Source organism: Gastrolobium bilobum, unplaced genomic scaffold (assembly GCF_033153095.1).
Source record: "Gastrolobium bilobum isolate Gb01-03AN ecotype WA unplaced genomic scaffold, APGP_CSIRO_Gbil_v1 utg7600, whole genome shotgun sequence".
Taxonomy (NCBI): domain Eukaryota; kingdom Viridiplantae; phylum Streptophyta; class Magnoliopsida; order Fabales; family Fabaceae; genus Gastrolobium; species Gastrolobium bilobum.
In genome coordinates this window covers 726,540-798,369 of record NW_026897674.1, presented here as the reverse complement: position 1 = coordinate 798,369, position 71,830 = coordinate 726,540, and the positions used below count along the sequence as shown (strand labels likewise).

The window sequence follows — 71,830 nt, the reverse complement described above, 5'->3', positions numbered from 1 at the left end:
AGATCAACCTCCTCAGCGGATGGTTCACCAATCGCCGAGATCTCCATTAAACTTCAAAGTGAATATTTTGAATTAATTATAATAAACTACTAGTATTCTTTTGAGAGAACCGTAAACAAATTTTCTTACTTAAAAATTATTTCATTGATCTGTGTAGCTTCACTCAATTTTTAACATCCCCACAACAAAAAACAGTAGACATAGGTGACCCGGTTAATGCGCTGAAACTCATTAAAAAATCTTTACGAGGATAAGGGCTCCACTAAAAGTCTAAAACTTCTTAATTACAAGGACTAGTTTAAATTTATTTTATTTTTTTTGGAAACAGGGACTTGTTTAAAAGTTTAGTTAAACTATAGGGATTTACAAAGTAAGGTAACCTCGACTTTATTATATTTAATATAATCTAATACTATTATGTAATTCCACTTGCGGGTGTCATGCCATGCGTAGCTTATACAGTTATTTACTTATTTATTTATTATTATTTTGACAGAGCAGTCTTCAATTCATTAAAGAGGACAAACGCGTCCAAATCCACCAAATTGCAGATGGTTGGTGAAGCTCATGGATTAACAAAGGATATATACATGAAACGACCCAAAATTTATTTCAAATATATAAAAATAATGTAATGAAGTGGCTTCGTCGTCTAAGTCGGGCTGCTCATCAGTTTATTTGATTTAAAAAAATTGGAATTTTTTTTATTTGTGAACTGATCTTTAAAAGTTTAGATCAAGGTTCGAGAGTCTAATTATACACAGGAAAAGATGAAAACTTAATTTTACTATACCCCTGACACATCCGTTAAAAAGATGATTACCTTAAATTAATTGTGTAAATTATTAATCTTTTCTAAAAATATTTTCTTTATCACTTTAAAAGATAAATATGATTATTTATTAAATAAAAAACTAAATTATTAAAATTTTATTTTAGTTTGACAAAAAGAGTTCCGCTCATACATATCCTCCGATGCAGTGAAGAAATCAAAGCTACGTTATATTTTGAAAGAAATATCCGTGTACCGGTTGGTTTTAATTTTAAAAAAAATATGTTTAAAAGTTTCAGGTTCGAAGGCTTCAGACCATCAAGCCATCACAACTAAAATAATTTAAAATGATAATTGCAGCATTAATAAGTTGTCTCAACTCAGTTAATTCTTTTAAAATAAAATATATATTTTTAACTTGAGTGATCAAGTTGTCACAAAAAATGACTTGAGCTAAATGTGTGAGGTTAATAATCTGTGATAACTAAGTTAACCCTTTAAAAAAAAAATTATTTTATTATTTACATTCTTATAAATTTTACGCTGAATTTAAATGAATTTTGAATCATCATACCGTCACGATTAAAATGAGTCAAAATAAAATACACAGGGGTAATAAGCCGTTACGGCTCAATTAACTCCTATTTAATTAAATAACAAAACAATCTTCTTTTATCTTCTAGGTCAACTCAAAATCAATGAAAAACTACTATTGTTTATTTGTTGATTTATCATTATTATTGAACGGTTTAAAATCATCATACTATGACAATCAAAATAATTTTAAAAATAATGGGATTAACGCAGCTCAGCTAAATCCTTTTATTGTTAAGGAAAGTTTATTTTAAATTTATCACTATACCAATCAGCCAAAAATAATATCGCCTATAATTGTAAAACACCAACAAATAAATGAATAATAACAAAGTATTTGGTACTATAATACATTGGCCAAGGAAGGAAAATATTTCAGCCCACAATTGTCTAACAATGTATAATGGAATGAAATTTCCAAATAGGTGAACTAATTTCAACATCAAATGATACACTAACCAAGAAAATAATATTCATAGAATCAAAAAAATGTTCATATCAAACTAACCGAAAACCGAAATAAACTTTGGGTTTTATTTTTCTCATGTTGCATGAGACAAATTATCTCATGCAACACACAAAAAGTAAGTGGGACCCATTAAAAATAAGAAAGAGAAAATAAAAAAATAGGTCTCACCCACTTTTTTGTGTGTTGCATGAAATAATTTGTCTCATGCAATATAAGAAAAATAAAACTCATAAACTTTCTCATTATTACTAGGAATCTTTTATTCTGTTTTTTTTTTAGTGTGTGTCATTTTAAAAGAGGTAAATTTGTATCATTCTAAGAGAAAGAAAGAGATAGATAAAGGAGAAGAGAGAGTTGACAAAAAAATAAAGGCGTGAGTCTCAACTCTTTAAAAAAGTGAAAGAATATAAGTTATGTCATGGATAACCACTTTTTCTTTTTTTTTAACAATACTAAAAATAAAAATAATAATAAATAATAAAAAATACGAATCAAAGCTTTACGAGGAAAGAAGAATGCCGGCTAGTTTTACTATACAAGCTCATATATATTAAAATAGAGGGAAGATATTTTGACTACCAAAAGTTTCCACTATCACCTTACTACCTATCTAATCACCATTAGATTAACATTTTCTCTCTCTTCAAAAACTTTTTAACATTCTCTCTCTTTGATACAATGGTGATTTGATAGGTAGTAAGGTGGTAGTGAACATTTTTAGTAGTCAAAATATCCCTCTCATTAAAATAATAGAAAGTATTCAAGCTCTAAAAGTAGAGAATCTGCTATATGTATTTATTTAAATATTCCAATTACTCCAAAGCAATGAGCTGCAATAGATAAGTGGGTTCCAAAGAATGGGTTGATGCAGTGACGTGCGGAAGACCTTGCAATGATGTTTCCTTTCTTGTCGACCATCCTTTCTTGTCGCATGTTTTTTCTTTTTTGTTATTTTGTTTATTTCGTCTATTTGTTTATAATTTTTTTTACAAATTAAATTACGTACTCTCGAAAAGATATAATATTATCTAATATTTTTCTGAAAATACATAGTATAATTTGTAAATAAAAAATTTATAAATATAACCCTCTCTTTTGTTTATAATGTTTTTATCTTTTTTTCTTCTAACAAAGCAAGATTTAAACAGTCTTTTTTTTTCTTTTTTTTTATTATTATTTCCGTTTACAACAAAATAAGATAAAAATTGATTAAAAGGCCAAAGAAAAACAAGGAAAAAAATATTGAACATTTTTTATTATTTTTTAAAAAAAAATTGATAATGTACGAAAATAAAAACATACCCAATTAAAATAGGGTATTTACAATATATATATATATATATATATATATATATATATATAAGAGAAAACAATTTTTATATTGCATGAAAAATATTTTTTCATATTATGACTCTTCAATTTGCATACAAACTAATTGAGTCACAACATAAAAAATAATTCTCATGCAGAATATGCCAAAGAATTAATGGGCTACACGGTTCCTAATGCTCTTAACATATGAAAAAATACAAGATCTAAAAGATTCATCAAGAACTAAATAATCTTCCAACATTAATCCAAAATAACATGTCATTTATTTAGCAGCTTAATCTTTTCGAAGAGTTGATTTCATACTATAATACCCGAGTCTCTATAATGAAGTGGTTTAGAGTTTGATCGTCAGTGTTAACGTCTTTTTATCATCAATTCTTGTCATTACTCTCGCGCCACAAGAACCATAAGTGCTCAAATTAGCATCAAAATTTAACTTGTATGATCCCGTCACTAAGATAAATAGGCGGATACGGGCTTTTTGACCCTTATGCCCCTTAATTAATAATTAATTACCAAATTGCCCCTCATTCAAAACTATTTCGAAAATTTACCCTCCCCAACAAACATAACACCAATCTGCCCCTGTTTGACCGTTGACCACGAAGCCTACCCGGGTACACCATTACCTACCCGGGTAAATTTTGAAACTTTTTATCTACCCGAGTATGTAGGGGTGTACCCGGGTAGAGTTCTTGAATCTGGGAAAATGTTTGAATTATTTACCCGGGTACGGAGTAGTGTACCCGGGTAAACATCGACGGTAGGGTTTTAAAATACCCCAGCAGCCCCATTTCGAAAACCCACAAAAGGGGTACCCGAGTAGAGCTGCTGGAGGAGTGTCATCTTGAGCGATTTCAGGCAGAATCTTGCACTAATTCGTCTTGTTTGTGATCATCATTCGCGGACCTTGCAACCTCTCTGCCTTCTACCGATTGAAATCGATCAAAGGTGCATTTTTTTTTCAGTTTTTTCAATTATGTTATGATTTCTGTTCTGATTCATTGTATTTTCGTTTATATCATTTGATTCTGTCCGAATTATTTTATCAATTTGTATGTCATACGCTTACCCTAACCCTAACCCTAACCCTAACCCTAACCCTAACCCTAACATGTATCTAATTTCTGATTTTGGTTATTTTTTCAGTTTAATAGTGTGACACAATGACCTCTCGACGCGTTTCAAAGCTGCCAGTGACCCATTCCGAGAGAAGAACCAAGAGTCGTCACGATGGGTCGTCATCCTCTCAGCCCCAGGCTGCTTCGAGTCAGGCTCCGGACTTGACGTTCGGATATTTGTTTGAGGATGACATTCCTTCACACGAGAAGTTCGTGAAGTTTTTCATGACCCGGAAGATCTGCGAACCGAAATCACTGGATTCGGCATTCTTCAACCTAGAGCGTTTTGACATTATGCCGCTTCTGAAATGATGAGATGAAATATGTGTGATGTTTCGGATTAGAGAGGGTAAGAGAGAAAGATTTGGGGTTTCAAAAACCCTATACCTCGCAACAATGGCCGAAACCCATACATATTGGGGTTTCTGGACGCGATTTACCCGGGTACACTGCTCCTTACCCGAGTAAATAATTCAAACATTTTCCCGGATTCAAGAACTTTACCCGGGTACACCCCTACATACTCGGGTAGATAAAAAGTTTCAAAATTTACCCGGGTAGGTAATGGTGTACCCGGGTAGGCTTCGTGGTCAACGGTCAAACATGGGCAGATTGGTGTTATGTTTGTTGGGGAGGGTAAATTTTCGAAATAGTTTTGAATGAGGGGCAATTTGGTAATTAATTATTAATTAAGGGGCATAAGGGTCAAAAAGCCGGCGGATACGTATTCAAAATCCTTCATTCCACAATTTTTATTTGATGATTCACTTCTTTTTTTATTTATTATTATTCATCAATTATTCGACTAGTCCAATTCGAGTCAAATAAAATTACATAAGCGACAAAACTTTCTCTATCTTTATTCGAGTCAGATAAGACCACGTAAGCGACAAAGTTCTCTCTATCAAGTTTTAACATAGTTGTATTATCAGAAACTCAAATTCCAAATCATTGATTAAATTAAAACAATCCCTCACCAGTTGATGGTTCACTTAGCCCCATCTTGCTTAGCTAGTAATGATCTCACCAATCGGTAAGCTGAGTTATTTATGAAACCATCATATTTAGCTTTTGCCCAACATAATTCATTATCATGCATTAAGCAAGATAGAAGAAAGCTTATGACTCTCGAATATTTGTGATTTTACATGAATTTGTGTAAATACACGAGGAAAGTTTTAAATTTTATTTTTTAAATTTTGATCTATGTGATGTTATGGGTGCCTGTTTATCGGCATATGAAGCGAAGCCTTTAAACTAACACCAAAAACTGTAAAGAATTAATTCAATTCAAAATATTAAATTTTTGAGTTAAATGATTTTTTACATGGTATCAGAGTTTCGGTAATCATAAGGTCAAGAGTTCGATCTTGTGGAATTAAATAAGCATAAAGTAAACCAAAAAGAAAAAAAAAATTGGGCATATGTAATATACACGCTTCAAGCTTAAAGGGCTCTTGTGTGAAGAGGTGTATTAGAGAATAATATAAATCATTAAAAAGGCTCTCACTTAACACCTTAAGGTTTTGGATTGAGATGAGCCTACGCAATATCCACACTTTAAGCCCAAAGAGCTCTTACGTGAAAGGGTGTGATAGAAAATAATATAAAATATTAAAAAAGCCATCACTCACCACCTTAGGGGATGTTTGGTAAGATAATTTTTTTGATATTCCCGAAAAAGTGATAGTGGTAATTAGGGGTGTAAATGGGTTAGGTCGGCCTACAGGGGCCTACGACCTCACCTATATTAAGTTAGATTTGGCCTATTACAAATAGTAAAATAGAACAGACCTAGGCTTTTTAAAAAGCTTATTTAGAAAATACGCCATAGGCTTTTTTGTACATATTGGACTATAAGCCTACAGGTCGGTCTGTATCATATTATTTATTTTAAATAAAATAAATAAAATTATTTTTAATAATTTTGAATATTAAAGTAATATTATTTTATTTATTTTTTTAATTATTGAATTTTAATAGGCTTAAACAGGCTAACAGACCGGGTCAAATCCAATATTTTTTACACATGTCTGGCCTATTTAAGTCAAAACATAGCCTAACCTTACCTATTTACACCCCTAGTGGTAATCATATTTACTCATATTTGGTACAAGATTTCTGAAAATTTTCCTGAGAATCTGATTTTCTCAGGATTTTGTTTTGTGTACAATTTTATTTCAAAATGCCATCTAAGGATACCACCAAATTGGTGGTATTCTTGGAATCCTAGGTGTTGGAAAAATTTTACACTTTTTTTGGAACAAAATTCCGGTAATATTTGTCCTACTGAATAATTTTTTGTAACATTCATGAAAAAGTGATTTTCCGACCATATTCTTGAGAATCATGATTCTCGGACATAAAAAATTTTATACTCTACCAAATGTCCCCTAAGATTTTAGGTTGAGATGATTCTTTACAAAAACTATGAAAAACTCACATCATTATCCAATAAAGGAACAAACAAACATATAAATATGCATGTAACCAAAATAAAAAAATATAAATACGTAAATCTCACCATTTTATTATCAAACAAACTAATAAAAAGGTAATATTGATTCGTTCAATCATACACCAACATAGCATTTAATTTGACGTCTTGGTTCCAGTCATTGGTTCGTTTTCATCCAACATTTTCCCATTCTAAAGGCTTTGCATTCTTAGGAAAAATATATTTTCTAGCACATAACATCTTAAAGTAGTTAAAATAAAAGGACTAATAATCATAGAAAGTAATCATAATCGTTTGCATTCAAGGCAAGATTTCATCAACTCCTCGTGCAATCATTAAAACTTAGAAGGCAGTAAATAGTTTTTTTTTGGATATAAGGAAAGAAAATAAGGCAGTAAATATTTAATTCACCTTCTTCATCAAAGTTATTAAATCAAATATTCACTTCCAAGTGTAGTCGAAACATACTAGACAAGCCCCTCCGAAGTCATCTTTCCTCGTATAATTGCTCACAGTTTATCATTATAACTACTTATTTCCCAGGGATAATCAACAAAAACATGAACGAATCTTGTGAGAAAATGAACCTTCTATTAGGTTGTAAAAACAGGCCAATTCGACTCAACCCGACCCAACCCGCGTTCAATCCGAAAAAAATGAGCCAGGTGAGGGGTTGCTTGAAAAATAAACGAGTCAGAAAACTCAACCCAATCCGACCCGAGTCGGATTAGAGTTGGCTCGCAGGTTAGCTCGAAAAAATGAAAAAAAAAAATTCATTGATACTGTAACTTCTACATTTTCCCCTAAATTATTAATTCATTCAATACAAAGACATTATACAGATAAACCATAGAAAATTCCTTTTGCATTTAGACTTGGACTTATTGGCAGTTAGCACCACATTCACATTGTCACATACTAAAAAAAAGGTCCTTAATACACGGTTTTGGACTTATTGGCCGCTCTAGAGTATTTTCGTTTGGATCTTTCGAATTGAAATTTTAGGTTTTAGCTTTCTACTTTACCATCATTAATTTTTATACTTTCATATTAAAAAAAAATCATAACCCGTGAGCCAACCCGTTTGACCCGTGGGTTGACTCGATTTTTTCCGAGCTGAAACGAGTCAGACTGACTCGAGTTACTAACTTATTTTCCCTAATCCAACCCGATTTATTTTAACCAGATTACGAGTCAACCCGATGGGTTGACTCATTTTTGCCAAGCCTAGCTTCCATTATAAGTCCAACTTCATGTCATACAACTTTTCCCATTTGCATATTTCAGAACAACAATTGAGTCCACACCAGGCATGGTACACAGTGTTCAAACATTGTTTTCAAATATGGTTTTTAGTAATAGCAGTGCTATATTTATAAAATTTTTATTTATAAATTTTTATAAATTAAATTATGTGTTACGGATAATACATATTACTTCTTGAGATATTATAAGTGTTCAAGAGAAAATGAAAATGAATGAAAAAAATGACAATCACATTGAAGATGCTGACAAATTGAAGAATCTCTCGGAGTAAGCCCAATACTTGCAAAGGATCAAAACTCTTAAAGCAATGACTAATGAGTCGTAGGATTTGTAAATAAATTTTTTGTAAATATAACATATTTTTTTCCTAATGAAATAATAAAAAAAACTAAAAAAAAAACCCATAATTTTATTAACGAATTGCTAACGGAAAAGACCCCAAACGAACATCTAGAATACATATTCTATTACTAAAATAAAATAAAATAAAATAAAAATTTTAGGTTGAATTAGTCCCCAAACGTGCAAGAATATGAGCGGCGATGTAGAAATTGAAAGGGTTTAAATAAATTGATAAACAAGAGTAAAATTTGGAGGGGAAAGATGAAGAAAAATGGGAAAGTAATAGACTGATCAAATAAATGCATCGAAACAAGTAGGAGAAAGATATATCATATATTCAAAGAGAAACCAACAAATCGTTGCGACTTACGAATATGAAACAGAATAGGTAAGGTAGACAACTCTTCTCTTCTCAGAATCAGATGCAAGCTTTGTAGCCTTCGATTCTCTGTCTCTCTAACGGGCATCAAGATTGGAAAGAGCAACTGTTAGTCGTTTTGTTTCGTGTGTTTCAGTCTTTCATATCCAGGCTTCAGAATAAATGACCCATCTCGGAAAATATATATTAAAATATTGTTATTTTAATAAAAAATTATGAAAATATAATTATTTTAAGAGATAGGATATTATAACAACCAATTAAGGCTATTAATATTACTACCAATCAATTTCATGTTAGATCGATTATGTTGATCCAACAGTTATATTTATTTACATTTTTATATGATTATGATTTCTTATATTTAATGTGAAAGAATTAAATATGAAAAATCATAACAATATAAGATTAAAATAAATATAAAGTATTAAATCAGAAGAATCATAACCATACAAAAATAGAAATAAATATAATCGCTGGACTAACATAATTGATCTAACGGTAAAATTGATAAATAATAATATTAATAATAACTTTAATTAATTATTACAATATCTTTTTTCTTATTTTAAATCAATTTATGAATCTATTGCTCACAATCATAATTAAAACGGCATGCCCTCACTGAAACAGCCCTACTTTAGGGAATTTTCTTCAGTAAATCAGATGTATTCATTTGGGTACATCTTTTTTCAAATAAAGTAAATTTTTTTTTCATTTAAATCCACACTTTTACTTTTATTCCATTCATATTTCAACTTTTTTGCTTTTTTGAGACCGATGCATGTTGCATCGGTAGCACCAAATATTTACTCTTATTTTAGCAATATATTTTGAATATTACCGTCGCACTATTGATTGAGTGCGTTAATCCAATAAAAGTGATTTGTTTTCTGTGTCATAGGTACGGATTAAAAAAGAAGAAGAAAAATTTAGGTGTAATTTTTTAAACCACGGTTGCATGTGCTGCGGATGTATGAAAAGTGTTCTCCTATTTTAGGCGTGTAAGTGCAACTTTTTCCCTGCCCGCAGTGATACGTTAAAGTTAAACGCATTATTCTAAGCATAGAACAGTATATCATTTAATATGATTTTTTATTAGACCTCGTGCTGTGTGCTTGAGTATCGTGTTGTCTCAATTGGATTGAAAAGATGGGATGATCTGACTTATTGATTATAGTACAGTTTAATTATATTTGAAAGGCATCTTTAAACCGATTAAAATTAGGTGAAGTTCACTTCAATTAACCAGCCATTGGTTATTATTTTGAAAAAAACTTCAAAAGCTTTTACATATATCATAAATATATTATGTGTTTTACATTATTTCATATTAATTATTTCTATAATTTCATTCATTTGACTAAAAAGTTTAACGGACAGTTTGATTGAGGAAAAACAAATTTATCCAAAAATCATGATTTTTAAGAATATAATAAAAAAATTGACTTTATCGAGAATATTACAAAAAAAATTATTGATAGATTAAAATACCCCTAAAAATATTAGATCAACTTTCCTGATGTTATGTTTGATTAATTGTAAAATATTACTATAAATGTGTTGAATTTTCTATTTTCCTGAGAATTCAAAAATAGCACATTCTGAATTGTATTTTTAGTTAAATTTTGCTCACAAAATAAAATTACGAGAAAATCACATTCCTGAAATTTTTTTAGAAATCCTCTACCAAATGTGAATAACTTAGATTACCACCTTCAATTTCTCAGAATTTTAAATAAAAATTCTTTATCAAACACCACCTAAAGAGAAATTATTTTTTCATGTTATAAGAGATTTTTTTCTTCTACTGATGATCCTTTGACTTTCGTTCATTGTTTTTTTGCTTTTTTATTTTTTTAAAGATGTAGATCTCAATATATGTCTATAATATAATATGAGAAAATTTTCTCCTGTATGAAAAAATTAAACAGCTAAATTAATTCAATCAATCTGAATAAAAAGTGTCACCAATTAATTGTTTGGTCATATTTTAACTACATTGTAAAAACTCGTTTGGATGAATTTTAAAAATAATAATTTTTCTGTGTTATTGTTTAGATTTTTTAAAAAGTCAGAAATATTGACTTTAAAAAATGCATCATTTTGGCTTTTTTATTTTATTTTTAAAAGTTATATCTAAATACAGCATAAAGTGAAAAAGAACTTTTATTTAAAAAAAGCATCTAAACATGTCGTAAATATATGAAGTCTAAAGTCAATAATACGAAAAAATATGACAACGTGACATTGGTTCCAGAAGAACTAGCTAAGCGATTAAAATATGACATTATCAAGGATAATTTTCAAAGGAGTAAATGTTCAAATTCTGGCAAAAGGTCTTGTTCCATGTATGGGGACAAAAATGATCTATTATTGGTTCTAGAAGAACTTATCTATAAATATTGGAAAAAATATCTATTATTTTAAAAAATGTAAAATTGTATTATTTTAAGTGAAAGAAAGAGATAAATTACGAAAGAGAGAATAGACAAAAAAAAATAAAAATATGAATCTCACATCTTTATAAAAGTAAAATAACATAATTATGCATTTAAAAAGACAAATACTTTTCTTATAAATATAATTGTCACGAATGGTCAAACTCACCGGGAGGAAAGATGTTGTTATAGTAATTGCAGAAAATGGAAAGATGGCATAATGGAAAGTATCATGGGTTGAAATTGCACAGGTTTGCTATTTTTATCGGACTCTCAAAAGTATCATTTGAGTCTTTTTTAAATTAGAGTAAATATTATGTACCACAAAAAAAAAATAGAGTCAATAAGTCCTTTGAGCCCACCCATATTTCATATACCACTGTGGTCAGGGAAAAAGTTGCACTTGGTCATGTTGCACTCACTCATTCCTAGCGGGTTTGAGTGAGAGAACGTGCCAAATTTTAGGGTTATGTTCGCGTGATTGAATATAATAAATTTATAAATTGATTTAAAGTAATAATATTTTATTAAAATAAATATATTTTATAACTTTTTATTAAAAAATATATTTTAATTTTTTTCTCACCTCATCTCACTATACAACTTTGTATTGTTTTTTTTAATAAATATACATGACTCGTTCGGTTTTATTTGAATCGGTCGGGTTATCAATTTTCACAAAAACCAATCGAATTACATAGATTCTATTACTTGTCTGATCTAATATAAAATCAGATCGATTTATTAGTTTTTGGATCGACCCGATCAGTTGGATTGGATTTTTTGAACACTGACCATGAAAAAACAAGAATTAACGTTTACTTATAATAATATGCAATAAGTCTATAATATTTACCATACGTCTTACTTACTATTTGATCGTTTTATCACAGTCATTCTTTCCCCCCCTCTACTTTTTTTTAAATGTTTTAACAATATATTTATTGGAAAAGTATTTCTTCAGTCATTGGAGATAAAGTTATCTCCAGTGAGCTCAAAACGACGTCGTTTTGAGTTATAAGATTAAAAATTTATAATGATAAAGACTAATATAATTCTGCAATATATTATAATTACAAAAATACCTTAATTTTCGTCCCAAAACTATATCGTTTTGGACTCACTAGAAATAACTTATATACATTGATTGATTGTAGAAATCCTTTACCCTATATTTATAGGGTTACTTTCCTAGTGTTGCCGAAAAAAAAACAAACTTTCTCATAAGACTTATATTTTGGTAGGGGTAACAATTTGTTTTTTTTATGGGATTTGCATTTATCATTTAAAATGACATAACAAAGTTTTTTACCCACACAATATTTTGTGGGGCCCACACTTTTTGAAAAAAAAAAAAACTACGGTACACAAAACAAAACTCTATAACGTTACACAATCACTTTTCCTACAACATAACTCTTAGGAAACCCTCGATCAAAATTGTTTTCTTGTCGTGCAATACATTATCCAATATTTATTTTAAACTTGATTGAAAATACATCCTGGCTACTACTGGTTAAGTACTTCCATATTCTGGGGTAAATGCCACAGTCAGAGCTCAAAAAAATGCCCACCTAGCCAAAATAGCTCTAATTCAATAATTATTAATTTTTTATAAATCATTATTTTTTAAAAATACTAAAATGACAAAAATAAAAATTCCCAACTTAGGGCAACGTGTGATGGATGGCTTGTCCCTGCTATGTTAAAACATGATCCAAAAATTGTGATGCTGTATCCTCCATTGCCACCATACCCGAAACTTTTCAACTAAACTGCAAATGAGTGCTTGCAAAACCCTTTTGTGTGTTTCATCACTCTGTTCCTCCTTCAAATGCACACATCCTTCTCTTCCTCCCTCTCTACCACACACTCTTTCTCTTTCTATCTCTCTCTCTTCCCTCGGATTAAGATCCACTCGGAGATGTTACACTTCACCTCAAAACGCTGCCGTTTCAATCGAAGAACCCTTAGACGAAGATGACCAATCCGGCGACACGGTCCACCACCTCCTCACCAGCACCGAAGGTGTATCAACGCTGATGAAGATGGATCGCAATCCTCACCCTCCTCTTCTCAACGAACCGCAGGCTCGGTGGTTCCCTTACCTCGACAGGTTCAGGTGCGGGAACGGTTACGTTTTGAGTAGCGGCGAGATCATCGAGGCCGTTAGTCCCTGCATCTCCGAGGTGAGGAAACAGAGGTTCAGGAACGTGGTTCGGAACCGAACCTACTCGGTTTGTCTCGTCGTGGAAGGGCTCTCTGATCTCAGCAACGTCTCCGCCGCGTTTCGATCCGCCGACGCCCTTGGCCTTCAGTCCGTTCACGTCGTGTCTTCTGGCACCAACAAAAGGTGTTAACGTTGTTGAGGTGAAATTTAAAATTTGGAAAAATGGAAAATCACTTGTTTTTTTATAATTATTATTGCTAGTGAATATGAATAAGGGAGTGTTTCATTCTAATTGAAAATCTGTTAGAAAACGGTGAATTTCATTCATTGAATCATAAAAACTGAACTGAAACATAACTGAACGCTAACAACCAACTGAACGATAACAAACTTATGTAACAGAATCAGGAGCTAACTGACTCATGTAACAGAATGAGAAGCAATAACAGAATCAGAATTGTGTATAGTCTGTTATACCTTCCTTCCTTGTTGCAGGTATAAAGATAATCGCCACGTGAGCATGGGTGCAGAGAAATGGTTGGACATTGAACTCTGGGACTCTACAAAGGAGTGCTTTCAAATGTTGAAATCACGTGGTTATCGAATTGCCACCACTCATGTGGGAATGGATGCGGTATTGAATCCACAGAAATTGTGTGCCACATTGTGTTCATTTGTGAAATGGATATATATATATTTTTTCAGTATTGTTCAATTATTGTGATTCCTGAAGCAAAATCTTGAAATAAAATTTCTCTTTCTGTTTACAGGTTCCAATTTATGACTTAGATTGGTCTTGCCCAACTGCAATAGTAGTCGGGAATGAAAATAGGTTATTTCCTTCATTTTTGTCTTATAAGTAAATCTGGTTCAGTTCAATTTGATGCTCGCTGCTTATTTTGGTATGCCATTCGATATAGAAAATTCCTTGCAATGATTTTGAAGATGCGAATGTGAGGTTATTGTAACTTTCATTTGTTCTTGTTTATGTTCGTATATCGCTTCCCATATCGAGTAAAAGTGCAAACCTATAGCCGCACAAGTAGGAATAGTGGCACCAGAAATAATATTGTTTCCATAAAGTAGAGATCCAGAAACTGGCTCATATTCAACATTGGTTATGATCTTGTTGCAGGGGAATTACTGAGGAGGCTTTGGAGTTGTCGGATTTGCATTGCTGTATTCCGATGAAAGGAATGGTGGACTCTTTAAATGTTTCAGTTGCTGCAGCCATCCTCATGCATCATGTTGTTTGTGATAGAATATCTCGTGTGGTAATGATTTTGATTCTGTACTTTATGTGAATTTGTGGCACCCAAGGACATATCAATCTGAATCTGATATCTGATTTTATTTTATTTTTTATTGATATTGTACTGAACCACTATGGTCACTTCATCTGAATCAAATAGCTGACATCGTTTTGTTAAAATTAAAAGAATTAAAAAACCTTCTACCCGATTTTGTGCTCCTATGTTTGATTGATCTTGAAAACTTAGATAAATTGGCTCAAGTTTATCATACAAGTGTGTTTTTTTTTCTTTTTAAATAAAAAATAAGTGTTTTTAGATATTAGAGAGAAAAGGTACAAAAAGGAGGTGGGGGGAAACTAGGTATCCTCCTGAACAGAGAAGCTAAAGAAAACATCGAGCCAAAGGGGCTAATAAGTCAATAACATCATAGCTGTTAAATCTCTGCATATAGGAAATAGAGACTTTCTTAAAACAACAATGGGGAGAGCACCAGAGAGAGAGAGACCATAAATACAATTGTATCCCATATCATTTGTAGGGATAAAGTGGTGTCCTTGAAGTTGGGTATTCTGCTCCAACCAAATACAGTAGAGGACTGCATATATCACAGACTACCATAAAAATTTGACCTCCTTAGTCATGCCAAGATCTGTTGAAAAGGACACTCCCATAGTTTTATTCAAAAACCCAAAATAAGTTATATACCAAAGGAACCTGGGTAATGTAATAAACTTATAATAAATGGGAAACTATTTTGGAACAAAATCTGCACATATCGCAGCTGTGTGAGGGCGAATTTGTGCTGTATCTTTTGTACTAAGCTTCTTGTGAACTGTTGTCCGTACAATAATTACTTACTGTACGAGTTTTAAATTTCCAAGTGAGCTTTTCAAGAAGGATTCTCTCCCTAATAGGAGAATGAGTTAGAAAATTCAAATTAAGACTTTTCAAGAGAGAATAAATAATCAGACATCTGACACTTCTATACTGATTGGAAGAAACAAGTTATTATACTCTTACTCCTCTGAGGAAACAACTGTGTTGTGTAATTAAATTAACCTTATTTTAATAATAATAACCCAATCACTACATTGCTATAATTGTGCATTTCTTGGTTCCATCGATTGCATGTTCCAATCTTCTTTTAATCTATAGAGACATATAAAATTACTTATGTTTTCTTTTCTTTTTTAATATTTTTCACATTTCCTGTAAATGAAGTACTAAACAAGATCAATGTACCAAAAAAAAAAAAAAAGGTACTAAACAAGTTCTATTGTTCAAACAAATTTATATGACATTAATATAATTCATACGTGGCTGCATCATTATCACAGTTTGCTGCATCTCCTTTTGATGTTTAGCAGACACTGAATTTTCCTTAACATTTCCAGGGCCGTCATGGTGATCTGACGGTAGAACAAAGCCAAATTCTACTTGCAGAGTTTTCTCTGCGCCATAGCAAGAATGCAATTAGTATTGCCCAAGATTATGCAAAGCGCAAGGCAGCAATATTGACCTAACAGCAATAACAGGAAGTCAAATTTCTTCTAATGATATGTTTTCATGTCATTGACTAGGAAACAGACAAGAGACTAGATTATTTCTGATTGACTGGTTCCTACAAACTAGCCAAGCAAATGCTACATTGCATTAGCTGAAGCATGGCGCACAAGGCTCATAGATGACAATGGGGACCTTACCATAGAATACCAAGCTTTTTTTTAGACTGTGGATTATTTCCTCAACGGTGTGCTTACTAGCTCCATTTACTTAGCAATGGGGAATGATGTCATAAAAAATGCAGCTGTATTTTCTTTGTGTGATTTTTTGGGCATTATTGAGTCTAAAGGACAAGGATTTCAAGTTCCTAGTTCGAAGCATTTTGACATGCTGTAATTTTATTTTAAAAAAGGGTAAAATCCTCACTTCCTTGGTAGATGCTCGAGGTTATGCTGCTGGCATTTTTATACGTGATCAAAATTAAACTCTAATGATGAAGGGTTTACTTTTGATCCATCTCCAGAGAAGAGCTTTATAGTATCATTTAATTAATTCATTAAAATAATGTTACTCTTTAGGTAGTTATTATCGGTCAAACTCTTTTAATAATGTATGCTTTCATGAGTGTATTAGTGTTAACAAACTCTTAACATTAAAATTAATTTCAATAAGAAAACATACGAACTTTGGAATTGTAATATGCTCTCAACCTCATCTTCTGCAAAATGCGACTCAATTCAAAAAACAATACAAAAACTGCACCTACTACTCATCATGCCTTTCGCCAATGAAAAATTAGACGGCAAGACAATTGGAGAAATCAGTGCATTACTACTCGACACAAGGGACTGAATGTTGGGATCATTTTGCAGGAAATATGTTACAGCAGGTAGTGTAAAAAAATGAACGTGGCCTTTCATGGTATCTTTGCATAGATATGTGGAAATGTAATTAGAATGCATCATCACTAAAATTGTCACCAATGGATATATTTGACGATGAATATCCTGTATTAGCAGGGCCAAACAATAATTCTAGGCAGAAGGCAGGGCCACAGATTGATCTTCCTTTCTTCCCAACTTTGTCCATGTCCTTTATTGTGAGCTACAAAAACAATAGTTTCAAAAGGGAAATAGTCATTTCCTATTTAATTGTAAATGTCACACACTCAGCAAAATGAGAAGAATTTGAACTTAGTTACTAAATTTCATGAAGGCCTTTCTATTGCCTTTATTTTTACTTTACCCTTTGGTGGTGCATTTTTAATTGATTTGAATATCACTACATCACATCTTAGATAGAGTCATAAAGAACAGCTATTCAATCTAGAAATTTTGTTGAACTGAAAATGCCACGATCTATGCAATCCACTATTTCATATTCACAACAGCAGTACTTTTAGAACAATATCATGTAGCTTAAAATCATGAATAACTTGGTTTTGTGTATTCAGTTATATTTCTGTGTCTCTCATATAAGTATTTTCTATATCCATTATTAGGAATGCTTCAAAATCCTAACTATTTCAATTATAGACTACCTAAACAAAAACTAAGAGCATGTTTGGTGCATAGTATATGATAAGACATGATAGTATAAGACCTGATTGAATTTTAATACTATCCAGCGTTTGACATGGTATTGTATAAAATAATATAATGTATAAGATAATATCATCTAGTATTTGGTAATGCACTGTATAATACTATATAGGATGAAAATAAATATTTTTAATAAAAATATCTTTTAATAAAGAATTTATATAATTCTTCACAAAATGTCACATGATATTAATTTTTATAAAAATCTATTGATCAGTGTGTCCAAAAAATAAATTAATTTTTATAAAAATAAAAATATTCAATATTTTAAAATTTAATATATTGAAAAATTAATTTTTATTTTAATATATTAAAATTTTAGAATTGCACTGGTCAACGATGTTAATACACTAACCCAATCCTTCTCCCTTAGGCCGGATTAAGTTATACATCATTTTGATGTATTAAGGGATTCTGCTGTATAAGCTTATACTATATGATGGTCACACCAAACAACTGAAAATGTCATAATGTATAGTATAAGCTTATACTATCAGACCTTATACGTCACACCAGCCCTAAGAATACATTGAGATGTGAAATTTATGTTATGTAAGCTTCACCTTGTAGAGATTTTCCATGACAAATGACATATCATTACCCTTTTTCATTGTAATCATATTTGAAGGGTATAATAATTCCATCCCATCTAATATAGCAGCAAACAAAATTGATAATGCCCTGAATAAAAAATGAGATCACCTGTAGTAAGCTGTTCCTAATAAAAGCTGTATTAAAACAGCAGTAGAAAAGACGGCCTCCTATCATTTTCTCATAGAATATGACACGTACATCTCCAGTTACCTGTCCAATGTTGTAAGGTCTGGTCAGAATATTTGCAGATACAAGTGAATTGGATATTGCATAGAAAAAATCCATCAGAGCAAATTTTGTTGTTGATGTTGTGCAGTTGCATATTTTTTTAGAGTTTCATAAAGTAAATAAGCAAAAACAATAGAAGGGATTCCAATTTTTTTTTCTTCTAAAAACAAAGTTGATTAGACTCTCTGATTAATCAAAAAAGACTATTTTCTTGGTGAATTCAACATGTAATATTAAATATAATGGGCAGTGATTACTTACTTGTATTGGTCTATCAAAATAATGGTCCAAGCAGGATTTTTGGTATATTACAGGACTCTCTGTGTCCATTTGAACTACAATACGAGGTTCTTCCATTTCTGATATCTTTCCATCTTCATCACCTTCAGGAATAGAGATATAATAGCGAGGACTGTTATTTCTCTGATAGCCTTTCTTAATCTCTCTACAGCAGCTCCTGGAAACTTCCACTGGTGGACGATAGACTGCATTAGGAACCTGTAAATAAACATGAACAACACAATCTTGGTAAATATAATTTAAGCATGTTCTCAATCACTCATATATCATACATACATAATTATAAGGGGAGATCATAATGGAACAAAATAATCTGTTGAGATTATAGGGACTAGTTGAAAAAGAGAGACACTAAATAGTAACATTGATGTAAGATATGTTGGATAATTAGGTCAATTACTAGTGTAGTACAACTAGTATAAGCTTTATCCCAATTAGACTTCAAACATATAAAGAATCCAAATATTCTAACACCCTCAGCTTGTGCAAATTAGCAGACTAAAAGAAAAATAACTTAAAAAATATATAATGTGGTCTCCATAAACCATTGCTGGAAAGATAATTCAGCCAAACGTGGTATCTAGGGCTGTGTGCATGGGTTAGGTCGGGTCAGGTTTTTGTCCGACTCGACCCAACTTGGTTTTTATAGGTCAGGTATTTTGACCCGACCCACTTTCATTTGATCCAAGTCAGGTCTGACTTGGATTGGATTTTGTTGAACTAGTTCAGAACCAGTTTGGATTTGACCTGACTTGGTTTCTGAAGTGGGTCTGACTTGGTTTCTGAACTGGGTCAAATCTGACCTGACCCGTTTTTGACTTGATTTTCTCACAAAATTTTGTCGAAATTTTTACGTTGCAAAAGACGAAAATTTCGTCACAAAATTATTTTTTCGTCGAAACTTTTACAAAAAAAATTTTTCTATCGAAATTTAGTTTCCGTCAACAGTTTTGACGAAAATGATTTCTTCCATCAAATGTTTTAAACGAAAAAAGAATTTTGTCAAAAAATTTGACGGAATGTTTTTCGTTCAAAATTTCGATAGGAATGTGTTTTGACGAAAATTTTGACGGAAATTATTTTGAGGGAAATGTTTCATTTGAAACTTTCGACGAAATTTAGATTCTCTAAAGAATATTGACAGAATATTTTTTTCGTCAAAATGTTTTTTTTGTCAAAAAAATTTACGGAATTTTTTTATAGAAATGTGTTTCATTGAAAATTTTGATGGAAATTTTTAATCAAAAAACTTGACAAAAATATTTAATTGAAAATTTTCGATGGAAATGTGTTTCGCTAAAAATTTTGACGAAAATTATTTTTTGTCAAAAAATTTAACGAAAATTTTTTCGTCGAAAACTTTCGCATAAATTTGAAATCTATAAAGAATTTTGATGAATTTTTTTGCCGTCGAAATTTTTTGCCGTCAAAATTTTTTGATAACGAAAATATTTCCGTCGAAAACTTTCGCTAAATATTGAAATCTGTAAAGAATTTTGATGAAATTTTTTGCCGTCAAAATTTTTTGATGACGAAAATATTTCTGTCGAAAACTTTTGCCGAAATCTGAAAGCTGTAAAGAATTTTGATGAAATTTTTTACCGTCGATATTTTTTTCCGTCAAAATTTTTTAATGACGAAAATGTTTCCGTCGAAAACTTTCGCCAAAATTTGAAATCTGTAAAGAATTTTAATGAAATTTTTTACCGTCGAAATTTTTTGAAGACAAAAATATTTCCGTCGAAAACTTTCGCCGAAATTTGAAATCTGTAAAGAATTTTAATGAAATTTTTTGCCGTCGAAATTTTCAATGGAAATTGCTTTGAGGAAAATGTTTCATTTGAAACTTTCGACGAAATTTAGATTATCTAAAGAATTTAGACAAAATATTTTTTCTGTCAAAAGTTCTTATCGAAATATTTTTGTCAAAAAATTTTACGAATTTTTTTTACAGAAATGTGTTACGTTGAAAATTTTGATGGATATATTCTTTATCAAAAAACTTGACGAAAATATTTAGTCGAAAATTTTTGATAGAAATGTGTTTCGCTAAAAATTTCGACGAAATTTTTTTTTGTCAAAAAGATTAACGAAAATGTTTCCGTCGAAAACTTTCGCCAAAATTTGAAATCTGTAAAGAATTTTGATGAAATTTTTTTCCATCAAAGAATTTCGATGAAAATGTGTTTCGTCGAAAGTTTTTATGAATATATTTTTTTGTGAAATATTTTGACGAAATTTAGATTCCGTAAAAAAATTTGACAAAAAAAATATTCCGTCAAATTTTTTTACCGATATGTTTTTAATCACAAATTTTGATGAAAATATTTTTCGTCAAAATTTTTTGCGAAAATTTTTATGAAAATATTTTCCATAAAAAATTTTGACGTAATTGTTTTACGTTAAAACTTTTCTTTTAATGTAATTGTGATTTTTTTTATATATAATGGGTATGGGTCAAGTTTTGGGTCAGTGGGTCAATATTAAAACGAGTCAGGTCTAAAACTGACCCAAATAAAAGTGGGTCAGTATTTAAACCAGTTCAAAAAATATGGATATTTATGGGTCGGGTCAAGATCGGATCAAGGGCAGGACAAGTGAACCAATTTTTTTGTACAACCCTAGTGTGGTATCTCTAATGTTTATGTATCATAAATTGAGGTGAACTAACCTCCTGAAGCTCTGAGATCACAAAGAATACTGTGTCAATATTGACTGTATCATAAAGCCGGATTCGCCGCAATTCTCTGCTACATGGTTGAGGCAAGTTCACCTTTGGAGGTCCATATCCAGTGCCCCTTGGGATAGAAAGTAGACTTTCCCAGTACCCTACATAACGACGTTGGCTTGGTATTGATACCTGATCCCACAGAAGCACAAAAATTTAGTTCTTTCATTTTTATGTTCCTTGGGGGTAACAAAAGAGTTCAGTATGTGGGGAAAAAAGAAAAAATAGCACACGGAAGAAATGGTATACTCCTATAAAAAGGAAACTAAGTCACAAAGTCCTAGCTTTTTAAATCCATTCTTAAGTAACTTTTTTCTTGAATCTCCAATTTGTTTTTGTATTTTCACCATCCATAGTTCACAAACAAGTCATGTTATTTTCATATATTCAGATGTCACTTCCTTATTAGTTACCATACCATTCACTAGGTTGTGATAGTTTCTTGAAAATGATGTGTTGATATCCAAATTCTGTTTGTGGCTGAAGACAAATTTCACATTTCAAATTGTTGGAATTATACCTAACATAACTTACTCCTTCATTATTGGTTGTCCGTCTTTCTGCATACAATTGAAGAGCCTCATCTGCTGACATGCCGCAATAAGTTAGGTATGAACACACCATTAAGCCAGTTCTACCTTTCCCTGCCTGTGTAATTGGAATCAAAGAATAGAAATGAGAAATGATGTAACTAGTTATAGTTAAATATACTAGAAGAGAAACTTTTCACACATATTTTCAACATCTAAATGATTCCTTTATTTTTAGCAAAGTAATTAATCTTAGAAGCATCCAACCAAATAAAAGAAGTATAAACCTGTTGCTGCTAATGAGATGCTTGAAGGTCTATTATGCGATTTATTTAGTTACTTAAATGCCAAAAAAAAAAATGAACATACTAAAATTGAATTATTGATATCAATAAAACACTTCATTTGAAAATTGCTGAATATTCTAATTGGATAGTTTGACATCTCATACCATGCAATGAATAACAGCAATATTTTTTGGGTCACTTGACAGCCATGAATCCACACTTTCACAGAAAGCTTTGATCATTTCAAGAGATGGCACATGGTTGTCATCAAAAGGGTATGCTTCCACGCGTCCATAAAAGTGTGCTGGATCATAACTTTCTTCTATACAGAGATTGTAGATCTGAAAATTTCAAAAGTGATATGCTTTAGCTATAACAATGTGCAAGATAGTCATAGAGGAGAAAAGTAGAATGATAGGTACAATAAATCAACCACTATCATGCTCAATACTAGATTAAATAACAAAGACAAACTGAACAAAATTTCTGGATTTAAAGAACAAACTTTCAATCATTGATAGCAAAATGATTTCCATGAACAATATGTTCCATAGACATACTTTAGGGCAGAACTACAAGTATGCATAATCATGATGAACTCCCAACAATGAGATTTAAATTCCACCCCACCAAAAAAAAAAATAAGGAAAGGAAAGAAAAAACAACACTTTCTGATTGTATCTGTTGTTATAATCATTCAATTATTTCAATAATGAAGTATATAGTTCTTTATAAAAAAAACTGAAAACATGATCAAATTGATCCAGTAGATAAAGAACTAAGTAAAAAGCAGGCAAACACATCAAGGGTGAATATGATGATAGTATACACTATGCATGGCCATGGATTGAAGGTGCACCTTATAATGGTCATGATGTCTCATGTCCAACACAGATTTGACCTGCCAGAGAGGATTTCGATACATTGCTCGCATTCTTTCAGCAGGAAATGACATTGCTAATACTCTTTCTGTGATATATGACATGTCAAGATCATAGCCAGCAATAAGCATTCTTCTCCTTTGTTTAGATACCAAGTTTCGAATGAAATTCTTGGTAAGGTAGTTGATCATATGATGATGCAAACTTAGGCTATCAATTTTGGGTGGTCCCTGCTTTGACAATTTCAACCCCATTAGGTTGATATCTCAGGTTCCACACTGATGAAAAGGTACCTATTACAGAAAGAAGATGTTCATAAAATAAGGAAAGCTTAAAGTTAGATGCATAATTTAAAATAAAAATATGAACTGTATAGCAGTGAAGTGGCAGAATGTCACCATTGAAAGTATAGATTTATAGAGTTCGAGACAGCTAGAGCCATTGGAAAAAATGCATACAAATATTTATAAGCGAATAAACTCAACAACAACGTATTGTAGAACAAACTCTAGAGTTTGTTAGGTTGTTATTCTAACCTAGGTTGTTTGTGCAGATAAGGTTTGTTGTGTAACATTTTTTCAAATTTGAATTTTCTCTTATTTTTATCTTTTTGCACGGATAGGCTTTATCCATTTTTGTAACTGTGGAACTACATCACGTTGTGAATCATTGGAATAACAAAGATACCAATTCTATTCAAAGGAGGCTAATTTGTTGAGGAAGATAACCATAAAACAAAAAATGTTTAGAAGCTTGACATATTGTAATATCATTAATCATTTCGTTTGTCAATATATTCTGTTCCATTGTAGTGTGCACCGTATAAAAAGCATTCATGAAGATGTGCAATGAACCCACGGCATTAAAGGAGATACAGCTGCTACACCCAGTTTGGCTAATCAAACCAAATCATTTTTAAAAAAGCTAATGAAATAAAAAGTCATTCTCATCTAATTAAGAGAAAAAACAACCCAAGCCGGGCAGCTCAGTTGATTCTAGGAGGACTGAGCAAGGTGAGGACAAGAACCACGGTTCGAGTCCCACCAAATGCCACGTTGGGAAGGTTAAGAAATTTCATAATCCTATACCACGTCCCAGAACTTCGGATTAGTTCCATAGATAGTTCAAAGAGTCGAATCCGTAAGAAGAAGAAACAAGAAGGAAATATACAATACAAGTATTAACTTTGTTGGTTCCTCTTTCATGTTATGATAATGATTACACACGATTCAAATGACTTTTAATACATGTTGCTCTTAGATTACCGTTTTACGTGCAAAATTTAAACCATACATTCCCTCGCTTGATCAACAATTGACAGCGTCAATAAGAGATAACATCCTCCAAAGTATCATCACAAATTGCATTTATGATCCACTTCGTAGTAGAAGATGAACAGAAGGTTTGGTAAATGCTATATCAAGATTTGTACTCATTTTTTTTTTGTTCTAAGATTTCCTTTAGAAAAAGGAAACAATTTTGGCATACCATTCATTACCTTCCTATATCTTCACTGAAATTAAAAAAATAATCAACTTTTCATAGACCCTTTACAAAACAATGAAAAATAATAGATATAGATGGAGGGGGGTATCAAATGCGGTACCCAAATAAGCTCAACATGTAGCTGCAGATTAGTAGCTCTGAAATAGAAAGAGCATAAACAAGCAAAAACTCTAGGGCTCCATAGAAATTCAGGAGACCCCAGAGAAAGGAAAAGGGAGGATGATGAAATGATAGGTGATGATTAGATCCTCCATGAGACATGTTGTGATGTGTTGGTAAGTAAAGAGAGAAAAAAATGGTAATGGCATTGGCAGAAATGATTTTCCATATTTGGAGATCATCAATGATGACCTCACTTCAACACAGCATATCCAAATTTAGACACAACAGAACCGATAACATAGGTATTGGTTAGTTATTTCAGAAATGATTTTTGTTGCCTTTCAGATTTTACTTTTGGTTACGTTACAATTAGGTGTCATTTTCAGAATTTTTTCTCTATCACATGACTTTGTTGAGGTTTAAATTAGATTAAAAACATTATGATATGATAGTTTTAAGGTTTTATAAAAGGAAAAGTGTTTATCTTTTTAAATGACACAACTTAATCCATAGTTATTAAAATCGGACCGACCCGGCAACCGTGGGATATAGCATCCCAAAAGCTAGCTCGAAGGATGGGAGTGCCCAAGGCCTTATAAACTCCACATTAGTTGCACATACAACCCATGTGGAACTATATATCTCAACACGCCCCCTCACACGAGAGCCCATTGGGCTAGAAGAGTGGATGATGCAACATGCCCAGCCTACTTGTGCTAAGAAATTCCACAAGAGAAAGTGGGGGCGGCGAGGATCGAACCCGGTACACCGAGGCTCTGATACCACTTGAAAGAAAGTGGGGGGCGGCGAGGATCGAACCCGGGACACGAGGCTCTAATACTATGTAAAGAACCTTGGGATACACCATCCCAAAAGCTAGCTCGAAGGGTGGGAGTGCCCAAGGCCTTATAAACTCCACATTAGTTGCTGCACATACAACCAATGTGGAACTATATATCTCAACACACCCCCTCACACGAGAGCCCATTGGGCTAGAAGAGTGGATGATGCAACAGACCCAGCCTACCCGTGCTAAGAAATTCCACAAGAGAAAGTGGTGGGCGGCGAGGATCGAACCCGGTACACCAAGGCTCTGATACCACTTGAAAGGATGTGGGGGGCGACGAGGATCGAACCCGGGACACGAGGCTCTGATACCATGTAAAGAACCTTGGAATACACCATCCCAAAAGCTAGCTCAAAAGTGGCTGCGCGTGGGCTTCACGCGCTGGAGTTTGGGTGGCGTGTGAGAGCGCGTGGGCTATCTTCTCCGGCTGAAATTTTTGCACCGTGGTCGTCCAGCGAGCGCGGCTGTGTCTGTGTCTGGTCGGAGTAAAAAATACACCGGAAAAGGGTCCAAAACGCGATGAATAGGTTCTGTGTACGGTGGTTGCAGCGTTCTGTTGCAGTGTTCTCGTTGTTTTTGCTGTGCAGAGACAAAAAAGAGGAAGAGGAACAGTGGAACAGTGGTCTTCTCGGTCCAAGAGGTCCCTGAATTTTTTTTCTGGTAGCGGCTGATGGCAGTGAGAGACGAAAAAAAGAATAAAAGGTTTCGTAGACGCAGAAGCAGAGCCTTCAATATCGAGAGCTCTGATACCCACTTGAAAAAGGGTAATCAGAAAAAAATATTATTAATTCTGTGTTTAATCTGATACAAAAAATTCTCTATTTATAGAGAATAGAAGACCTAATTCTTGACCTAATGGGCTTGACCCAATACAACAAATAATAATAAATAACTAATATTTACAACAGGGTGGGAGTGCCTAAGGCCTTATAAACTCCACATTAGTTGCTCACACAGCTAATGTGAGACTATATATCTCAACACGCCCCCTCACACAAGAGCCTATTGGTCTTGAAGAGTGAACGATGCAACAGGCCCAGCCTACCTGTGCTAAGAAATTTCAAAAGAGAAAGTGGGGGGCGGCGATGATCGAACTCGGTATACCGAGGCTCTAATACCATTTGATAAGAACCTTGGGATACACCACCTCAAAAATGTTGAGATATATAGTCCCACATTGGCTGTGTGAGCAACTAATGTGGATGTTGTAAATAATAATTGTTTATTATTTAGTCATTTATTTGTTGTATTGGGCCAAGCCCATTACGTCAAAATTAGGTCAAGTATTCTCTATAAATAGAGAACCCTTTGTACAGATTATAAACAATTCAATAATATTTCAAATACCTTTTTCTTTCAAGTTGGTATCAGAGCTCTCGATCCAGAGGGCTCTGCTTCCGCAATTACCTCCGTTAAAACAGAAACCTTCTTTCTTAGCCTCTTGCCGCCATTAGTCGCCACCGAAAAAAATTTTCGGTGGACCTTTTGGACCAAGAGGACCAGTTTTCAAATCCTTTTTCTCTGATCTATCAGCTTACGGAAGTGTTATAATCGTTTGACGATCGGATCTTCACAAAACAACACAAGGCCGCTACTGTTCATCGCGTTTTGGACACTTTTCCGGCGACCTTTCAACTCTGACCGGCCACAGAAAGGTTCGAGACCGTTGGACGACCTCGCCGCCGAAATTTCAGCTCCGGAAGCCTCTGCACGCCCTCTCACGCGCCGCCACACTCCCGGCGAGTGAGACCCACTCGCAGACACCTCCACCGGTGCGTGGAGGCGCGTGGAACACTTTCTCCAGCTCCGGCCAAAAAGTTTTCTGATCTTCTCCTCATCCTATTTCTGGATCTGTGCTCTCCTCTTGGATCAGACGTCATTTGGTATTTGTTTTGTGAGTTTTTGGCTTCTTGGAGCTTTTCTTTGACCATTTTCTGTGCAATATGGCCTCTTCTCAAAGGAGTTCTTTTTCAAAATTTTATGATGGTACCTCTTCTAGACCTAAGAGAGATGATCGATGATGTTCTTATTGTAAAAGAACAGGTCATATCAAGGATTTATGCTTTCGCCTTTATGGAAAGCAAACTGTCTTAGAAAAGATGGCAAGGTTGCGTGGTCAACCGCATTTTACTAAAATAACTTCTGCACCTAATGAAACCCAACCTGCATTTCGTCCAGATGAGTTGGAACGGCTCCGAACCATTCTTGATTCTATGAGTAAGCCATCTGATACTAGTGCTTTGACTATGACTGGTATGAGCTCCAAAACTTATTCTTTCCTTTCTTCATGTAATGATTTTAAACATTCTTGGGTTGTTGATTCTGGTGCTACTGATCATATGGCTTGTTGTGCTGACTCCTTTACTTCTTATCATCCTACCATTGGAACTCATACAATAGCCATAGCTGATGGCTCTCATACATCAGTTGCGGGTTCTGGTGACATAAACTTACAGCAGTCCTTACATCTTAAGGATGTTCTTCATTTTCCTAAACTCTCCACAAATCTTCTTTCTATTCATAAAATTACAAAAGATTTGAATTGTACTGTAAACTTCTATCCTACCCATTGTGTTTTTCAGGATCTCACCACGGGGAAGACGATTGGTAGTGCTAAAGAGTAAGGTGGGCTGTACTATCTGGTGTCACAATCTCCTGCAAATAAATTAACAGATCACATCTTGATGTCTAATGGTCAATCAACTGCTGATTCTTTGATTTCGCTTCATCATAAGCGCTTAGGTCATCCTCCATTTAGTTTACTCAAATCTTTATTTCCGTCACTGTTTTTGTCTAAATCTGTTGAGTCTTTTCATTGTGATGTTTGTGAATTTGCTAAGCATCATCGTGTGTCTTTTCCTTCTAGTATTACTAAGAGTGTTGAACCTTTTGATCTTATTCATTCTGATGTTTGGGGTCCCTCTAAAGCCCCTCATGCTTCTGGAAATAGATGGTTTGTTTCTTTTATTGATGATTGCACTCGTGTAACTTGGGTGTACTTAATGCGTGAAAAGTCTGAGGTACCACAACTGTTCTTTCAATTTTATAAAATGATTGAGACCCAGTTTGGTAAAAAAATCAAGAGACTAAGAACAGATAATGGTACTGAATATGTTAATCACAGCTTTTCCCAATTTATAAGAAATAACGGTATGATTCATTAACTTACTTGTGTTGACACCCCCCAACAGAATGGGGTTGCTGAAAGAAAAAATCGTCACCTTCTTGAAGTGGCTCGTGCATTAATGTTTTAGAAACATGTACCCAAATACTATTGGGGAGATGCTATTCTTACTGCAGCATTCTTGATCAACCGTTTACCCACTCGGGTACTTGACCATGTAAGTCCTATTCACTCTATGACTTCTTTTTTCCCTTCTATTCCAACTATGATGAGTCTTCCTCCACGAGTGTTTGGGTGTGTTGCTTTTGTTCATGTTCATAAACATCATCGCAGTAAGCTGGACCCTAGGTCTATTAAATGTGTTTTTCTTGGTTATGTTCCTGATAAGAAGGGCTACAAGTGCAATCACCCTAGTAGTAGGAAATTTTTTGTTTCTATGGATGTTACATTTCAGGAATCTGAGTCCTATTTTCAAGGTCTTCAGGGGGAGAATCCTTCACCAGAAATCTCATCACCTCCCTTCCTTGAGTTTGAATCATCAGTGTCTACTCCTTTACCTATGTCAGTGTATCCTCCACCTGGTCCTGTTCCTCCTGTGTTTGTTCCTCCTGTGTCTGATCCTCTTGTGAGTAATCCTCCTGTGACTGATTCTCCTGTGATTGATACATCAAGTACACCAGAGATACGAAAGATTATGACACCTGAAAGAAGGAAACAACCCACGTTGTCTCAGCAGCAACCTCAATCGTCTGAACCACTGGTAAGTCCTGAATCTCATATTTCTGATCATGATGTTAATACTTCTGATGACTTACCCATTACTACTGATTCTGATGATTTACCCATTGCTCTTAGAAAAGGAAAAAGAGCTTGTCCCAAGAAATCTTGTCCCTCCTGTCCCTCTTGTACTCAATACCCTATCTCCCAGTTTGTTTCCTCTGCTAATCTTTCTGTGCAGCACAAAAGCTTTGTTTCAGCACTAGACTCTATTGCAATCCCAAAATCAGTACATGAAGCCTTGAAAGATAGGAATTGGGCTCAAGCCATGCAAGAGGAGATGAATGCTTTGGAGAAAAATAAAACATGGGAGGTTATTGATAGACCCAACGGAAAGAAAGCAGTAGGGTGCAGATGGGTTTATGCCCTGAAATATAATTTTGATGGCACTCTTGAGAGATACAAGGCTCGTTTAGTGGCCAAAGGTTACACTCAAACCTATGGCATTGATTATGAAGAAACCTTTGCTCCAGTTGCAAAGATGAATACAGTGAGAATCTTGTTATCCCTTGTTGCCCATTACAATTGGGATATAAATTAATTTGATGTGAAAAATGCTTTCCTCAATGGTGAGTTAAAAGAAGAAGTCTACATGAAAATCCTGCCTGGTTTTGATTCTGTGAAGAGGGAAAATAAAGTTTGTAGATTAAAAAAGGCCTTGTATGGATTGAAGCAGTCACCTCGTGCTTGATTTGGTAGGTTTACTAAGGTTATGATGACCTTAGGATACAGACAGAGTCAAAGAGATCACACTCTTTTCTTCAAGCACTCCCAAAATGGGAAGCTTACTGTGCTCCTTGTATATGTTGATGATATTATTATCACAGGTGATGATTTTATGGAGAGACAGACTCTGCAAACACGGCTTGCCTCTGAGTTTGAAATCAAAGACCTTGGGAAACTGAGATATTTCCTAGGGATACAAGTAGCTCATTCAAGCAAAGAAATTTTTATCAGCCAGAGGAAATATGTTTTGGATCTTCTCAAAGAAGCATGAAAGCTCGGGTGTAAACCCTCTAATACTCCTATTGAGCAGAATCACAAGATGGGCTATGAAGAAGAGAGTCCTCCAGTTGATAAAGGACAATATACGGCTAGTTGGGAAATTGATATATCTGGCCCATACTAGACCAGACCTAGCTTATGCTGTTAGTGTTGTCAGTCAGTTTATGCACGATCCAAAGGAAAAACACATGCAGGAAGTAGAGAGAATTCTTCAGTATCTTAAAGGTACTCCTGGTAAAGGATTGTTATTCCGACGTGATGGCAATCTATCTTTAGAAGTCTACACATATGCTGATTATGCTGGATCCGTGACTGACCGTCGTTCTACCACTGGTTATTGCATGTTTCTTTGCGGTAACTTGGTGACATGGAGAAGTAAGAAACAAGATGTGGTTGCCAGATCAAGTGCAGAAACTGAATTTTGAGCTATGGCTCAAGGCATTTGTGAGTTACTGTGGCTGAAAATTGTACTTGATGATCTCAAAATAAAATGTGAGGGACCGGAACAACGGGAAATTCGATCTTCCCGTTCTCAACCTATGACCCATATAAGCTTGAAGTAACTCATGGAACTTCTTCGCAGTGGCTCCGTTCCATGCCTCATTTCATGGGGAACCTCAAAGTGGCTCTATTTCTCATTATATTCCATCCATATACTAATTCCATTCATTGAATATCCCTATCTTGGATGTCATTGAGATAAGAGATGTCGTTTCTAGTCTATCTCTTTCTATTTATATATATATTCTATATAGAATATATATCGAATATGGGAAAGTTGAAAAATCATAATATAATAATCAAAAAATTGCAATAGAAAAGAAAAAGAGAGGTTTGCAATGATTTTTCAATCTTTTATACGGGATAATCTAGTATCCTTATGCATGAAGATAATGAATTCGGTCGTTGTGATCGGACTCTATTATGGACTTCTGACCACATTCTCCATAGGGCCCTCGTATCTCTTCCTTATTCGAGCTCGGGTTATCGAAGAAGGGACCGGGAAGAAAGTATCAGCAACAATTGGGTTTATTACGGGACAGCTCATCATGTTCATATCGATCTATTATACGCCTTTGCATCTAGCATTGAGTAGACCTCATATAATAACTTTTATAACTCTACCGTATCTTTTATTTCATTTATTTGGAAAGAATCACAAAAACTTTTTGAATTATGGATACAAGAATTCAAACTCAATACGTAATTTTCGCATTCAAAGAATTTTCTTGAATAATTTTTTTTTTCAGTTATTAAACCCCCTTTTTTTACCAAGTTCAATATTAATAAGATTAATAAATCTTTACATGTTTCGAAGTAACAATACATTGTTATTTTTAACAAGTAGTTTTGTTGGATGGTTAATAGGTCACATCATTTTGATGAAATGGATTGAATTTATATTAGTCTGGATACAGCAAAGCAATTCGATTAAATCAAATCTACCCATGCAATCAAATAGATTCATTATGTCAGAGTTTCAAAATTTAATGTCTCAAACCTTTATTGTTTTTTTTTTTGTTACCTGCTTATACTATTTCGGCAGAATACCACTGCCCTTTCTTACTACGGATACGGAATTGAAAGAATTTCAAAAAAAGGGAGGGGAATTTGATACAAAAAAAAAACAAAAGGGATCCACCGAAAATGATCTTTTTCCTTATCTTTTTTTGAAAAAAAAAAGAAATTGTACAAAATAGACCGTGAAAAAAATATCTTCAGATTACAAAAATATCTTGTAAGAACTCTTTTTGATTCTAACCGAAGAATTCGTCCATTGCGATATATAAAAAATGATCGATTTGAAAATGTTATAAGAAGTGAAATTTCACAAATTTTTTTTAGTATATATCAAAGCGATGGAAAAGAAAGAATATCTTTTACATATCCACCCAATTTGTTTACTTTTCTTAAAATGATGGAAAAAAGAATTTTTCTTTTTACAGGGGAAAAAATATCTTATGATCCATTTTCTAATTATTGGAACTCTAATAATGAAGAAAAAAAAAAAAAAACTCAGCAATGAATTTTTAAATAGGGCAACAAAAGTTCTGGATACAGAATTTATTCCTCTGGATATATTTGAAAATAGAATCCGATTGTGTAATGATGAAACCAAAACAAAATACTTAATTAAAACATATGATCCTTTATTGAGGGGATCCTTTCGAGGACGAATCAAAAAAAGTTTTTCAACCTCAATGAAAAATGAAACTTATACAAAAAATCACATTTTGATAAATAAGATTCAGGGTATATTTCTTTATATTCCTAATCATAATAATTGTTTTTTTAATAGTAATTATCCAGAATTTGAAGAAAAAATAGATATATTTGATACAAAATCATTATTAACTGAAATTTGTTTTTTTTTTTTTAAGTTAATCAGTAAATTTTCCGAAAAAACAGTATCAAGCTTGAATTATGAAACACTTTTTTTTTTTTCAGAACAAGTAAAAATGTACTCCGAAAAACGAAAAACGAAAATAAAATTTTTATTCAACACAATTCGAATTGATAGGAATGATAAAACAATCGTTAAGAGAAAAAAAAAATGTTTTGGAATAGATGAAATCGGTAAAAAAGTTCCTCGGTGGTCATACAAATTAATTGACGAGTTGGAACAACTGGGAGGGAAAATAGAAAATTATCAAATTCGTTCCAGAAAAGCCAAACGTGTAGTGATTTTAACTAAAAAATCAAAAAATGACGATACTTATACTGATATTAAGGATACCCATAATACCGATAAAAAAGGGGAATTGGCTTTAATACGTTATGCACAACAACCGGATTTTCGACGAGACATAGTAACAGGATCTATACGCGCTCAAAGACGTAAAACAGTCACGTGGAAACTGTTTCAAGAAAGTCCGCATTCCCCCCTTTTTTTGGACAAAATAGATAAAACTCCCTTCTTTTATTTTATAAAGACAAAAGAAAGTGATAAAAAGGGAGAGAGTAAAATACAAAAAAAAGAAAAAGAGGCAAAAAGACGTATAGAAATAGCAGAAGCCTGGGATGACGTTCTATTTGCTCAAGCAATACGAGGTTTTTTATTAATAACCCAATCAATTCTTAGAAACCGGCCCTGTCATTGATCCGGTCGAGGTATTGGGTCACTGAGTCTCTGGTTCAACCAGTGGGTCACTGATTCAACCAGTGGGTCACTGGTTCAACCGCATGACCCGGTAATTATATATGTAATTTTATAATTTATATTAAAATATTATAAACATACTCAAATATCTAACAAAAAATGATAAAAATTTTGTTATCAAAAAAAAAAATGATAAAAATTTCAAATATTTTAATATAAAAAATAATAAATCACATATTATTATCCAATAAATGATCAAACAAAAATATAATAGTCGTGATACGGGGCTTTAGGTTCAGAAAATGACATCTCTAACTATAAATCAAATCAAAATTTTCTGGATAGTGCATAATTGAGATAATATTAGTGTTGTAGGTACATAACTTATGTAAGTCAATAAACAAAAAAAATTCAAATATGTCCATTATAATTTTTAAAAATAAAAATAAATAATTTGATTGTTTTTTTAGACCGAGTCAAGTCACCGGTTTTCATGTAAACCGGCCAGATCGGACCGGGTCACACCGGTTCTGATGCATAGCCGATCCATTACTTCAACTGGACCGGTAATATGACTGGTTTCCAGGTCGACCCGACCGAGTCGGTCTGGTTTTAATACAACTGGTTTCATAAAAAATAAAAATGTTGAGTAACTTATGAGATAATTTGACTCACTTCTAATCAGTTTTGAGAAGTTAAAATTTATATAAATCAACATTTTATTTGGGTAATTTATATTACTATTTTAATGACATGATCTAAATTTAATTTGTACTGTGAAATTAAATAATTACTTAATGATAAATAGGTAACTCATTTGAAATTGAGAAAAAATAAACTATTCCCTTTTCTTTCTTTTTTATAGAAAGGGAAATTCTTAAACTTAAACCAAAATGAATCTGACTCTAACACCCCTCCCTCGTTCATTTATTCATCATCATTTAGCATCAAACACATAGCACCCCCAACAGGGGATTGTTCAAGATACAAATTCAATCACAAATTCCTTCTGGCAAACCATACAGTAAAAATAATAATGAACATGAATCCAATGATTTTTCAAATGCTCTTTTGCTCATTTTTTTATTTTTTTTTTCCTTTTTTACATTTCATGAATAATTCCATGACACTTCCATTGCAACTTCAAAGGTCTGATGGACTTTATGAGACAAAATTTTATTGAGGATATGAAACCATAAAAAAAAGAAAAAAAAAGAAGAAGCAAACATGGACAAGACTTTTCATTCATTCAAGATGGTCATGAGGCCTTATTGACATGAACATTGCAGCATACTGCAAGAGCCTCCGCTCAGTGCCTCCATTGTCCCTTACAGGAGTCACTGGACCTCTAGTCCTCTGCCTGTAACGTCTCCAAGCTAATTGAATGTTGACAGCAGCCCATGTTCTCCAATTGGATGAGTAATATCTTGCAGTTCTCTTTAGTCTCTCATTGGCAAATTTGTAGCGGAAGTGATCAGTGATGTACCTCAAGTTATCAGCATCAAGACCAAAGGCTTCTACTGATTCAAGGCATACAAATGTGGCTGAGGAAGCTGGAAGCCTATCCATAAATGGTCTGCGAAGGCAATAGGAAAGTAGCTCATCACCCAAAAAACCTCCTGGTTCGAGGATACTAGAGGCTACCATGCCTTTGCTGAGACTTTGGTTGCGTTTTATGCGTCCGCGAACAATGAACACAATCCTTGGTACAGGATCACCTTCTCTAATTATCTGTTTCACAAGGGCATTGAGAAGTTCAACTACATCATGTGTCATGAACCAACTCTTTTAAGTTTTAAGCTGTTAGGTGAAGGTAAATGAATGATTTTATATTATATCCGATAACATGATTGTCATTTCTTTATGGAATGGGTGAAAGAAAAATTGGTCTTAGATGTCAATTGTTTATATGATTCATACCTTTTCATCTTTAGAGAAGACTAGGGGCTTCACCCTGTCACAGATGTTGTCAAGAATAAGATCATCCAAGTTGTGGAACAAAGGAACCTGTCAAACAGATAAATATTTACTAGGAGAGTTTTAGGGCTAAGAATAAGGATGAGCATTGCCTCTCCTTCACATAATATCCAACTTCTTTCATTTGCAGGATTGAACATTTCTTACCTTTTTAATGAGGTCTAGGCAAAGATAGCGCTTGATGTCCCTCCTCAGCCCCTCAGGCAAGTCTTTGATCAACTCCATCTCATCTTCTCCTCCCATGGCTGCCCATCTCTGACGTTCAAAATGGCGAACTCTTTGTCTTAATCGGGATGGCAACTGCCTCCTCCTCATCCACCATTCCATGTCCCGACATCTCAGCTGCATCTTTCTCTTCTTTGCCATGACTGCATGTAAGAATACCTTCATGGTAGGAACGATCCCCTTTGTTAGACCATGTTTGAATATGAAACAGTTTTTCCTCAAGTGCAATGGTATCCAGAATCTTTTCATATTTACTTATAATAATAATGTACTTTGGATACCTGGATGTTACCAATCAACAAAGTGAAAAGCAGTAGTCCACTGAGTACAATGCATATGCTGAAGATCACTTCTAGCCAGTTACTTGTGGGTTCAAGATCATTTCCGAAAGTGCTGCAAGAATTAGTTGGGATTGTGAAAACACATAGATCCTCAATCAAACAGGTGTGAGGCTTATTTCATCTAAAATATTATTTGGATACATCTCAATCAAACACATTTAGGAAACATTTCTGCATGAATCCAAATGTGATTCATTCTATTAATTCATGAAAAAAAATCAGGATCCGACGTCGGATACTAGTAAAAATGTGTCCGTGGAAGACAAAGTTTTTCTGCCGCAAAGGCAGAAATACTTTTGCCTTATAAGTATTATACACTAACTTGAACAAGCATAAACTTTGTTATTTAAGAAATAGTAACATTAAGAGTTTGTTTATTGACCAATTTCACCTGAGAGTCATCAAACCCCAAAAAATGGGATAAAGAATCTTGACAGCCAAAGAGTTGCTGGATATGACTGGAAGTGCCCATTGGTAGATCCCATATTTGAAAGGTCCTTCAACATCTAAGCACAAAGGCTTTCTTACCACTGTTGAGTTTCCACCACATGGATTTCCTGTCGTGCCTGTTGGTAACAAAAACTGGTAGCATACCTCCTCTGAGCATGACAGAGAGAGATTGCATCCATGAGTTCTTTCACACTGCTGCCGGAGGCATGATGCAACGCGTTGAATAGCAAGGACATACCAGCACCCTCCAGCAACCTAGGGAAAAGTAAAAAGAATATTCAACTTACAAGCAACGGATTTAGTAACAAGTTGATAATAGACATGCTCAAATTTCAGTAATGAGGTTTGCTTACATGGGAAGCAATGAAATAAGCTATGAGATTGAGACCAAAGCCCCACCAAATGGTGCCAAAGATGTAGCCTGTGACTTTTTGCATTCTTCTCATCATGCAGATGCTATGGTAAACCTTTGGGAGAAATTGGAACAAAAAAATTAATAGCATTATGGTCATAATGATTTTAATTTGCTCTTCTCTTATCAACTTTGGTACTATTAACCAAAACACAGCCTGCAAACAGAAGGAAAACATGTAGTCAAAAGAGAGCTGATTTCTAAAAAAACAGGCAGAGACATAAAGGTCTAGGGAGCACATGTTAATTTTCTAGTGATTATAGGATGTTTTTATGTCAACGAGGATTCCACCATACAAATAATTGCACTGATTTAAATTAATTGTGTGATTTAATAGAAAGTATAATTTGGAGATATATTGGCTTCTAAAGACTAAACACATTCTTAAAAGCACACACCCATCAACTTGTCTTGGTCTAGCGAAAGGGGCTTGAATCCTTGGAGCATGTGATCTTTCGAGGAGGAAGATGGATAAAGGTAAGATTTTATCTAAACTTCTAATTTATGTATACTATCTGTTCATCAGCTTCAAGTAGCAGACAAAATCACAAACCTCCTAGCATCTGAAGCTGACGAATGATGCTTGGTAATTTTTTTTTTAAAAAAGTATTAAAGAAAACTTTTAAACCTTAACTATTGACTGCGCATACCTTAAAAAATTGACCATTAAATAGGCTTCTTCTTCTCTTTTTTTCCATGTGACTAAAATGTTAGTGGAAAATATGCTTGATAAAGAGTTGTATGTAATAACTTGAATTTTATGATGAACCATACATGTACAAAAATACTCTTTGCATTAATATATATATATATATATATATATATATATATATATATATTATATAATATAATCATGAACTCAAAAACAAATTTTAATACTGTTTTGAGCATTTATTCAAAAGTTTAAAAAATAAAAATTAAGGTAAAAGTTTATAATTTTCTATTAAAGATTATACAATAATATTTATAAAATTAATATCTAGTAAAAAATATTTATTCTCAATCAGTAAATTTATTTCTAAATCTGAGTATTAGTGACATTATAATTATTTGTATAAACATATTTTAAATGTGAGATAAGATCCTTTGACATCAGTGTCAAATTTGAAATTTGACACCTCATCTAAGAGCCGTTAGATCAAAAAAGATAAATGGTGTCACATACTTACAAATCAGAGTCGTTGATCTTTTTTGATCTAATGACTCTCAGATGATGTGTCAAATTTCAAATTAACACTGGTGTCAAAGGATCCTACTTCTTTAAATTTAGTTACTTTACATAATTACTATATATTTTTATCTATATTCAATATTATTGATATAACATTGTTCAAATATTTAAATTCTACCTAAAAGAAGAAGAAAAGTTGTTTAAAAAGCAATACTTAAAAGTTAAAAAAATATCAATCCCGCAAGTTACTTGGTACAGAGATTAAACCAAAAACCAAAATGAAAGATGATATATAGGGGGGGAAAATGTATCGTTATTTAGAACTTATTAACTCAAATTCAATGAAAGCATTTAATTTTGTAATTAACATGTTGCTCAAAAGCCTAATCCAAATCATCATCAAAGATTTCACAATAATGTCATCCAATTGATGAGGTGGCAACATGTGGACGAAGACAACAAGACAAAGATATATGTTACCGTGAATTATGGAAAGAGATATATATTTGTCGGGACGAGGGATGTCTGCAGTTTATTATTGTCCTCTAATACTTTATGGAAAAGTGGAAATCAAACTTTCAACCTCATAATTAAAGGCTTTATTATTCTCCTGTCAAAGATTCTTTTCCTGCTTACTTAAAAATAATGCGTGGTTCATTTAATATTTTTTTTTTTTTTTTTGTGGATTCCATTGCTGTCTGTCTCTACGGCTAGAGAAAAGATTTTTCCTATAAAAAGAGACTAATAAAGTTCTATAATTAATAGGATTTTATTCCTCTTATTGCCCACAAAATAATAAAGAGATAAAAAATGAGTAAATATTTTTGGATACTCAACAAAAAAATATGAAATCCATTTTAACCTTTAGAAAAAGTAAAATCGACGTGTAGTTTCTCTAAAATTCCAGTTCTTTGAAATTATGATTTTTTAGAAATTCAAAAAAAATTCACATTAATTATTCAAAAAGAATTAATATGGATAAAAAAATTTTAAGAGATTAAAATAAATTTTGTATTTTTTGTTGAGTAGCAAAAAAAATATTTATTTAAAAAAAAAAATTCAAGGTAGAGTCCATCAAATATTGTGTGTGCCGAAATGGCCAACTTTCTTCCGTGAAGGAGTAAACAAATCCCCTAATTAATAACACTAATTCTTTATCTTATCTTTCACTTTAAGCACTTAAGAATATTAAATTATACTTCAGAATCTAGGTTAGTTTGTGTATCTGTGCATCTTATTACAAGGTATTGTTAGCGAAGAAATCTTTTTTGTCCTTATGGTAAGAAAGTCTGACACCAAACAAAAATTAATATTAAAATAATTGACATCAAAGAACTCAATCAATCACCAAATGTCATCACTCATCACCAGTTCACTAAATTTCAAATGAGTTTAAAATTTGTTTTATTGTTGAATTAGATAATTTTATCTACTACACATACGAAAATGTGTAAAATCTAGAGTCATATGAAAAAAAAAGAAATAAATAAATAAATCATATACACTTTTATATAAGTGTAAGAGATAATTTGGCTCTGTTTGATTACTGTTTTTAAAAACAGTTTTTTAGTTTTAAGAAAAAAAAATAAAAAAATTCAATTGATAAGACCAGTTTTGTAAAAAAAAATATTAAAAACTGTAACATTTTTTTGTTTTTAGAATAAAATTTAGAAAACATGTCTGAACTGTTTTTGTTTTCTGTTTTAGTTTTTAACTTTCAAAACAAAAAAATACATAAAATAACTATTTCTATAATTATTCTATATAAAACAGGCCCTTTATCTCGTAAATAATACGAAAGATATTAAATCCATTTTAAATTTGAATTCAATTTAAGTAATGAAAAGTAATTAAATTTTTATTAATTGAGCATAGTTATAATACTAACCTGGGGAACAGGGAGGATGACAAATGCGTCGAACCAGAAGCCCTTGACTGACCGCAGGTAATGGTTGGCGATGGCACGTGCATCCCACACGAGTTTCCCGCACCCAACCACAAGCGACTCCCTCGACACGTACGCCAGCTTGAACTGCAGCCACAGGTGGAACAAATGCACAGCATCCACACACGTCCGCGCCACCGTCACCATCGCCGCCAGCCCCCCATCCATATACAAACACGGCGTCCCCTCCCTCCCGATCGACAGCGCGTAGAAAAACAACGGATCAATAGCCAGCGCCACCCCACGCGCTATCAATAACGCACGGTTCCACACCTGCACGCGCTTGCTCCTCGGATCCAAAACCCGCCCGAACGGACCCGACTTTGTCCTAAACCCGACCCTAACACCCGGCCCATTATTTCCGGGTTGGTTCTGAATTGGAATCAAAGAGGAACCCGCGGATGCCTCCCACTGTGGCTGATGACAGCTGTCACAGCTCGTGGAGTGGAACACCGGCACGCCTACTTGCGTGCAGGCGTAACACTCCACAGCACTGCTATTTGGGCTGTCATCAGTTATGGAAACAGGAGTGACACTGTCTCCACCATTGTTATATATGCTTGGAGGATTCCTTTCCTCGTAGAATAACCGTGGAAGAGAGAAGAAGTTTGGCATGGTTGATGTTGGAGTGTAACCATGGGTGAGAGGGTGAGGTTAAGGTGTGTCAGGTGAAGCACATGGTGTTAGATGAGAGAGTATATATATATATATATATGAGAGCATGGAAATGAAGTGAAGTGAGTGAAGGTGGAGTTTGCATGTGAAGGTTAAATGGAACTTGCGGTTACGCAATGTAGGGTTGTGTTCAGTATATCAGTGTGTCTGTTGCGTTCAACACTGATCTTTGCTCTTTGCCGTTTTCTGTCACCGCTGGGGACCACCATATATATATATATATATATATTTTTTTTTTGCTTGGCTATTTCCTCATCACAACTCTCTCTCTCTTTCTTTTCTTTTTCTTCTTATCTTGACATCGAGTGACTCATGTTCTGAGGATAATTCAATAACTTGTATTCAAATTTATTTGGGATTCAATTGTTTGTATCTTAGCGAATGATGAGACGAGACAGTTTTTTCTTAATTACGAGAAATGTGAAGCTTTTTTCATACTTTAATGAATATCCAATCTCATTTAAACCTTTTCATTTTCTAAAAAAAATAAAAATAAAATAAAAACCAAACAAATTATATGAATGGGGATTGGAGATTATTTTAAGAGGAGGGATATTTTAACTATCAAAATTTTCTACTACCAACTTACTACTTATCTAATCACCATGAGATTAATATCTTCTCTCTCTTCAAAAACTTTTTAACATTCTCTCTCTTTGATCCAATAGTGATGTAATAGGTAGTAAGTTAGTAGTAAGAGTTTTTGGTACTTAGAATATCTTCACTCTTATTTCAATACCATATTTTTTTTATGGATAATGATAGTGAGTTATTAAATCATTTATTTGTTATTTAAAAAAATTAAGAAAATATCAATTATTTCTTTTTAACTTTATTATTGTCTCTCATTACTTTAATTGACTAAAATGATAGAAAACATTACTAAATAAGAGAATAATTTAGTTAAATATAATTTTATTTTCTTAAAATTAAAGTATTTAACACTTTTTTTAACTCTTATTTAAAATCTTAAAATACTTAGGGGAAGGATATTGTGACAACCAAGTTGTGTTACTACCAAGTGACTACCAATTAATCTCACCGTTAGATCGATTATGTTGATCCAACGGTTATATTTATTTCCATATTTTATGGTCATGGTTTCCCATATTTAAAGTGAAATTATTAAATATGGGAAATCATAACCATACAAAGGTGGAAATAAATATAAAGTATTAAATTTGAGAAATCATGACCATACAAAGATAGAAATAAATATAACCGTTGGATCCACATAATCGATCTAACGGTGAGATTAATTGATAGTCACTTGGTAGTAACACAACTTGGTTGTCACAATATCCTTCCCCAAATACTTATATGTTAAAAGAAAAGTGGCATAAAGAGTTTTATAATTTGAAAAATAAATATTCTCCTTGTCTTCTCAGACCAGCTGGCTTCTTTTTCTGTTAGCTGAAATAAAAAGCATAAACAAAAACAAAGCGTATTGCATATTTTTCATGTCGAATATAATATAAAAATTAGAAAGTTTCTGCATTCACATATATCGTGTATTCTGTTTAATACTTCATATTAAAAAACACGAAGTTATTCAATAATGTGTATTTTTATGTTGTAGTAATGTTTTTATACTTCAATTTTCTTTATTCTGACAATGAAAGCAAATTCTAAAGTTTAGGAGATGACAATACTAGTAACAGAATTTATTCGATAGTTTTATGTTACGATTTTTTTGTTTTTATTTTATTATTTGATTATTGTTGCTAATTAATTACTAGACTAGTGTTTGAATTTATTTGAATAAGTCTTGGTAGTTTCTATAAGCCTAACAAAGTGGGTAAAGGTAATTTTAGGTGGTTGTTATTTTTATGCATTATGATTTTTTGAAAAAGTGTTTATCTTTTTAAATGACATAACTTATATCATTTCACTCTCACAAAGAGGTGAGATCTACACCTTTATTTTTTTGTCACCTCTCTCTTCTCCTTTATCTATTTTTTTTTTCTCTCTTAAAATGACATAACTTTACATTCTTTAAAATGACACACATTTTTTCCATGATTTTCATGTGTAATTGTTTATTTAATTATAGTTTTGATAAATAAAATATTAGAGTTAAAATTATTAGTTTGACATTGCGTGCTTCATTAGTACATCCATCATTTTTCTCCATTTTTGTTCTCTAGTCTTTTTTTTAATTATCAAAATGGGACTTTTTCTATTATCTCTTTGTTCTGTTATATTTGTGTTAAAAAAACCAAGATGAAAAAAAAAAACCAAGATAAGACCTTATACGTACCATTTTAAGACATTCATTCAATAGTTTACATGCACTGGACGACAGAAATTGATAATGTAGCCCAAATTTCCCTTGGAAAAGAAGATAAAGCGTTAAAAATAAGGGAAAATGTGTATCATTTTAAAGGATATAAAGTTGTGTCATTTTAAAAGAGAGAAAGAGATAAATAAAGAAGGAGAGAGAGAGTTAACAAAAAAAATAAAAGTGTGGAACCCGCCTCTGTGAGAGTGAAAAAATATAAGTTATGTCGTTCGAAAAGATAACACTTTTTCTTAAAAATAATGAAAAATGTTCACCAATTATTGCAGAGCTATCCTAATCAAAATGAAATGCTAATTAAAGTAGTTGAATGATTTTGTTTATACAAACACTAGGCGCCGGCAGGTACTGTACTTTCACAGTTTCACATATCCTAGTCACTTAATTGCAGTACTGATGAATGATGATATATGAAGGTGAGCTAACACTTCCACTTTTGGATTTTGTCTTGTGCTCTTAAATAGAATTAATGGTGCTTGTTTGATGCTTCAATTTCAAGCTATCTTTAAGTTTGTGGCTAATACAAGAAAACTAGTTAAATCAGCGAGATCATTTCTGAGTCGCTTTATTAAATTACCTGTCACGTCGCTTTGAAAAATATCTTACAAAAATAAAAATAAGAATAAAATTAACGTTAATTGATCACATGGATAACGAAAGCGCATAATTTCCTCAAAATCCAACCATGATCCAATCAAAATATGATCATTACATGACATCGTGGATGTAACTATAAAAAATTACTTGGTTTCCAATTCTGTAAATTATCTCTAGACAGTTGGATATTTCATACGTAAATTTTGAAAATTTAACTTCTCATATGTAATTTTTATATGAGTAAATTTTGTGTATATATCTTTTATATAAATATTGTTGGAACCCCATTTATTTAATGTTTATAAGAATAATAAAATTTACATGTGAGACGGATTATGTGTCTACTTCTTTTCTTAGAATCCTAAGGATAATTCAAGTGGCAACTGAGTGTCTAAGAATTTTCTTTGGTCTTGTGTTTAAATATAATCAAAACAAATTGTTGAAATTCTTTGAAGGTTAGAGGAAAAATGATTTCCCTTTGAAAGAAGATTAGTTTCACCCTTTGTCTGGTGAATGTGGACCAATGCACATTTTGTTTTAATGAAAAGCTAGTCTTAAGAGTCGTACTCCGAGAATAAGATGGCTGGAGAAAGTTGTCTGGAGATACCTTCAGATTATCTATAAAAAAAATTATTTATTTCAATGGTATCAGTTATTAAATTTAAGGATGATTTAATGTCTATTTATATAATTTTTTTTAATAATTATATATCTGGAATTTATTTTCTTTACAAAATGTTTTTTTTTTTTTTAAATTATGCATTTTTATGTTTAGTTTGAAAAAAGTTTTAAAAAGCATTTTCTCGAAAATGCTTTCATATGTTTAATACACAATTCACGAGAAATGAGTTTAAATTTGATCTATTTTCATTGTAAATTCTTTTGCACTATCAATAAAGAAAGACAATAATACATTCTTATAGTATTAAGAATTTTCAATTATAGTTAAAACTTCGAACAAATCGTTCAATCATTGGTGTTGTGAGAATTTTTTTTTGTCTTGCCAATAGTTTAAAATCAAATTAAAAGTTTGTCAAGTTTAAACCATTAAAAGATGAAAATATTATGTACCAAAAGGGGGGAAAATAATTTTTATTTTAAAGAAAATGAAGTCACGTAAACTTAGCTAGAAAAAAGTAAAATATATTTTTTTGCTATTTTTTTCTCTGTGTGAGCCTGGATGTTCTGTTGTTATGTATTTCAATTCTAAAATTATGGAATATAAATTAGTGTCGCTTTAATTAATGTTATTATGGAAAAAATAGCAAGTATTTAAAGACATTGTAAATGAAAAATACCTTTAAATTCAATATTTAAAATTGTGGACTAAGATATGAAGTCAATTCCGAAATTGTGATAAACTTTATCACTTAAGTCTATTAATACTTAAATCCCTATATCATAATTCCCGTCCCCTGTAACATCTTAATCAACTATATGTATTTCTAAACAATTTTTCTACGTTTCCTCTTATATCAAGTTCAATCCTCCCTAGTAACAAGTTTTCTCTATAACATTTGTCAGAGAAAATAATATTTATGTTACAACTGATTTAAAAAATGCAATGCCTTTTTATACCAAATGAAAAAATGTTAGATAGTTAGAATTTTCTTTTTGTCAGAAGTTTTGCTACAATAATATAACACGCTTTTTAATTTTTGAATTTGTAAATAGTTGTTGCCACTTTATTTCAAGAAATAATTATAATTAAATTCTGTTAAAAGTTAGATTATTATTTATTTATTTATTATACAATGATAGCTCTACATTTAAACCCATAACCTCATCTAAATTACCTAAATCCCTCGTCATTAAATCAATCCTTGGCTTATTAATTTCTAAACATGTATTGATCTTCCCAAATTTATTTGGGATTCAATGATAAGTTGGATGGTGGCATCAATGTCTTCCCCTTGCGTGTTAAAGTGAGAAAGTGTGAAACGTGGGGAACGTTGTGTTTTCAAGAAGGTTCGCAGTGTCTGTATTTATTACGAATTAAATTTCGTAGGCGAATGCAATATTATTGCAACTCATAAATTTGATTGACAAGAGATTCCTTATCAGTTGTCATATCATTCCTATCACTGACTTTCATCATAGTGCCATATACACAATAGTACAATACAAGAGTACATATATAGCTGACATGATACGCAATTTTGAATCTGTAATATTATATAAGATTTTATTAATCTCCTTCCACATAATATAGTTATTTTATGTGGTAGAGAAAAAATGGGTGGGTTCCACCATTACAAGAAAAAAAAAAATGGGGTGCGAAAATCGAAGTGAGAAAAAATGAAATAAGTTACCTCATATAAAAGGAGAGTAATATTTTTCTATTATATATGAATTCAAATCAGATCAAAATCAAGGACAATTTTAAGATCTTAAACAAACGAACAATTTAATTAAAAGATGTGACTAAATCTCATAAAATAATAATATTGTAAACTAAAACTAAATAGGTCCCAATTCTTAACATTTTGGTATGGGAAAGGGTATTTTATATTTCATTTTAATATTATTATATTATGTGAAAACTTTCAATTATTTAATATTAATAATTATTTCTTCATTTTACAAGTTTTATAATATTAATATGTTAGATTTCATACATAATTAACATAGGAATTGGGCATTTTGTGTCAAAAGAATGAAAACTGCATATACCATCATGTGAGTAAGCACGAGGGTAGACCTGATCAAGCACAAGAAAAGAAAGCAAGGGATCATATTGATAAGCTGAAGAGGAAATACCAAATGTTATGCAGATTTTATAGCATGATGTAAGACGAGGGAAAAGCCTTACATATCAAGTAGCTCAAAAAAATAATTCAATTCAAAAATTTAAATTGTCAGGTGAAAATTAATTAATGGTATTTTTGTATTTCTCTAATACACTCACTTACATATAATGTTGAAAGATAAATAATGTACCGGTCTCTCCTACCTACACTAAAAAACTACAAAATAGAATGGGAGTAACGAGATTTTAATATCATCTAAAGAAAAAATTTAACTCAAGAGTTTAAACTATTAGATATCTTTCCAAATTCAGATGCATGGGAAGCACACGAGACATGATGCGGCCAAAAGGAAAGTTCCATTGAAGCGTGATCCCTCTGAAGGTTGGGAAACAGCCACCAACAACCTAGCAATCCAAGCCAACTACTACAAGCAAAGGACGTTTATTACCAAAACGCTTGTGCACACCCACCACTCTTTCTCTCTTTGATTTTCTTTTCTTTTCTTTTTTTCTCATGTATTTGGTGCTCTCAAAAACCTTTACTCCTCTTTTGGTGTGTGTCCATGCACTACAAGGGACAGAATAAGTGTCCAGTTATGAGCCTAATAAAGTTATTTTGATGTCTTTTTGGGTTGCAGCGTAACAAGAGAAACACTTTTTTCTATTTTATTTTTTTTCTGTTTTATATGATTGATGTATGAAATAATCATTGAAGCATAAAACTATTGATTTATGAGATATTTGCATTGTTTATTTATCCATAAAAAAGAAATAGACCATATTTATAACCTATTTAAGATTGTTACTACAATTAATAGATCATGGTAGAACTTTATAAGCTTATGTTAAAAATTTGATAGAGATAATTTAATTATCCTTTGTGGTCTAATTCGGTTTGAACTACTAAGTGATAAATGAACGAGTGAAAATAAAACAAATACAATAGATCATGGAATTATCTTAAATCCGAATATTACATTACGAATATTAAAAATTATCCTATTTCATAGTAATTCATTGAAAATAATCAATTATATAAAAAAACCTTAAAATATTAAGAAAGAACTTTTTTAATGTTTTATATTATTCTTTAAGAATCTTCTTTATTGATAGTTTTGGTGAAGAAGATTGTTAAATCTTTGTCACCACCATATTTCTTCTTTTCTACTACGATGGTCTTTTATGTCTTAGGCACAAAAAGAGATCCGAAGTTAGGCAAACCCAATCCTTGCCCACGTACCCTGTATGTAAGTCAACAAAACGACAGCTTCGGAAGTTAGAAAAAGAAAAGATATTATTTTCTTTACACATGTAAATGAGTTTGTGATATTTTATCAAAAGATAATCAAGCATCTGTTGGTTGTGATTTTCACCAAGATATATCTCCTCTCGACATGTGACTATTCGAGATTCAGAAAACAAAAATTATCAAAATACTAATGAGGACCCATCACTGTTCACTACATACCCGTAACCTTAAAGATCCGCATTTCTTGCTGGAATGTCTTTGAGGTCGAAAATCACTTACAGGAGAGAGACAACCCGACACAAGCACAACTCTAAATTCCTCAAATAATTGGAAAACAACAAAATCCTTATCTTTGTGGGACCTTTAAATAATGAGAGCAGTCATTTTCAAAATTCCGTATGAATTTTTAGGTGCCGTACCTCTCCTAGCTAGCCTTCTCAATTCAATTGTTGAAGTAAAATTGAAGCAATTAATTGCCCCCAACTTGTACATGAGGACAATAAAAAAAAATTATATAACAAATTTTTTTTTAGGTTGGAATTGGCCACTCTTTCATTATTAAATTAGTGAAGAAAAAAAATGTTGTTGGAGTTGAGCTAAGTCTTTGTATGACGGATACCTACCTCAATTGAAAATGAAATTTGATTGATTGTTAATTACTTTTTTTTTTTTTTTTTTTGAAAATATTCTAATCGGTTCATTGTTTCGCAACTAATCTGATTCGGGGCGGATCCAAGATTAAGGTTTTAAACTCCTTCTAAAGGTGGTACTGGAGAGATTCGAACACATACTCTCATCCCCACTCACTTAGCTCCCATGCACCAACTGAACTACCACCATTTGATATTGATTGATGGTTAATTACTGGTGATTCAGGAACCAAGCATATGTGAAGGGTGGATATAGAGAAAAAGCAATAATGCTTATAATGTAGACTATAGATGGGTAAGACAAATTAGAGAGTACACAGAGTGAAATGCCTAAACGGTGGTACTTTAATTTTTTTCTTATTGCTAAATTCACTTTCATGAAAAAATTTTAGGGGTGAACTATCTTTGAAATTGAATGTCCTATATTTTTTTTAAAAAGCATGTCGATCGTACTATTATAGTATTATTATTGTTGTTATTGTTATTTGATGCAAGTCATATTATTGTTTTCATTTGAAGTAATATTTACAGGTTGAAATACTTAAACTAAAGGACTAACTACATTGGTATACATACGGAACTGGCTCAAGACATAAGAAAACAGTTTCAAGAAATAAGATTTTCACTTGAAATAGAGCATCTATCAATATCAGTTGCTATTATTAATGTCTTAAGAGTTAGTTATTGTCCATTTACCCTATGAACAGATGTTGCCAGGACAGAGGTCTTGCTAGGAATGTGAATCTAAAGTTTATCATTACCATTGAATTAAAAGGTTGTGTACTGTCTTTGTTTTAGACATTGATTTTCTGCTAAAGCTATTGTTGGAAATTTGACAACTTTTCTGCTTAGGCTATTGTTCTCCAATCAATTTTTAATACTTAAATCGTAAAGGGTTGCAGGATCTTTAGAAATTTATACATAAATCACCAAGAAGAAGAAATTGATACATAGTGCATATGAAATCAGATTTAACATGGTATTGTTGCATATGAATGAAATTGCAAAGCTGAAGGACGACATGATCAAGAAAGAAAAAGGATTTTCAAACTATCAATAGGAAAACAGAATAATTTTTATAATAAATAATAATATAGGTAGATTTTTTTATGCAATCTTATTGAATTTCCTAATTATTTACCATATTTACGAGTTTGAGACTGTCACTGTATTTTGCGTGTTCAGACTTCTAATTCATTGGATGTTTTCGCAAAACTTTTTAACTGCACTATTTGCTCTCTGGCAACATACTTTTGGCAAGTGTGTATATTTAAAAAAAAAATTAGGATACCCTATTACTCCTATTTAATTTCGCTATTGCTTGCTGCAATGTATACACTTTTTTCCTGATTTATATAAAGTTTTTTGACCTGTTTCAAAAACTAACTTCCATATATTTATAAAGGTTCTCTTTTTGTCATTTGACATGACAAGAGCACTTTCCTACAGACACAAATCAAGTGTGGGTCCCACGCTTAAAAAAAAAAAAATCAAACTAAAGTCAGGATACGACGCCATATCCTTAGAATACGACGCCGTATCCTTGTTGCAAGAATGAACAGTGCCATTCCTGCAACATGATTCTTATATTTCCCTTGTTTATAAAGGTTGGCAAGAAAGTTCTTACTTACTTGGTATATGGTATTTGTTCATGCTATCGTTCGAGGACCTTGTCTTCTTATGTACACAACAAGGCAATGAAGCTTCTCTTGCTACAAAATAATTATTAAATTTGTTTTGGATGATAAAATAAATGGCAAAAGTTGTTTGTGCCTTAGGTTTGGTTAGATGAACAAGAAGTTTCCCGAGAATACCAGAATATTTGTCTTTTTAAATGACACAATTTATATCATTTTATTGCTCTCACAAAGAGATGAGACATATACTTTTTTTTTTTGTCCACTCTCTTCTCTCATGATTTATCTCTTTCTTTCACTTAAAATGACACAACTTTATATCCTTTAAAATGACACATATTTTTTCCTTTGTTTTAATTAGAATAAATACCTTTTTGGGTCTTCAAAAAAAAAAAATACGGAACACATTTTAATCCCTGAAAAAAAAAGCCATTTTGTGGTCCCTATGAAATTTTGAGTTCTTTGAAATTGTGGTTCTTCAAAAATTCAAACAAGATCCATATGAGTCTCTAAAGAAGGACTAATATAGATATTTTTCTTTCTAAGAGATTAAATTGAGTTCCGTATTTTTTGTTGAGTACCCCAAAATATATTTACTCTTTTAAAATTATGGAAAAAGTGTTTGTCATTTTAAATGACATAAAGTTATATCATTTTAAGAGAGAGATAGACACAGAATAAATTTTTTTATTTAAATTTTAAATTAAAAAAAACCACCCACTTTCTCTCTCCCATAATTTTTATTTTCTGTGTCTATCTCTCTCCTAAAATAACATAACTTATATTATTTAAAATAACAAACCCTTTAATTATTATATGGAATTCTTTCAAATCCACTTGAACATTCTTATCGAGATCCACAGTGAAAGATGTTGCACCCTCAAAGCTTATTAACCAATCCTGTACATATCACCTTTAAACTCAAATATCCCCCACTTGAGTGTACCATCTTCTGATTAACCAAGTTCTCGATTAACTTTCTCCAAATATTTGATTTGAATCCTTCAACCATTTCTTTCTTCTTGTTCTTGCTAGCTATTATAGTGTTCAGTGAGTTGTCAGGCCCCTTCAAAAACTTTCACTGGTCGTTTAATTAACTCAGTAGGTTCAATTTATCAGAAAAACTACACCTAAAAAGTAAAAAATAAAATAAAAAAATAATCAGGAAATTAAATAGTGGAAGCACAAGTAGAACAATCATATCCCCGTCTTTGATCATTGAAAAGGAACAAGTAGCAATAGCTAGTTTTGTTAACCCCAAATATGTTCTCAGACAGAACCATCTTCTTATCCAACCTTTTTGAATCTTGGTCCCATTCTAAGTTTGTCCTTAAGGCCGTTCTGAATTTGCACATGAGGTGGTCCATATGCATCCAGTTGCTTCCTTAACTCTTCAGGATTAATGCCAATGGCTACTTGCTCTTGTGGCTCATTCATCTCTGTTATGCTTTATCATATCAAGCCACACATGCATTTCAATCATACAAAGGTGGGCCTAGAACAATTTACACAACATTTCATACAAAAATTAAATAATATATCACGCCACAGAGAATCAGTATAAGATGTGGCAATGGTATCAGGAACCTAATAAAACTCTTGGGACATGAAGTTCCACATTGGTTGTATGTGCAATTAATGTGGAGTTTATAAGGTCTTGGACACTCTCACCTTTTGAGCTAGCTTTTGGGGTGGTGTATCCAATGATTTTTTACATGGTACACACGAGCCTCGTGTCCCAGGATCAAACCTCGCCACCCCCCACTTTCTCTTGTGGAATTTCTTAGTACAGGTTCTGTTGCATCATTCACTCTTGTGTGAGGGGGCGTGTTGAAATATATAAGTCCCACATTAGTTGTATGAGCTACTAATGTGGAGTTTATAAGGCATTGGGCACTCTCACCCTCTGAGCTAGCTTTTGTTGTGCCCTCCACTTTCTCTTGTGAAATTTCTTAGCACAGGTAGGCTGGGCAATATCCACGCTTCTAGTCCAAAGGGCTCTTGCGTGAGGGAGTGTGTTAGAGAATATATAAATCATTAAAAAGACTCTCACCCAACACCTTAAAGTTTTGGTTGGGTTGAGGTGATTCTTTAAAAAAAAAAAAAAAAGAACAAATTTACTATTATAATTATTACATGGCCCAACCATGCAGAGAACACGCATATTCTTTTGTTGCAATAAATTCCAAATTCCAACTGAGCCTATAATCGACCTGGGCTTGGATCTTTTCAATATGTGTCAACAGATATGAGTTATAGCTAAAACTTTTTATTATAAGAGGGATTATATCACATTTCAATTTAAAACATTCTTTTCATTTATACGGTCGTCATTTAATTTATTTTTAATTATTATAAATTTTTATCTCTCACACTTCTTGAATTCTAATTAAAAAATAACAAACCACAACACATTATCTTGAAATCACCTCATGCTCCTTCCTTGAAAATTTACACCTGTTAACCATTTGATTATCAAATTATATAACCCAAAGTTTATATCAAATGAAGGCTAAATTAGGTAAAATGTCTACCAATTCTTTCATTCTTGTAACTAGTAAGATTTGCATTTGTCCATGTATATTCAAATTATTAAAAAAATGAAGAAGCTAAAGAACATGAATGATAAGTCAAGATATTTTTTTCTCCGTCTACATATGTTAGATGTCACATGATATGAAAAATAAAAAATAAAAAGATTGTCATGTAGATCCTATTCAACATTAGATAACAAAAAAAATTCATTTAAGGTGACTACATAATAATTGAAAAAATTATTAAACAAATCGATTATAAACATAGTAATTATATTTAACTGAATTATTTTAACCGAATTATTTTAACTAAAATACTTAAAGGTTGGTTTTTTTCACAATCAATGTAGATTCTATGTTGTATCCAAAACGACGTCGTTTTAGATCAGAAAATAAGGTATTTTTGTAATTATAATTTATTTCAAGGTTATAATAGTTATTCTCTTTATAATTTTTTTTATCTAAAACGATGTTGTTTTGAGAATAAATCTAGACAACTTATCTACATTCATTGTAAACATTAAAGGGGTTTGCATTTGTCATTTAACATGACAAAATAAATTTTCCTACACACACAACATTTTGTTGGACTCACACTTTTTGAAGAAAAAAGAAAAAGAAAAAATTATAGCACGCAAAACAAATCTCTATAAAATTACACAAGCATTTTTCCTACAACATAACTCTTATAAAATTCAACATTAAAATCATACTTAAAATAATATCATTACTTTATTAATTATTCTTTTTTGGTGTTAAAATCAAGAGTAACAAAGTGTCAGTGTGCAAGAATCCAATGTTAAATTCCCGCATTTGCAATTTGTGAAAAGTGACGATTCTCCCTCCCATGTGTAACTCACATACGTGGTTGTGTCATTAAATGAATGTATTATGTTTGTAAGTGTGGGTCAACTACTTACTAAAATTGTAGAAGTTGTTTACCGAAAAAAATTGTAGAAGTTTACTAGATTAATTATATTTTAATAAAAATTAATAATATTAATGACAAATGTTTTATTAATTGGATTAAATATTTATTATTTTAAAAGACACAATAAAATTATTGTATATTAATGATTTTTTATTCTTTTTCGTCCACAAAATCAGAAAAGAGAAAATGAGATTAGAGAGAAAATAAAAAGACACTAAATTTACCAAAAAAAAATACTGTAGTTTCACTAAATAATACAAGTTTGTATTTTTAAAATTGATAAATATTTTTTTCTTATTTTAAATTTTTAAAACAATAGGTTAAATAAAACAATTTAGAAAAAGAGAGTAACAGATAATAAATAACAAGTGACACGACGTCGTTGACCGAATCAAAACGCCAGAGCTGGCTCTGTAGAGAGAGAAAATTGAGGGGTTTTGTTTAACTTGTTTAACCCTCTGTTTTCTAGTTTTTTCAGCTTCTTCTTCTTTCTCTCTCTAACGTGAATTTGTCGCGCAATCGCTCCTCTCATTCGGTACGATCTTCTATTCTTCCTTTGTTTTTCGGTTATGCTTCGTTAATTCTTTCGATCCAATTTCACATTTTCTTTTCCCATTCTCCACGCCTTCTTCGGTTCTATTAGGGTTTCTTTCTTTTTTTTCAAGAAAAATAAAATAAAATTGGGGTTGCAATTGATTTTCATTTTAATTAACCGGTTCGGTCTTCGCATTTTGTATGTTTCAGTCTTGATGCTCTGATTCAGTCATTAGTGATGACATTGAGGTCCAAATAATGCTTTTTTTTTTTTGCGTATGGTTGTTTAGGCTTCTGTGATGTGATTCAGAATGTGGAACTTTGCATCAAGTTGCATTGCTGGTAGTGTGGGTTTGAAAAACGATGATTCTTCAAAGCCAACTAACTCTGCTTCAGAATGTTCTGATGATGACGAAACATCTATTGTTAGCAGAGAGGAAGGGCTAGAATGCCCAATTTGCTGTGAATCTTTTAACATTGTTGAAAATGTGCCTTATGTTTTATGGTGTGGTCACACACTTTGTAAAAATTGCATCTTGGGACTTCAATGGGCTGTGGTGAAATTCCCAACACTCCCAATACAGCTTCCACTTTTTATCTCATGCCCATGGTGCAACTTTTTATCATTCCGTTTAGTTTATCGTGGGAATCTGAAATTCCCTCGGAAGAATTACATTCTTCTTTGGATGGTTGAGAGCATGAATGGTGATAGAGTTAAGTCACATTCAAGTGATTCAACTTTCTGTGGTGATCATCAACAAGTCTGGCCAACTAAAGACAATTATTTAGCCATGGGAAGCCATGGAGAATTGGTTTGCCATCCAGATGAATCATTGAGTTCCAATCGATATCTTGGTGATAATGGTGATTACCTCAGTATGGAAAGACTTTATACTTCTCTGCGGAAGTCACTGGTTTTGTTTGTTCACTTGACAGCGAAGTTCCCATTGATCATTATATTTCTTTTGATTGTCTTATATGCAATACCAGCCAGTGCAGCTATTTTGGCTCTGTATATACTTGTTACCATTCTGTTTGCTCTACCATCATTTCTCATCTTGTATTTCGCCTATCCTAGTTTGGATTGGCTTGTCAGGGAAATTATCACTTGAGATCATAGGGTAGTATGGTTGGTTTTCTGCTTTGCAAGCATTAAGAATGCAAGCTTGCTTCACCTAGTGACCCCGTTTATCTAATATGGTACCGTATTGCAATTAGCCGAATTATCCATTTACAAGCTGTGTCATTTCTATTAATTACCATATAAACCTCCACTCAATCTCAGTGTTAGCTCCGGTTTGGTGGGTGGTGTGGGGTTGATATCAGTTTTTGGTATTAACTATGTTGATGGCAACCAAAGCTGTGGAGTGAATTAGGTAATGAATGAATAATAATGGTTGCTTTATCAATATTTGAGCTTCAAACCTGATGTAGTTATCAAGTGGATCAATATTAGAAAAGCTATTGTTTTGTTTTATGTACACATTTAGATGTTCCTTTTAATACGGCTTATTGTTTTATTTTTGGTAATTGTAATTATATACTAATTAAGTTGTTTGTCTGGTTAAATGTGCAAGTACTGTATGCTTAATTTGATATTAGGGATCTTACCGTGGTTGGCTGCTGGAAGGGCTTGCACTCTGGTTGGAAACTTTGTTATATATAAACACCAATGACTTGCATAAAATCCCTCATTCTCTGAGTAATTTTTATCACGCATGGTATTATTAGACGGAGGTATCAAATTGCATAGAAGTTCTATTGCCAGAATCAGGATCCGAAGAGTTACTGGATATATTATCATACCCTACAGATAATTTATTCAATTAATTAATTTCTTTTATCAAGATATATTCTTCGCATATGCCACTTAATTTTTTCATTATTAGTTTACAACAGGTTACATTAATACTACAGGATGGTAATTAATTAAGTTCTATTGTTGTGTGGATTTGTTGGCTAACTTCCTTCTGTTGAATCCGGAGATAGAGGATTTTTGTATTTTCCCTTCCCCTCCTGCGAGGATTTATTTCTTGTATTTAGTTGATTTGGGTGGGTTTGGTCGATCTCGTTGTATTGAACCTAGTTAGGCTTTTCTTGTGGGGGGTTTTGTACCCAAAAAAAAAAAAATACTACAGGTAGTTTACATAAACATGAGACTAAGTTAACAATTTTTTTTTTTTGGGGGGGGGGGGGGGGGGGTTTATGAAAAAAAATTACAAGACGTTTTGAAAATTATAAATTTTTTCCTTGTAATATGACTTTTTTCGAAATGTTTTATATTTCTCTTAGCGTTTGGTAGAAGATTTTTTTTAGGATTCACTATGAAAAAAAATTACAAGACGTTTTGAAAATTATATATATTTTCCTTGTAATATGACTTTTTTTAAAATGTTTTATATTTCTTTTAGGGTTTGGTAGAAGATTATTTTTAGAATTCATGTGCTAATCTTATTTATCCATGTTTGGTACGAGATTTTTACAATTTTTTTTGAGAATTTGAATTTTTTCAGGATTTTATTTTGTATGTAAAATTTTCTGAAAATACTATCTAAGAATACCACCCAGAGGGTGGTATTCTAGAATTTTCATGGAAGGAAAAATTTAACACAATCAAACATATTATCAAGAAAATTAACCCAACATTCTTGGGAATATTTTGGTCTACCAAACAACTTTTTGATAACATCATGAAAAACTCATTTTCCTATCATATTCTTAGAAATCATGATTTTCGGATAAAAAAAAAAAATCTCATTTATCAAATTCCTCTTTAGGGGGTGTTTGGTAGAATTTTTTTTTAGGATTCTCTGGACACTGAGGTTGGTAATTTTAGATTTCTAAATTTTTGTAGAGAATCTGATTTTGTTTGAGATTTCATTTTGTGTGTAAAATTTTCTGAATAGACCATACAAGAATACCATCTTCTGGGTGGTATTTTAGGATTCCATAGTAAGGAAAAATTTAACACAACCAAATATAACATCAAAAAAATTAACTCAATATTTTCAGGATATTTTAGCATGCCAAATAACTTTTTGATAAAATTATCAAAAAATTTATTTTTCCATTATATTCTTAGAAATATTTTTTCTCCGTAATATTTTTTTTCTCTCTACTAAATGTGAAGAGTTTGCAACTTCTGCTGCTATCCCAAAAGTTGGGGATGTGCAGTAAAGAGAAACGTAAGCGCTTACCCTTCAGAAATCGCAGTCTTTCCAACACCAGGCTCACCAATTAGCATAGGATTGTTCTTTGTCCTCCTGGAAAGAATTTCGATGCAGCTGCTTATTTCATCATCCCTTCCTATAACAGGGTCAAGTTTTCCTGCTTTAGCCATTGTTGTCAAATCTTTTCCATATTTTGACAAGGCTTCATACTTCCCTTCAGGACATAACAAATTTAAAATCGGACTTGAGCAATACAAAATGTTGACAATCATATACAATGTTAAGATCCTAAAAGCTCATTGAAAAAAAGAAGAAGAAGAAGTCAAGGACAACACGAATCCATTGCTTTACAGAATTCTCCAATGATAATTAAGTCTTCAATAGGACAAAATTAACTCTAACTTCCCGAAATAAAAGAGGTAAGAAAAAGATAAAAGAAAACAACACACTATAAATTATGGGTTCTTTTTTTCTGCAGTTATCTGCAGTAAGCCCAATACGACGTTGTTTTGGGGCAGAAATCATGGTGTATTTGTAATTTTAATTTATTCCAGGGTTATAATAGTCTTTATATTTATAATTTTTTAAGATTTCAATATCAAAACGACGTCATTTTGAGAATAAATGCAGATAATTTATCTGCATTAACTGCAGAAATATTTTCCCCATAAATCACATAATAAAAGTTGGGCAAAGGATTTCTTATCTTCGTTAACCCAAAATGACGTCGTTTTTGGTTAATCCAATAAGACGTCGTTTCTGGTTAACCCAAAAAAAACATCGTTTTGTGGTGAAATTTAAGGTGTTTTTGTAATTTTAATTTATTACAAAGTTATATTAGTCTTTATCATTATAATTTTTTAATCTTATAACCAGTGGCGGAGCCAAGCTACAATTGGAGCTCGGGCCAAAAAATTATATGTGTATTTATTTTTCTTAATTTTAATTAGTTCATATCATAATATATTTTTAAAGGGAAAAGTATTTGTCATTTTAAATGACATAAAATTATGTCATTTTAAGAGAGAGACACACACAGAATAAATTTTTTATTTAAATTTTAAATTAAAAAAAACCACCCACTTTCTCCCTTTCATGATTTTCATTTTCTATGTCTATCTCTCTCTTAAAATGATATAACTTATGTTATTTAAAATGACAAATACCAAGCCCTTATTTAAATTATATTAAATACAAAACACCTTGTTATAAAATAAAAATAAAAATACAAAACACCTGAGCAGCAGATAGTATCAAAAAGAGCTATAATTTTATTAAATATTTTTTAATTTTATTAAATGTATTTAAATTTTTTTATATAAGTGAAATGAAACACATAACTTAATACAACTTACCTAGATCTCTCACTAAATATATTTTATTTTTTGATAGGGCCAAATTATAAATTTTAGCCCGGGCCAAATTAAATTTTAGACTGGGTCAAATTATAATTAATTATATAATTATCAGAGAAATATTTCTGCAGTTAATGCAGATAAATTATGTGCATTTACTTCCAAAACGAACTCGTTTTGGAATTGAAAGATTAGAAAATTATAATTATAAAGACTATAATAATCCTGAAATAAATTAAAATTAAAAAAACACCATGATTTTCGCTCCAAAACGACATTGTATTGGGCTTACTGCAAATAATTTATCTGTAGTAACTGCAGAAAAAATGAACCCTATAATTATACATGATAAATACAATTTGTTAAAATTTAGCTCGGACCGATGCCACCCCTAGACAACATGTGGCTCTGCCATTGCTTACAACCCAAAATCACATCGTTTTGAGCTGACAAATACTTTTCCCATAAAAGTTATACATAATAGAGAAATGGAAAGTGTCACCTGCAAATCTGCAATACCCCGACACGCTTTTTTTTTTGAAAACTTTGCATGTCGGACACGTGTTCGACACGGACACGCTCTGACATACGGTCAACATTTTGAGACACGTAGTCAACTCTCCGACACGCTCTGACACGTTTTTTCGACACGCAGTCAATTTTTTTCGACACGTGGTCAACGCTCCGAGATGTTTTTTATTTTAAGTCTTAATTTATTTTATTAATTAAAAATAAAAAAATATATTTATAAATCACTTTTTTTCTGTAATGAAATTTGACATGAAAAATTAACAAGGTACGAATTTTTTTTAATATCTATGTTATGAAATTTGAATATTTGATTAGTTATATGACTTGTTATGTACTGTTGTATGTATTAAATAGAAATTATATTATATATATTAAAAATATTATTTAATATCAAAATATGTCCCAACGTGTCGAAATATGCAATTTTTAAAAATTAACGTGTCGGCTTGTCGTGTTGTGTCCCGAGTCCCGTATCTCGTGTCAGTGTCCATGCATCGTAGAAGGTCACAACCTTGGTCGATAACTGATTGGCATCCTCTAATGGACACTATTGCAGATTTTAGAGCCTGCTGAGATATTTGAAATTCTCTAAGAGAGCGTTTTGTTGTGGAGAAATTTTTTGAATAATAGGAAAATGTAATTGATAGGGAAGTGGTTGGAAAGTGACTTTGGTAGAAAAATGTAAAAAAAGTTGTTTGGTTGAGTAAAAATTTACCAGAAAAATTATGTGAAATTCTTGAATGTGTGTTTGGTTGAAGATAAAATATTGATGGGTAAATTTAGTGAAATTACAAAATAACCCTCCGACTAAATAACCCTTTTATTTTACAAACTTATTGACCCAACGGCAACATCCACAACGTCTTTCTCTGTCTATGTTTGCCATCTCTGTCTCTCTCCCACTCCGTCTCCGTCTCTATTTATGTTTGCCATCTCTCCCACTCCCTTGCTAGTTGACGCCATTAGCATCAACTTCAAGCTAATGGCGCCAACTTTGACGTTAAAAGCCAAGAACAATGGTAGAGAGGAGAACAAATGAATCCCCATATTCGCTGTTGGAAAACATGGTAGAGAGGAGAAAGTTGAGCACTTGGTTCTTGGTTCTAGATGGGCTAGAGAAAGCCCTGATACAACTAACAATGAATTGGATTAGTATGGCTGCCTATGACCTTACCAAAGGGACTTAATGTAAGGAAAATAGAGTTGTATTTCATATATTTGCCAAAACTTTGACATTACAAATATTAAAATAGTAACATTTGGATAGACATACTTTAATATTCGATATCAAAGACTGAAGGTTGGAGATAAAGTTTAAAGATTCGTCAAATTAATTAATCTTATTTATTTTCTTTTGGCTTCCTTTTGATTATATGTTGCCTTTTGACTTTGAGAGTTTTTTCTTTTTTCTTTTTTCTATACTCCCTTTTAGGATCCCATAAATTTTAGGGTTTTGTATCTATAATTTAACATGACCACAATAATTTTCCTACACACACAATATTTTGTGGGACCCACAATTTTTGAAACCAAAAAAAAAAAAAAAACTCTGGCACGCAAAACGAATCTCTATAACATAACACAATCACTTTTCCTACAACATAACTCTTATTAAACCCTAAATTTTATCATGTAAATTGTCTATTTATAGTTTTCTTTATTTTGATTAATAAAATTTACTTTTTTGTTTACTTCTTCTCTTAATACTCTTAATTGCTTTACCAACAATCAAAATGGTTTGGACAAATTATTAATTCTAGAAATAAAAAAATAGTTTAGACCTTGGTTATAAAAAATGCTTCTTCAATCTACATCTTATTAGTTAGATAGGTTGATTAGTTAATCAAATTGAATACTAACTAAAAGATAAACATTTTTCAACCACTTGAGATAAGTTTATCTCAAGTCATCCCTTATAATTATATATTACGAGTAATACCTAGTTAAAATATTAAAGTTAATTTTTCTCTTTCTTCATGCACTTTTACTTGTATGCTAACGTGGAGAAAAAAAAAATTTTAACATTATAACTATGTACTACCCGTAGTATATAGTTATAAGTGTGTGGCTTAGGCTTTTTGACCCTTTTATCTTTTATTAATTAATTAATAATCATTTTGCCCCTTATTTGAAATTATTTATCAATCTGCCCCTCTTTAATCGATTAACTTAAAGATTTAATTGGTTAAATGTTCAAAATTGGTAAAAATGGTTGACTTGAAGATTTAATCGATTAAATCTTCAAGTTAATCGATTAAATCTCCCAGCAGGCAATAAATGTCAAATCTACCCCCTAAACAAAAGCAAATTCCATGCATACGAAGCAAAACAGCAAGTTAATAAGAGTTGATTGCGATTTGTATTTAATAGAAGCTGATTATGTTTTATTAGGAGTTGCCATTTTACGAGTTGGTTACAGATTGTCATTTATAATTAAATACAAAATACAATTAATTCCTATTAAATACAAAACACAATCAGCTCCTATTAAATACAAAACGCAATCAATCAATGCTTTCACGCTCATTTGGTATATTTACTCATTTTATTGAAATGTTGCCCATAAATAGGCTCAGAATTACAAATTACAAATAAATTTGAATGGGTGATAATCTGTAACCAACTCATAAAATGGCAACTCTTAATAAAACGCAATCAGCTCCTATTAAATACAAAACACATTCAATTCCTATTAAATAGAAAACGCAATCAGCTCCTATTAAATACAAAACGCAATCAATCAATGCTTTCACGTTCATTTGGTATATTTAATCGATTAAATATAAGTTTTAATCGATTAAATCAATTAAGAGGAAGATTTAATCGATTAAGAGTGATATTTAATCGATTAAATCTTCAAGTCAACTATTTTTGTCAGTTTTGACCATTTAATCGATTAAATCTTCAAGTTAAATGATTAAAGAAGGGCAGATTGATAGATAGTTTCAGATAAGGGTTTATTAATTAATTAATGAAGGACAAAAAAGTCAAAAAAAACCATGTGGCTTAAGATAAACTTATTTCAAAGTGGCTGAAAAAATATTTTTTCCTAACTAAAATTACTTTAGATTAATGAGAAAATTCCGATAAATATGCATAACAACATAATATATTAGATAAGTTTAAGAGGAACACATGCACGCTGACGTTCATATAGTTAATGGATATATTTTTTTAATAGCTCAAAAAATAATTAATTAAATTAAAGAAAACTATTAAAAATTAAAGGAAATGAAGTTAATGCTATCTAAAAAAATGGATGCAAATTTTATAAATATTAATTGATTGTTTCATTTTTTTGTTGAGATTTCCATTAATTAATCGATTAATTTAATTCTAGAGAACAATAATTATGAATTGGTGATGAAATATAAAAAATTACTAATTAATTATTAAAAATTCATATCCATTCTTTGAAAAACTCATTGCGCTTCTTTATTAATTGAGAAATTAAAATTATTGCAAAAACGTATAGAACTGAATTGAATTTCAATTTGAAAGAACACGGTGATGAAATCATACTTAATGCCCAAATATATCAGTTTTTCTTTTTGGAAATATGTCTTTTTTTTTTTTTTTGGAGTTACCCAACCCTAATTACCCAACCCTTCGGTATCCCCACGAGCTTCGACTATTTGAGCCGGCTATGGGACTAATCCGGAGTGCGGGGGAACAGTGATGGCTAAAGGTTCAGCCCCCTCCCCAAGAATGCATTCAGCAGGAATCGAACACATATCCAACCCCACTAACTCAGTGCCAAGTTACCAACTGAGCTACACCCTAATGGGTGGAAATATGTCTCTCTCATCTCATGTATCATGTATCAGATAATTATCTCATATTCTCATGCACACAAAAAGTGAATAAAACTATTTACAAAAAAAAAAAAAATGAATAAAACTCACTTCTTTCTTTTTCTCTTGTTTTTTTTTTTTTTTTAAGTTTGTTTTTTCTGCCGTTATTGCAGATAAATTATCTGCAGTAAGTCCAATAAGACATCGTTTTGAGCGGAAATCATTGCCATGAGTGTTTTTATAATTTTAGTTTATTTCAGGGTTATAATAGTCTTTATATTTATAATTTTTTAAGATTTCAATATCAAAACGACGTCGTTTTGGGAATAAATGCAGATAACTTATCTGCATCAACTGCAGAAATATTTTTCCCTTCTTTTTAATAGATCTCATCCAATTTTTTATATATTGCATGGCACAAAATTATCTCGTTAATATTCTTCTCTCTTTTTTTCTTGACGACTTGTCTACAGACGTAGATTTAAATTTTACATCAAGTAATAAATGAATGAAAATGGGCTTGGATGTGAGAATCCTCATTCTAATCCTTTTATCTTATTTTTGGAAAACTCTAAATTTAGTACTCAATGTAGTAAATTCGGTTTTTTATGTCTAACTTCTCATGAGAAAAAGCAAAAGTCTGATTTATGTTTATCAGATTTTATTATTCAGTAAAAGTAATTAATTTTCATATCTACAATTCAAAATTTGAAATTCAATCACATATGAAAAGAAATTCAAAATTAAGTTTCATATCAGCAAAATTTTAGGAAAATATGTACACATTTTGAACAATCATGTAAAAAATAATAAATTCTCTTTTTATGGCATACTAATTTGAATAAAATATTCATCAACGAGTTAAATTGGTGCATTAGAAATTCATATTATAAAATTCACAATCCTCTAATCAGATTTGAAATGGGACCCCAATAATGACCAAAATATGAAGTTTCCTTTCTCTCCTCTTTTGGATTTTATAACAAACGCGCAGTGAACAAGCTCAACAAACCAGAAGAACAAAAACCAGAAACTGTTGTTTTCTTGCATCACACATTTTTATCTGGAAGCAAAAACCCTTTAAAAGGATTGGCTCAGTGTTCACTTCGTTACATTCTGTTCCTTTGTCTTCGCTTTCTGTTTTAACAACTTTCTTCTGAAACTCTGCTATAAAATAAAGGTATGCTACTTCGAGAATTTACCTATTCGTTTTTCTTATTTTCTCCAAGAAGAATGCGGGTTTGTTGAAAAAATGTGATTTTGATGGGATATTGAGATGGGTTTTCAGAGCATGCTCTGATTTCTCTCTCTGTTGCCTTGTCTTGGACTCGTTTCATCATCCTGGTGTTGTTTTTAGGTGGTGCCTGTAACATTTGCTTGAACAGCACGGTTGCAATGGGTTTTGCACTTTTATGATGTGGGCTTGTGCTGAAGAATCAGTTTAAGGTGATTTTTTTCTTCTTCTGAATATGAATATGAATGTCTACAATTGCTTTATGTTATGTTGGCATGAAATGGGCGCTGCATGCATCCCATTTTCCGTTTTGGTTGAATATTCTTCTGCACTAATTCGTTACCTCTTGTATTAAGTTAAAGTTGTTGTTTTTCTTCTTCTTCATTGATTTCCTTAGATGATCGGTTACCTTGTTGATATGCTTGATAAGTGCCTTTTATATTAGAGATTCATCAATTGAGACACCTATATTTGCAGTAAAAGTGTTTGTTAGACGTGGGAATATTGTTTATTGAAGTTTGTTTGTGAAACTGGGTCGGTTTTTTGAATGAAACATCTTTCTTTTTTTTTTCTTTTCATTTTTTAATTACTTCTTTATATATATATATATATATATATATATATATATATATATTGTGCCTTTATGACTAGTTCATGTTGCTTTCATGGTTTAATTATGTTATTTGTATAATCACAGAGTCTTTTTATCTAGAATAAATGCAGAAGAATCAGATGTAAAACAAGTAATTCTGATGCTGCCATATGTTGTATGACACTATGACTAAAGTCCTACTAGTTTCTTATAGTTGTTGCCCAGGCACTTTTTGCAGCTAAGATTTTTGTACATTTCCATTTAGAGATATGGATTTGGAGTTTCAAATCGGAAGAGATCATGAAATCGTTTATTTTTCTTCCCTAAATATAAGTTCTAAAAGTATCCAGTTTTTGTAGCTTCCGAATGTTATGTTTTGTGAATGGTGTTAAACTTGATGTGACATACTTTTTCTATTTAATTTGAAGAGTGGTTGATAAATTTTCATTGCTTGTCACCTTAAAATTGTAGACATTAATTGTTTGCTCTAAATTATGTACTTCTACTGTAATTTTGAATAGGCCTTTGTATTGCATTTTTTGTTTTAATCACTCATTACCATCTTGTATTTTCATTTGCATTACTTAAAAATGGCGTTGTTTTCTTGTTTCAGGATTGTTGCCCTGAATCTTGTTCTGCATATCTCTTCTCTCATCTGAAGGCCGAGGAAAGTGTTGATTTACCAGTGACCCCAGAAGTAACCATGTCCTGTGGATTAAGAAGGAACTCTGCTGGAAAAGCAAGTTCTGGAAATACCAAAGAAAAAGTTGTTCCTCATTATCTTAGAGCATCTACTGGCTCCTGTCATGATATGTGTAAATATGGGAGGAAGCATGCACTGGAAGCAAAGGAGACACGTTCTATACCTAAGAGAGCTGAAAGAATACCACTACACCAAAGTTTAGAAGAGAGTATTAGTGGGAATGGGAAAATGAAGTCAGTTGCCAAGCTGAGAACATCAGTTGTTGATTCCAAGCCAACAAAGAAACGCATAAAATCAGTTGATTCTGAGTTACAGATTTCTGATAGCCAAAAACGAATAGGGAATGAAGTTCTGGTAAGCAGGAACAAAGCATCATTGGTCAGGGCCAAATCATCACTCTTTCCAAAATCCCATATTTCTTCTATCCCCAAAACAAGGAGACCAGAAATTTCATCAAATTTTAAGGTGAAAAGTCCATCAAAACCAACTTCCAAGAAGGTGGAAACTTCGTCAGTATCAACTTCCAAGAAGGAGGAGGGACCTCCAATGAAATCAACTTCTGAAAGGGTGAAAACTCATCCAAAACCATCTTCCCTGATGGTCAAATCTTCATCAAAATCAAATTCCAAAAAGACTCAAACTTCATCAAAGTTGTCTTCCTTTGAAGACAACAATGAGGTTGAGGAAAAGACTTTGTATGTGGTCACAATGGAAAGTGAAAACCAAACTTTGCCATCTGATCAAAATGCAAGCCAGGATATTAAACCTTCCCTCTCTCATTTGTCATCATCACCCAAGGTTTCATCCTCCTCAATTTCGCAATCTTTATCTCAAAAAGACCAAGAGGAATCTGAATATGCAGCCAGTGAATTTGAGGAGGATTCTTCTTCAGGAAACTATGAAACCGTATACACAGAAAATAGGGAGACTTTGGAAGTTGAGGAGAATGGCAAGCCTCAAAAGGATGACATTGTGTGTAGTGAAGACCCTTACTGCCAAATGATAAGTGGAAAACTGGTTGAAACTCAAATTGAGAAAGTTGGCCTGAAGATGCTTAAATTCCGGAAAGGAAATGTTAAGGCTGTTGGTGACAACATTTGTGCTATAACTGATTCAGAGGTTAATTTGAGACATCCAGATGTGCAGGGCAAGAAAGATGGAAAGGGATTGTTAAATAATGTAATTGAGGAAACAGCAAGTAAACTGGTTGAAACTCAGAAGAAGAGCAAGGTTAAAGCATTGGTTGGTGCCTTTGAAACTGTAATATCTCTCCAAGAGAAACAACATTTTGCAACCATTGTCACTTGATCTGGGTAGACATTTTCTAGATTTTCATTTACTTTGTAAAGAAATGATAGGAAAATAAACCCAAGCTTGTGGCAGTAGATGTGAGTCGACAAGCTGATAGCTCTGCACAAAGTATATAAATAGATAGATTTTCCTTGTCTGTAGAAGCTCTGGGTGTAGAGTTGAAAGGGGATCTCATATGAGATGATGTTAAACAATTTTTCAATTCTAAAATTCTAATTTTCTCTTTGGGCTAGTAAGGTCCCAAGCTCTTCTCTAATGATTATTGATCTTATTTTGTGACCGAATTTATTTCATATAATTTAAGGGAAAAGTCTTACTATCTTATATGAAATAACAACTTTGTGTTATTTAAATTGAAATAATCATATTTTGATAAATATTTCCGGGACAATTTCTTTTAGGGAGCGGAGGAGATATTTTTTTTTATCGAGGAAACATAATTAACAGGAAAATAATAAGAAAGTAAGTTTGATCGAAAAGTTTAAAAAAAGATGTTTGGTTCACCGAAATATTATCGAAAAAATTTATTTAAATTTACAAAGTCTATATTTGGTTGAATATAAAATAATGATGGAAAAATAGGTTCAATTGACCAAAACACCCCGTTATAATTTTTTTTTAAAGAACCACTGCATACAAGTGCAGGGTAATTTTGGTCCACAACTTGGAGTCCCTTTTTCTACTTCCCCATCAATCCTAAGATACCATATCTGAAGTGGTATTTTAGAATAGTTAATTTCACAAAAAAAAATAACTATGAACTCGTTTACTAGGCTTCGTATTTATCTCGTATTTTTCTCCAAACTTGAATCAAACGTGATTCTTTTCAATTGCAACCCATACTTCTCGTTAAACCCAAATGAAAACTTGTACCAAATATACCTTTATTCTCGGAGCTGGAGCTCAATGGGAACAAACTCCTATTTATTGGTAGGAGTAGATTTTATTTACAACCTATAATATATACTTCGGGCAGTATATATTTAAGTAACATGTTGTGTAAACAAAAAGTTTAGAAATATGACGAGGGTTTGATGTTTGTCATTTTAAATGACATAAGTTATGTTATTTTAGAAGAGAGATAGACACACAAAATAAAAATTATGGGGAGAAAATGAGTGATTTTTTTTAATTTAAATTTTAAATAAAAAATATTATTCTGTGTCTATCTTTCTCTTAAAACGACATAACTTTATGTCATTTAAAATGAAAAACACTTTTCCCATACGAGTAAAGTTATATTTACAATCTATTTTCGTTTATAATCTCTTGTAACTATATTTTAATCGTTGAAAATCAACTGTTGTTATTTTTGAAAATTAAACTCATTAATTAATTATTAATTCATAATAAATAATAACTTTGATTAACAGAAATCAAAAATTAAATATAATTATAAATAAATTACAAGTATAACTTCTCCTATAAATATAATCCGTTGTTATTGGTATTACATATTATAAAATGGATTTGATGTTTGTCATTTTAAATGACATAAGTTATGTCATTTTAGGAGGGGAATAGATACAGAAAAACGGAAATCATAGGAGAGAGAAAGTAAGTAGTTTTTTTTAATTTAAAATTCAAATTTTATATGTCTGTATCTCTCTTAAAATAACATAACTTTCTATCATTTAAAATGAGAAACCATCTTCCTTTATAAAATACTAAATGAAACATCAGACAAATCACTCCCGCAACTCACGAAACACAAACAAACAAACCTGTTGAAAATATATAGTTATTGACACGTGGCAGTACGCCCCGATAATATAATTTGCAGGAGACTTTGTGCTCTCCCACAGAGAAATCTTTCTGTTTATCTTTATTATTTAGGGTTATGTTTATCTCATTTTACATGAGATAAATAATTTTCCTACCCACACAAAAAGGGGCTGCTTCCCACCACTCTTTTTTCTCTCTCCTCTTACCTGTGAGTCCCACTTATACTTTTATTTCTACAACATGAAATAATTTTTTTCTACAACATAAGAAAAATATATCGCTATTAATAATAACGGCCGTGCTTCTTTCACACGGCATATTACGAAAATGACCTTCCGTTACCCCCCAACGCCACGTCATGAGTGTTGGCCCCACTTAAACATCATCCACCTCCGGTGCCAGCTAGTATAAGCTGACGTCATGCAACAGGTTTCACGACATTACTGGGCCTTCATGTTTGTATTGTGCGAAGGGTGTGACGCTATGATTGTCCTGAATATAAACTATATTATCATTTATGATTTGATGAATGAAACCCCCAACCCAACCCTTGCAAGTAACCATCTCCTTCACCTCTCTCTCTCTCTCTGCATGTGCTGTTCCTGCCATTGCTACTTTGCAGTCTATTTTATGCATTCTTTGACAAAATTGCCCCTTCAGTGAGGTGAAATTACCTAACCATGTTGATGTTATTTTTTTTAATTACTTTTTTGTTTGTTTGTTTGTTTGTTTGTTTTCTTATCCATTTTTTTACAATTGCTTGTAGAGGTGGGGTTTTTCTAGGGTTTGGAGGCTAGGACGAAAGTGGGTTAAATAAGCTAAGGTGAGGGACAATCTATCTTTTTCTTTTTCTTCTTTTTAATAAATTTTTGTAGTTGCCGTGATTCATTCCACTCTGAATTTCATTCCTTTGGTTTTGGTTGATTTCCTCATCTGAGTTAAGGGATTTTTTTTTTTGAAATTTATTATTTTGTGTGTGAATTCTAGTATTCAGGGGTGGGTTTGGAATTGTGTTAACTTGTTTTGCATGTTATTTATGGGTGTGTCTCAGCAAAGTAGAAATTTTTGGGGCTGGTTGAAATGGATTGAGTCATTGAGAAAATGTAGTAGAACTTGATGTTATTTGGTTGGTGATTATGTTGTTTCTGAAGATGTGTTTAGTTACCTTTTGTATGTTGTGGCATTTACTGTTAATCAGAGCTGGTCACTTCGTGGATGATTTGGGAAAGTTTGAACTCGTAGATGCATGAATATTGAAGATTTTGCTTAAGGTTGTATCTCACTGCAATAACTAGGTTCGAAATCAATTGAGGGTCACTTGAATTTTTAACTTAATTTCTAGTTTTTAGGAACTCATATGTATGTAAGAGCCTGTTTGGAAGCAACATTTTGAACACGTTAGCAAAATAAATACAAGGTGTTATTTTTTTAATTATAATGAAAACATATTAACCGAAAATGAAAACAAGAAACTGAACCAAACATGCTCTGAATATGCACCTTTCATTTTCAGTTTGGAGGTAGGAACAGTATTTTATGGATTTGACACTTCTAAGAAATTGAAGTATCAGTACTAGTACTCTGGCAATCCACCGCATACCAGTGCATTGGAAGGATAAGAGAATTCTTGTTTTCTTTTCTTGAACTATCTTTTGAGTACTGTAGAAAGCAACCTGTTTAGGTGAGTTTTTTATGAAATTAATTGCTTCTCATGTATAATCATAAAATTGCTATTTGCATAGTTCATTACTGGTTTCATCAGTTTTTTTTATTTTTCCTGATTACCGTGAAGTATTTAACTGTGAAATTACATGTTTAGGTTTTGTCAACTTTATGAACAACCTAAAGTTTGCAGATAAAAGATTTGTTATGAACTGATAAAAAAAAAATTTAGTTTTGGTAGGTGAAGAAAATGATTCTCACGAAGCAGTACCGATGCATACACTCAGCTAGCTGTCAATGTACTAAAGGGCATTTGAGTGAAGATGTGATATTCTTAGTATTTCATAATTTGAATTGGAATCCCAAGCTAATTGCTACTCTGTCATGTGTGTGCAAATGGTTTGATGATCTTGCCAAGCGAGTTCTATGGAAAGAGTTTTGTCAAACAAGAGCTCCTAAGATGTTGCATGATCTGCAATCTAGTGGGAGCCACATTGTTGATGGGAATTGGAGGGCCCTAGGGAAGTTGCTTATATACTGTTCAGGATGCAAGAAAGGTGGCTTGTTCAATAGCATTCATATCCCTGGTCACTTTGTTTATCAAACTCGATTTTCTAGAACATCAGGAAAGAGCTTTCTTTTGCCACAATGCAGAACTGATGTTTTATATGTGTCTGATCCTTGTGAGCATCTTGACCAAGGTGAGGAGGGAGATGTAGGATTCTTCCGTGGACTTTTTAAGTCATTTGCAACCTCAAAGGTCAGGAAGATGCTTATTAGTAAAGGTGCCAAGCTCCATCCAACTGAAGTCTGCCCTTATTGTAAGGCAAAGTTGTGGAGCATGTTGCAGGCCAAAATGATCCCTCAAAGTGCTAGTTGCAGGCTGGGTTCTTATGAAGATTGTATTGAGTATTTTGTGTGCCTCAATGGTCACATGCTTGGGATATGTACCTTATTACCATTGTCTGATTCAGAAGGGGCATCTGAGTTGGAGTAATACCTAAATGATTTTCAGGTATTTTCGTGTATCTGGAAATCATAACTCATTCCCCTGTCTATGTTTTCTTTTTCTTTTTTTATTTTAATATAAAATGAGATTAAGGATGGGAGGAAATGTGTGTTCTAGTAATTGTGGCAAGTGACTTTCATTGAGAACCGGGTCCATATAGAATGCTATTAGGTGGAATTTAGTTGGATGTTTTAGTTGTAGTTAATCTTTATTCTTTACTATTAAAACAGAAATAGTAATCTATAATTTCATAGAATGTTATTCTTTGTAAAGTACAGAACTTGATTATGTTAATATTTGAAAAAGATTTCGAATAACATTTAATATCAGCAACAGGAAAGAAGTTAGTGAAAATTTAACATTTTAAGACCTTTAGTAGTTTGAGTATCGTCTGGTTAAATCACTTTTTGAAGTATCAAAATGCTATATATGTAGGGGCCCTATTGATAGAATTAATATTAAGGATATTTGTGCAAATTTCGTTGGCGCAAGGGTGGAAATAGGTGGGAGCCCTCTTTTTCTTTTTCTTTTTTATTTTTTTATTTACATTTGACAGTGTTACTTGTGAAATCTGTGTTAAATTCAAGTGGAGTGGCTGTCAACTCCTTTCTTCTAGTGTATGCTAGCAACCAGCCTTGAAGGAATCGTGCTAATGTTC

General features: G+C 32.2%; 7 protein-coding genes and 1 pseudogene across 11 annotated transcripts; 6 read left to right on the top strand and 2 right to left on the bottom strand.

Moving 5' to 3' along the window:
• Window positions 1-12,897: 12,897 nt before the first annotated feature.
• On the top strand, window positions 12,898-16,596 carry LOC133309220 (uncharacterized). The gene is made up of 5 exons (XM_061509978.1): window positions 12,898-13,527; window positions 13,840-13,978; window positions 14,115-14,176; window positions 14,480-14,618; window positions 15,992-16,596. The coding sequence occupies exons 1-5, from the start codon at window positions 12,956-12,958 to the stop codon at window positions 16,118-16,120; spliced, it is 1,041 nt and encodes a 346-aa protein (XP_061365962.1). The 5' UTR covers window positions 12,898-12,955; the 3' UTR covers window positions 16,121-16,596.
• Window positions 16,597-17,051: 455 nt separating this feature from the next.
• LOC133309255 (phosphatidylinositol 3,4,5-trisphosphate 3-phosphatase and protein-tyrosine-phosphatase PTEN1) lies at window positions 17,052-23,503 on the bottom strand. The gene is made up of 7 exons (XM_061510010.1): window positions 23,228-23,503; window positions 22,533-22,709; window positions 22,086-22,199; window positions 21,495-21,683; window positions 18,785-19,021; window positions 18,404-18,505; window positions 17,052-17,204 (listed from the first exon to the last, which is right to left on the bottom strand). The coding sequence occupies exons 1-7, from the start codon at window positions 23,501-23,503 to the stop codon at window positions 17,052-17,054; spliced, it is 1,248 nt and encodes a 415-aa protein (XP_061365994.1).
• Window positions 23,504-31,141: 7,638 nt separating this feature from the next.
• Window positions 31,142-32,225, top strand: LOC133309254 (protein TIC 214-like; annotated as a pseudogene).
• A 261-nt stretch (window positions 32,226-32,486) lies between these two features.
• On the top strand, window positions 32,487-33,711 carry LOC133309253 (protein TIC 214-like). The gene has a single exon (XM_061510009.1). The coding sequence runs from the start codon at window positions 32,572-32,574 to the stop codon at window positions 33,709-33,711; it is 1,140 nt and encodes a 379-aa protein (XP_061365993.1). The 5' UTR covers window positions 32,487-32,571.
• Window positions 33,712-34,664: 953 nt separating this feature from the next.
• On the bottom strand, window positions 34,665-40,889 carry LOC133309202 (cyclic nucleotide-gated ion channel 2). Of its 2 annotated transcripts, none has more exons than XM_061509948.1 (7): window positions 40,175-40,889; window positions 37,057-37,272; window positions 36,645-36,958; window positions 36,194-36,305; window positions 35,835-36,071; window positions 35,631-35,717; window positions 34,665-35,441 (listed from the first exon to the last, which is right to left on the bottom strand). In XM_061509948.1, the coding sequence occupies exons 1-7, from the start codon at window positions 40,844-40,846 to the stop codon at window positions 34,956-34,958; spliced, it is 2,124 nt and encodes a 707-aa protein (XP_061365932.1). In that variant the 5' UTR covers window positions 40,847-40,889; the 3' UTR covers window positions 34,665-34,955. The 2 variants fall into 2 exon arrangements, with proteins under 2 accessions (XP_061365932.1, XP_061365933.1); XM_061509949.1 differs by having other exon boundaries at window positions 37,057-37,170.
• Window positions 40,890-53,979: 13,090 nt separating this feature from the next.
• Window positions 53,980-55,589, top strand: LOC133309252 (uncharacterized). Its single transcript, XM_061510008.1, has 2 exons — window positions 53,980-54,087; window positions 54,377-55,589. Exon 2 carries the CDS (start codon window positions 54,398-54,400, stop codon window positions 55,196-55,198), a length of 801 nt encoding a protein of 266 aa, XP_061365992.1. The 5' UTR covers window positions 53,980-54,087; window positions 54,377-54,397; the 3' UTR covers window positions 55,199-55,589.
• An 8,702-nt stretch (window positions 55,590-64,291) lies between these two features.
• On the top strand, window positions 64,292-66,937 carry LOC133309251 (uncharacterized). Its single transcript, XM_061510007.1, has 2 exons — window positions 64,292-64,382; window positions 65,376-66,937. Exon 2 carries the CDS (start codon window positions 65,466-65,468, stop codon window positions 66,771-66,773), a length of 1,308 nt encoding a protein of 435 aa, XP_061365991.1. The 5' UTR covers window positions 64,292-64,382; window positions 65,376-65,465; the 3' UTR covers window positions 66,774-66,937.
• A 2,113-nt stretch (window positions 66,938-69,050) lies between these two features.
• On the top strand, window positions 69,051-71,443 carry LOC133309213 (EID1-like F-box protein 2). Of its 4 annotated transcripts, none has more exons than XM_061509967.1 (4): window positions 69,051-69,165; window positions 69,268-69,324; window positions 70,015-70,182; window positions 70,405-71,443. In XM_061509967.1, exon 4 carries the CDS (start codon window positions 70,414-70,416, stop codon window positions 71,158-71,160), a length of 747 nt encoding a protein of 248 aa, XP_061365951.1. In that variant the 5' UTR covers window positions 69,051-69,165; window positions 69,268-69,324; window positions 70,015-70,182; window positions 70,405-70,413; the 3' UTR covers window positions 71,161-71,443. The 4 variants fall into 4 exon arrangements, with proteins under 4 accessions (XP_061365951.1, XP_061365950.1, XP_061365952.1 ...); XM_061509966.1 differs by having other exon boundaries at window positions 70,396-71,443; XM_061509968.1 differs by lacking the exon at window positions 70,015-70,182.
• The last annotated feature ends 387 nt before the right edge of the window (window positions 71,444-71,830 follow it).

What these genes read in the sequence shown, in the direction of transcription:
- LOC133309220 (XM_061509978.1), top strand. Translation starts at nt 12,956, where the DNA reads ATGAGTGCTTGCAAAACCCTTTTGTGTGTTTCATCACTCTGTTCCTCC. An exon ending in TCTTCTGGCACCAACAAAAG is followed by an intron (nt 13,528 to 13,839) that starts GTGTTAACGTTG and finishes TCCTTGTTGCAG; the next exon opens with GTATAAAGATAATCGCCACG. An exon ending in CTCATGTGGGAATGGATGCG is followed by an intron (nt 13,979 to 14,114) that starts GTATTGAATCCA and finishes TTCTGTTTACAG; the next exon opens with GTTCCAATTTATGACTTAGA.
- LOC133309255 (XM_061510010.1), bottom strand. Translation starts at nt 23,503, where the DNA reads ATGGGGTTGAAATTGTCAAAGCAGGGACCACCCAAAATTGATAGCCTA. An exon ending in TTGCTGTTATTCATTGCATG is followed by an intron (nt 22,200 to 22,532) that starts GTATGAGATGTC and finishes CCAATTACACAG; the next exon opens with GCAGGGAAAGGTAGAACTGG. An exon ending in TTAGGAACAGCTTACTACAG is followed by an intron (nt 17,205 to 18,403) that starts GTGATCTCATTT and finishes TTGTTTTTGTAG; the next exon opens with CTCACAATAAAGGACATGGA.
- LOC133309253 (XM_061510009.1), top strand. Translation starts at nt 32,572, where the DNA reads ATGATCCATTTTCTAATTATTGGAACTCTAATAATGAAGAAAAAAAAA.
- LOC133309202 (XM_061509948.1), bottom strand. Translation starts at nt 40,846, where the DNA reads ATGCCAAACTTCTTCTCTCTTCCACGGTTATTCTACGAGGAAAGGAAT. An exon ending in TGGGGTTTGATGACTCTCAG is followed by an intron (nt 36,306 to 36,644) that starts GTGAAATTGGTC and finishes TAATTCTTGCAG; the next exon opens with CACTTTCGGAAATGATCTTG. An exon ending in TGTTGATTGGTAACATCCAG is followed by an intron (nt 36,072 to 36,193) that starts GTATCCAAAGTA and finishes CCTACCATGAAG; the next exon opens with GTATTCTTACATGCAGTCAT.
- LOC133309252 (XM_061510008.1), top strand. Translation starts at nt 54,398, where the DNA reads ATGTGGAACTTTGCATCAAGTTGCATTGCTGGTAGTGTGGGTTTGAAA.
- LOC133309251 (XM_061510007.1), top strand. Translation starts at nt 65,466, where the DNA reads ATGTCCTGTGGATTAAGAAGGAACTCTGCTGGAAAAGCAAGTTCTGGA.
- LOC133309213 (XM_061509968.1), top strand. Translation starts at nt 70,414, where the DNA reads ATGATTCTCACGAAGCAGTACCGATGCATACACTCAGCTAGCTGTCAA.